Source organism: Salmo salar, chromosome 21 (assembly GCF_965601325.2).
Source record: "Salmo salar chromosome 21, fSalSal1, whole genome shotgun sequence".
Lineage (NCBI taxonomy): Eukaryota > Metazoa > Chordata > Actinopteri > Salmoniformes > Salmonidae > Salmo > Salmo salar.
This window is the reverse complement of record NC_138311.1, coordinates 39,176,672-39,248,760: the sequence shown is the minus strand read 5'-3', so window position 1 is coordinate 39,248,760 and position 72,089 is coordinate 39,176,672. Positions and strand designations below refer to the sequence as shown.

The window sequence follows — 72,089 nt, the reverse complement described above, 5'->3', positions numbered from 1 at the left end:
CAAAAATCTGGAGTGTTTGGTTTAATGTATGTATGTACCCACTATGTGTTATAAGCTATGGTCTCTAGACTCTAGAGGTCAGTGTGTCTTGGTACTTCCAACCAAACCATCTCTTTGTTTTTATTATGAAAATTACTGGCTCTAATTCAATATAACATTAAATGATAACAGAAAGAGTTAATATTAATAGAATCTTTAGGGGTAACCCCCCAGCGTCTGTATAATAATACAATTTGATTGTTTAAGTGTTTTTCTCTCAATACTAGATAGTACTCCTGTTTTTTCAGGTACACTTTATGTAACTGTTTTTTTGTTTAAAAAAAAAAGCAATAGAACAATCTTTCATAGCTTCCCAGCTACAGTAAGTCGGTGCAAAGAGAAATTGTATGGTATGCCTTTACAACGTGGAGATGGACAGCAAATGAGCAGTGTCAAGTTGAATGGGTTGGAGAGTGCTTTGTGAGTAGTAGGCTTGACTTTCATGGCCAGACACACAAAAGACCAGACTATTTCATGAGCAGAAAATTAACAGGGATATCGACTGCTCCCTCAGACTATCTTTTGATAAATTTTGAAACTCTATTACTCAGTCAATAATTCTTCACTGCAGCTGGGGTCTCACAGTTGGATTCAAATTCTACTGCAAGTTCACTGAACAGTTTTAGAGTACATTGAAAGCTCCCTGCAGTAACCCATGTTCAGGATGCTAGGCGGTAGCTGGTGGTGAAAACAATTATGACTGCCTTCTTAACCTCTGTATTATTAAAATAAGACTTTCTGTCCTTTCATTGTACAACTGTTTGTGAAACAAACAGGGAATGTGATTGTCAATAAAGAGAAAGGGGTTAGCAATATGAATGGGAGAGGGGTTATTTCAGTATTATGCTCCCTACATAGAATTAGGAATTAGAATACTAGAATGGAGAATAACCTTCTTGTTATGGGATAAAGGTCAGCCATTTTGGTCAGGGAGTTGGTCAACCATTGTTTGCCATTGCTGTGATAAGATATTGTGTAAAATAATACATTTGAATAATTGATCTGCACTGTATGCTTGTTAGCTAGCTGTCCAGACAGTTTTAGAGGAATGGTTCCATAAATATTTCTAACTAACTGCCAATAGGCCAACATTCCATTCAAACAATGCAGTCAATACACAGCCAAACACTGGCTGAAATCAGTTGATGATAGGACTTACACAAGTTGTAAATGCAACAAATACTGATATTGTCTCATATAATAGCACTCACAGCTTTCCAAGAAAACAAACTGGTTGACATTTATGGTCTGGGCATATATTGTAGAGGCTATTTTACAGAAAATTGGTATAAAACCTTTTTAAATTGTGTTTAAAATTATATGACAATATTTTAGGTAGAAAATAATTATATTACTAAATGTTTTATATATCACGTCTTACTTTTATTTTCCTGCATAATTAAATGCCTCTACTGCCATTCATTCCAATTAGACTGGTTTGGGTTTCTCCCTGACCAATATGACTGCTATTTTCACCCCATTCTGGAACAATGAGGGTTTATGACAGAGCCCCTCTAGTAATTTAATAGAATCTCTATGGCTCTCTACTTGTCAGTGTTCTAAATGGGACATTATTTTGCCTTTTTACCTGAACATGCAAACACCACCAGATATAATTCATAGCAAGCAGTGCACTGGAATGAAATTCACTTTCATGGGATGGGTGGCCAAAAATAACTAACTGAAAGCCACATCCCAACAAAGCCATGAATATGACCGCATTGATGGATATGTCACTGTGCTTCTATGGCTCTATGCACCATGCCACTGCCTACTTAATTTGTTCGTTCAACAAGCAAGACAGCTCATAATCCAGTTCCTTTATCACAGTCAACACACCTATATTTGAGTTTTAATTACCTTTAAAACAGCAGAATTTTCTCTCTGCCCCATGGCAAAATGTGTAGAATTGCAGGAAGTTTGCAATTTCTGAGGGAGAGATTAACCACCTATCCAGAACAGGTTTGTCTGAGTTCAGCTGTACTGCTACCCACACAATCCCTGGAGGACCCCATCCCCAGCGCTATATACTGTATATGCACTGTTATAGATTATATATGGCTCTGCCTTATCCCACTGTACACTGAACCCAGCTGGCCACTGGTCACAGAGGTGCTATGCAAGTTCGAGGTGACTCCACTAGTTCTTGGCTATGCTGTATGTATGGGGAACTACATATCCACTACCTCTTGGCTATGCATGTAGAGTATGTTTAACTGAATTGAGGCAGATAATGGATATACATAGCACTTGAGGAGGTCTCAGCGGGTTGGTTTGCAGCTGCAGGCCATGGACGGTTCCTGTAAGGGTTCCAGAGCAACTTCAATATGACATGCTTCTGTCCTGTTCATCTGGAATACTGTCTTTCTTGCTCTCTCTGTCTTTCTCTCTTTTTCTGTCTCCCTCTCTCTCCACCTCTCTTTCTGTCTCTCTCAATGCTTTCCATGGTTATTAAGCACACCATGGTAGCAAGAGATAATCTATATCCAGTCATAAAAATCTATAACACACTAAAGAGAAAATCTCAGATAGCAGGACTATGATAGACCTAATTAAAAGAGATGAGTGATAAAGGTGTCATGGAGTCTCATACAATGTATGGACCTGTAGAGTGATGTATATCTTAAGGTGCAGGTGCCTTCATGCATCTTAATATGTGTCGTTTTTTATTATATGTCTGTCGTCATTATGTGTCCTTGTGAGTTATTGATGATGTATGCTGTGATAAAACAACTTCCCAAGTTGGGGTTAATAAAGTAACACTCTACTCTCTTCTCTAGGTAATGTATGTAAGTATTCTGGGTTGACAAATTGCGTCTCTCTTCTCATTACAAATCACTAATTCATCACGAGACAAGGTAATGATAAAAATGACCTGAGCAACTTTGACCATAATGATGCACCCAGGTTTGAAGTCCCCTTCCTTCATTTGTTCATCTTCTGAATTCCCCAATCAATAATGATACAACTACAGGCAGCTGAGTATAACAGAATGAGGTAGTCTACAGTGCAGTGGCTGCAGACAGACATAGATGGGTTTGGGAGGGGAGGCTTATTAGGTCATGTATATTTTTGGTAATGTCGCAAATGGGACCTTGCTCCATATATAGTGCACTACTTTTATCCAGAGCCCTATGGGCCCTGGTAAAATGTAGTGCACTCACTACATTGTGAATAGGGTGCCATTTGGGACACAGTCTATGTCATATTCTATTCTTCCACCTCTTTAGTCAGGGGTCTCACTCCTGGGTTCATTTCCGTCTCATTACCAGAAGCTGGAAGCCGTTATTAAGTAGTTAATCTATCACACAGGACGAACAGCTTCTGAAAGGTGAACAGGAATGGATTCTCACTGAAACACACAAAAATAAAGTATCAGTGATGAATTGCATGGGCTTAGTGGGAAATCTGCCTTTGAATTAATGAATAGTTTTTATCATTTCAAAAAGAAAAGGAAGATAGTTTGGGTGGGGTTGGTTGCTTGGAGTGTGACCCTGAAACCTATAGGAAGGAATCTATAGGCAAAGCAATGCATTAAATCAAGCTAAGTTATAACCCTGGCCATACTGTGGGGTGCTGTAGCGGAGCTATGCAGATATATGGAGGAGGCTAGAAAACAGAAAATCTATTGTGTAATCTATAGACGAGAGGATGGGAGGGGAGGAGAGGAGCTTTGTATCTCAGTGAGAGCCTTATTGGCTTAAGTGCTTCTTCTTGGGGTGCAGTGGATCAACATTTTTTAAGCTGAAAATGAATTACTGTGCAAGCTGTAGGTATGGGCCTATAGAGGATGAAAGGGTGTGCGTACAAGTATGTGTGTGCCCGCACACGCTTGTGTGTATGCACATGCATACGTGTTCACCTGTGTGTTTGTTTGCTTATGCAGATATCCCCTTTGTCTCTCTCTGAGTTCTTGCCGAGTGTACTTGGTGCTTGGCTGCTGCTTGCAGACGGCAGGCAGGTGGCGTAGTGTGGAGCACAGAGAGGCCCGGCCAGATAATTTATCACAGAATACCCTTTGATTAATGGAAATTAAAGCAGGCCACTGCTTGGCTCGCTAATTTCTTAGATAACAAGTTCAAGCTGTTCACTCTGAGGACAATTTTTGTTGGTTTGGGCTATGGGGGAAAACAACAAAGGCAATTAAGCCAAGAGGAATGGCCCCGGTAGTGTATGAATGCTGGAGCATATTTATTTTTTACCCCCTCTGTTATGGGTTACATGGCTTCTAACTTAAGTAGTTGTTTCAGCTACTAAAATAAGTCAAGTTGGTTCCTTTTTCTACTTTTTCCATTAACTTATCACTTACTAATGTATCGGTTGGATATACAGTACCAGTCAAAGGTTTTCTACATTGTAGAATAATAGTGAAGACATCAAAACTATGAAATAACACATGTGGAATCATGTTGTAACCAAGAAAGTGTTAACTTCTCTTGGGTAGGTGGGACAGTAGCGTCCCACCTGGCTAACATCAAGTGAAATTGCAGAGCGCTAAAATTCAAAATACACCATTCGTAATATTAAACATTCTTGTAAATAAATAAACATTCTTGTAAATATCTTACATCATTTAAAAGCGTAACTTCTTGTTAATCCAGCCGCTGTGTCAGATTTCAAAAAGGCTTTACGGCAAAAGCATACCATGCGATTATCTGAGGACAGCGCTCAGCACACAAAAGTATTACTAGCATTTTCCAACCAAGCATTAGCGTCACGAAAGTCAGAAATACAGTGAGGGAAAAAAGTATTTGATCCCCTGCTGATTTTGTACGTTTGCCCACTGACAAAGAAATGATCAGTCTATAATTTAAATGGTAGGTTTATTTGAACAGTGAGAGACAGAATAACAACAACAAAAAATCCAGAAAAACGCATGTCAAAAATGTTATAAATTGATTTGCATTTTAATGAGGGAAATAAGTATTTGACCCCCTCTCAATCAGAACGATTTCTGGCTCCCAGGTGTCTTTTATACAGGTAACGAGCTGAGATTAGGAGCACACTCTTAAAGGGAGTGCTCCTAATCTCAGTTTGTTACCTGTATAAAAGACACCTGTCCACAGAAACAATCAATCAATCAGATTCCAAATTCTCCACCATGGCCAAGACCAAAGAGCTCTCCAAGGATGTCAGGGGCAATATTGTAGACCTACACAAGGCTGGAAGGGGCTACAAGACCACCAAGCAGCTTGGTGAGCAGGTGATAACAGTTGGTGCGATTATTCACAAATCGAAGAAACAAAAAAGAACTGTCAATCTCCCTCGGCCTTGGGCTCCATGCAAGATCTCACCTCGTGGAGTTGCAATAATCATGAGAACGGTGAGAAATCAGCCCAGAACTACACGGGAGGATATTGTCAATGATCTCAAGGCAGCTGGGACCATAGTCACCAAGGTAACAATTGGTAACACACTACGCCGTGAAGGACTGAAATCCTGCAGCGCCCGCAAGGTCCCCCTGCTCAAGAAAGCACATATACATGCCTGTCTGAAGTTTGCCAATGAACATCTGAATGATTCAGAGGACAACTGGGTGAAAGTGTTGTGGTCAGATGAGACCAAAATGGAGGTCTTTGGCATCAACTCAACTCGCCGTGTTTGGAGGAGGAGGAATGCTGCCTATGACCCCAAGAACACCATCCCCACCGTCAAACATGGAGGTGGAAACATTATGCTTTGGGGGTGTTTTTCTGCTAAGGGGACAGGACAACTTCACCGCATCAAAGGGACGATGGACAGGGGGGCCATGTACCGTCAAACCTTGGGTGAGAACCTCCTTCCCTCAGCCAGGGCATTGAAAATGGGTCGTGGATGGGTATTCCAGCATGACAATGACCCAAAACACACGGCCAAGGCAACAAAGGAGTGGCTCAAGAAGAAGCACATTCAGGTCCTGGAGTGGCCTAGCCAGTCTCCAGACCTTAATCCCATAGAAAATTTGTGGATGGAGCTGAAGGTTCGAGTTCCCTAACGTCATCCTCGAAACCTTAATGACTTGGAGAATATCTGCAAAGAGTAGTGGTACAAAATCCCTCCTGAGATGTGTGCAAACCTGGTGGCCAACTACAAGAAACGTCTGACCTCTGTGATTGCCAACAAGGGTTTTGCCACCAAGTACTAAGTCATGTTTTGCAGAGGGGTCAAATACTTATTTCCCTCATTAAAATGCAAATCAATTTATAACATTGTTGACATGCGTTTTTCTTGATTTTTTTGGTTGTTATTCTGTCTCTCACTGTTCAAATAAACCTACCATTAAAATTATAGACTGATCATTTCTTTGTCAGTGGGCAAACGTACAAAATCAGCAGGGTATCAAATACTTTTCTCCCTCACTGTAACAATAAAATAAATCACTTACCTTTGAAGATCTTCCTCTGGTGGCAATGCCAAGTTTCCTAGCTACACAGTGAATGTTCATTGTGTTTGATAAAATCAATTTTTATAGCCTAACACGAAACATTTGTAAACCGCTTGCGTCGTGATTTCCGTCTCATTCAACTTTGGACGAAACATTTGTGGTAATTACACACACTAAACAAATGTTTATCAAGTCTTGGTTGATTTCATTGCAATCCTCTGGGTGTTAATAACACAACCAAATGTCATGTTTTTTTCCCCAGGACGTATTGACTCAAACAAACCGATTTGAAGACACCAATCAATGACCTCATTGAGCACCAATGGTAGGACTGGTCTATCGTTGATTCACTGTATTTTGGCCCAATGACCACTGATCATCTTGAAATCTAGCTTGAAAGATAGCCAATGAGTTGAGGTAAACGGCAATATGTAATGGTTATACGTTCGAAGACCAGCCTTTGTTGTAAACTCTGGCGTAAAAGAGGTTCATTCGCCATTGCAAATCCTACTTGACGGAGCCACGGGTGTTACGCATAGCAGTACATAGTCAAGAGCATTTTCAGCAATTTTATATATTTAAATTATGGCGAATAAATCAGGAAAAGCTAAAACAAAGTCTAGGTATACAGATTTAACCCAAATTATAGAGGAAATTGATAGAGAAAGTGATACCGAGTTGCTTCAGGAAGATGAATCTTTCAGCGAGAGTAGTTTTGACTCACGGGCGGAAGACACGTTTCTCCACGGAGAGGATGCTATTTTGGACTGGTAAGAGTTATTCTCATGTTAATGTCGTTGTTTGAAATTAATATCATCAAATATTTTTGTTGTTGTTGAGATTTTCTTATTTTATTTGCAATATATAGAAATATCATCAGTAATGAAATGTGTAAAGTACACATTGGCTAGACATTGTGGATGTGTGTGTGTGTGTGTGTGTGTGTGTGTGTGTGTGTGTGTGTGTGTGTGTGTGTGTGTGTGTGTGTGTGTGTGTGTTTATATAAAAATGGAATGGAACAGCACTTCACCATAGTGATTATGTTCCCTGTACTCTATATATAATACATATCTGTTTATTTTACTTGTTGATACAGGGCTCATATGTGAAAGTATTCTTACTGATTTTTTTCTTTCTTTCACAGTGGCAGTGACTCTGATTACGAGCCCCCAATGTCTAGGTGTCCATCCCCCTCTGAAGCTCGTTCATCCAGCCCGACACTTGCTGTCTCCGGCTCCAGCCGGACCCCTGCTGTCTCCGGCTCCACACCTACCCGGCCATCTAGAGGTGTGAAGACTGTGACCAAGAAGCGGAGGTGGGGAAGAGAGAAACCTGCAGACAGAGGGTCGTTGGTACTCTGTGCTCGAAGATGATGTGGAACCAATTCCACCAGTATTTAGACCAAAAAGGCAGCCAGGACCTCAACTAGACATGACTGCAAAGTACAGCCCCCTTCAACTTTTTCAACTGTTTTTCACCTTGTCTGTTATTGATTCCCTGGTGTCTAACACGAATAAGTATGGTGCTAAGAAGCAGGCAGGAAAGAAAGAGGTATGCAAGACCGTTTCCATGTCAGACCTTTTCTGCTACCTTTCACTGGTCATTTACATGGGGCTGGTGAAGTTGAAAACTCTGAGGGACTACTGGAAAACGTCAGCTCTCTATCAACTGCCTTTCCCCATCACTGTCATGTCTTGTAAAATATTTCTGGCTATCTCACGGGCGCTTCACATCAGTGACCCAGAAGTTGATGGGGAGAATGACAAGAAGAGAGGCACATCAAGGTTTGATAGGCTCTGCAAAATCAAACCTCTCTACACCAACATCGTTGAGGCCCGCAAGACCTATTTTCAGCCTGCCCAGAACATGTCCATAGATGAGAGGATGGTAGCCTCAAAGGCCAGAATTAGCCTCAAACAATACATGCGTAACAAACCAACAAAATGGGGTTACAAATTGTTTGTTTTGGCTGATTCTGTGTGTGCCTACACTTGGAATTTTTTTGTTTATGCGGGGAAAAACTGTTTTTCTACCGGTAATGGACTTAGTTATGATTCCGTTATGGAGTTATTGGATTTTCAAGTGTTGGAGAAGGGCTACAAACTGTTTGTGGACAACTTCTACACAAGCCCTACCCTGTTCACAGACCTGAGGAAGCGGGATGTGTGGGCTTGTGGCACCATTCGGACCAACAGAGTGGGCTTTCCAAAAACAAAGGTGAACGACATGCCTAAGCGAGCTGAGCGGGGTACCATGCGATGGATTCGTGAAGATGGCCTGCTCTTTGTAAAGTGGATGGATACCAGAGAGGTGGTCATGTGCACAACTATCCACAAGTCCTTCAAGTCCTTCGTCAGGCGTGTGAAGGACGGTACCGAGGCATGGACCACAAAAAATGTCCCCATTCCAGCTGCTGTAAAGGACTACAACAAGGGCATGGGAGGTGTGGACCTGTCAGACACACTGATAGGATACTACAATGTTCTCCACAAGACAATTAAATGGTACAAGACATTTTTGTATCATTTCATCGACATTGCTGTGGTGAATGCCTTCATCCTCCAGAAGGAAATGGCTAAGAGCTGTGGACAGCCCCCCATGTCACAGCTAGCCTTCAGGGAGCTGCTCATCCAGGAGCTTGCTAGCTACAGCAAGTCCACTGCATCACCTTCTGTCCCCTCTACCTCTGTCCCTTCTGCTCTTTCAACCAGTGGTGTTCACCTGCCCAAATTCATCTCTGCAAGCATGAATGTGCCTCAGGGCAAAAAGGGCACAGTAGGGAGGCGTCGTTGTGCACTTTGTCACAGGAAATGCCCCATCACCTGCACCATTTGTTCAGTAACCCTCTGCTTTACAGCAGAAAGAGACTGCTATGGGCCGTGGCATCAACAGCACAATTTTGTGTAGAGGACTGAGGGTCTTCACAATATTGTAAATAGAAAGTGTGTAAATAGTTACCCTTGTTATTTTTTAAATGTATATATATATATACTGCTCAAAAAAATAAAGGGAACACTTAAACAACACAATGTAACTCCAAGTCAATCACACTTCTGTGAAATCAAACTGTCCACTTAGGAAGCAACACTGATTGACAATAAATTTCACATGCTGTTGTGCAAATGGAATAGACAACAGGTGGAAATTATAGGCAATTACCAAGACACCCCCAATAAAGGAGTGGTTCTGCAGGTGGTGACCACAGACCACTTCTCAGTTCCTATGCTTCTTGGCTGATGTTTTGGTCACTTTTGAATGCTAGCGGTGCTTTCACTCTAGTGGTAGCATGAGACGGAGTCTACAACCCACACAAGTGGCTCAGGTAGTGCAGCTCATCCAGGATGGCACATCAATGTGAGCTGTGGCAAGAAGGTTTGCTGTGTCTGTCAGCGTAGTGTCCAGATCATGGAGGCACTACCAGGAGACAGGCCCGTACATCAGGAGACGTGGAGGAGGCCATAGGAGGGCAACAACCCAGCAGCAGGACCGCTACCTCTGCCTTTGTGCAAGGAGGAGCAGGAGGAGCACTGCCAGAGCCCTGCAAAATGACCTCCAGGAGGCTACAAATATGCATGTGTCTGCTCAAACGTTCAGAAACAGACTCCATGAGGGTGGTATGAGGGCCCGATGTCCACAGGTGGGGGTTGTGCTTACATCCCAACACCGTGCAGGACGTTTGGCATTTGCCAGAGAACACCAAAATTGGCAAATTCGCCACTGGCGCCCTGTGCTCTTCACAGATGAAAGCAGGTTCACACTGAGCACATGTGACAGTCTGGAGACGCCGTGGAGAACGTTCTGCTGCCTGCAACATCCTCCAGCATGCCCGGTTTGGCGGTGGGTCAGTCATGGTGTGGGGTGGCATTTCTTTGGGGGGCCGCACAGCCCTCCATGTGCTCGCCAGAGGTAGCCTGACTGCCATTAGTTACCGAGATGAGATCCTCAGACCCCTTGTGAGACCATATGCTGGTGCGGTTGGCCCTGGGTTCCTCCTAATGCAAGACAATGCTAGACCTCATGTGGCTTGAGTGTGTCAGCAGTTCCTGCAAGAGGAAGGCATTGATGCTATGGACTGGCCCGCCCGTTCCCCAGACCTGAATCCAATTGAGCACATCTGGGACATCATGTCTCGCTCCATCCACCAACGCCACGTTGCACCACAGACTGTCCAGGAGTTGGCGGATGCTTTAGTCCAGGTCTGGGAGGAGATCCCTCAGGAGACCATCCGCCACCTCATCAGGAGCATGCCCAGGCGTTGTAGGGAGGTCATACAGGCACGTGGAGGCCACACACACTACTGAGCCTCGTTTTGACTTGTTTTAAGGACATTACATCAAAGTTGGATCAGCCTGTAGTGTGGTTTTCCACTTTAGTTTTGAGTGTGACTCCAAATCCAGACCTCCATGGGTTGATAAATTGGATTTCCATTGATTATTTTTGTGTGATTTTGTTGTCAGCACATTCAACTATGTAAAGAAAAAAGTATTTAATAAGATTATTTCATTCATTCAGATCTATGATGTGTTATTTTATACTGTATATATATATTTTTTTTTGGGGGGGGGTGTGTTAGAATAGCATTTATATATTTTGTGTATAGTTATTTGCTTCAAAATGTATCACTGTACAAATTCAGCCACTTGGGTACATTTGTGTGGGACACCTGGATTACTTCATGCTCAATGTCATGTAGCTCGCTCATTCTTGAAGTTATCTGTCTGAAACTTGCTCAACTATTGTTACCCTCTTATGTTTCATTCAAATTATCCCCAGCATCCTATCTGAATGTTTGGCTGTTCTTGTTCATTTGAAAGATGATGCAACAACAATAAAAAACAGAAAACGTATGTTTTTTTCTTGTATTATCTTCTACCAGATCTATTGTGTTATATTCTCCTACATTCAATTCACATTTCCACAAAATGCAGCGTGTTTCCTTTCAAATGATACCAAGAATATGCATTTCCCAGCTTCTGGGCCTGAGTAACAGGCAGTTTACTTTGGGCAAGCTTTTCATCCGGAGGTGAAAAAAAGTGCCCCCCCCCCCCATAGAGGTTAAACAAATCAATATATATTTTATATTTGAGATTATTCTAAGTAGCCACCCTTTGCCTTGATGACACCTTTGCACACGCTTGGCATTCTCTCAACCAGCTTCATGAGGTAGTCACCTGGAATGCATTTCAATTAACAGGTGTGTCTTGTTAAAAATTAATTTGTGGAATTAATTTCCAAGACCATGTCCATATTATGGCAAGAATACTGTAGCTCAAATAAGCAAAGAGAAACGACAGTCCGTCAATACTTTAAGACATGAAGACCAGTCAATCTGGAAAATGTTGAACGTTTCTTCAAGTGCCATCGCAAAAACCATCAAGCGGTATGATGAAACTGGCTGTCATGAGGACTGCCACAGGAAAGGAAGACCCAGTTACCTCGGCAGGCTTTGTAAGGGCTATTTGACCAAGAAGGAGAGTGAGGGAGTGCTGCATCAGATGACCTGGCCTCCACAACCACCTGGCCTCAACCCAATTGAGATGGTTGGGGATGAGTTGGACTGCAGAGTGAAGGAAAAGAAACAAACAAGTGCTCAGCATATGTGGGAACTTCTTCAAGAAAAGCATTCCAGGTGAAGCTGGTTGAGAGAATGCCAAGAGTGTGCAAAGATGTCATCAAGGCAAATGGTGTCTACTTTGAAGAATCTAAAATCTAAAATAAATTTTGATTAGTTTAACACTTTTTTCATTACTACATGATTCCATGTGTTATTTCATAGTTTTGATGTCTTTACTATTATTTTACAATGTAGAAAATAATCAAAATAAAGAAAAACCCTTGATTGAGTAGATGTGTCCAAACTTTTGACTGGTACTGTATATTAGATAAAACTGGCCTCCAATCTCTCCATGCAGAGAAGAGCACCTCGAAGACAGTCTCATCAATAATATTGTGTGTAGTAAAAACAGTAACTGAGGGGATCTGTTTGTGGCCATGCATCTTTTTTCAGCCCAGATGAGTGTAACTAACAGCACATCAGAATGCTGACATTTTATGTCAATAATTAATTTCATTGACCCCAACACCAGGAGTGAACTCTGGCTGTTGACTCATAGAAGGATTGTCCATTTAGTGGGAAGCCAACAGCTGTGAGTGATATTTTTAGGTGACCATTGTAATTCCCATAGCGAAGCGGTGTGGTGAAGACATCTCAGAGAGAGAGAGAGCTACAGCAAGCAGATGACAGAACACTACTGACCATGTTTAACAGTGCTAATGGTTAGGTGGAAATGACTTCATGAAATATAGAAACATTATGTTTATAAGCAGCATAAGCAATAAGTAGTTATCAGAAAATATAAATAGACAGTCAAAACAGAAGACGAAAAAATAGTCTCAAGAAAAGTTCCTCCTGCTCTCTCCGCTCCTCTGTGGCTAAAGTTGTGGTAGTGGTGGTGTGTAGGTACTGTGTATGAGAGCTTTTCATTTCAGCTTGTTATGCAGTCTCCTAGTCAATGTTGCCAAGGAATTGTGCTCCTCTCCTGTCCATCATATCAATCATACAAGATGAGCGTTTTGTTTGTTTGTTTGCCTTTGCAGCAGGTAGGACCGCTCCCTGGCTGCACATCACCGACACCGTCCCCACCGGGGTTTCTATGACAACGTCTGGCTGTTGAGGCACTCCCGGCGCAGGCACTGTGCTGGCTTCCACCAGTCCCCATTGTGACAGCGGCAAATGGTGCAGTCATCCACCTTCACTTCAATACCGGCTGGGATGATCGTCGTTCCGGCAAAGCAATTTGGACCTGCCTCATGGGAGCAGAGGAAGAGAGTGAAGAGAGATAGAGAGAAAGAAAGAGAGCGACAGAGAGGGAAGGAGGGAGGGGAGAGAGAAGGAGAAATGAGTGTGGTGGTAGTTTTCTCGGGAGGCTCTGTAAGAAGAGGATGGCAGAGTGATGCCTGCTTGGGGAGTTTCGAAGTCAGAACAGACACACAGATCCTTTCACGGGCATGCACAGATGGGCTTGTTTTTGCAACATTAAAGCGCTTTTCTTAGCCTGGCTCTCCCTCGACATAGAACGCTTTGCATTCCAATGTGCCGCAAGCAGAGAGGAGGAGAGAAGAGGAAGGAGAGGGCTTGACAGCACAGAGAGGGCTGGAGTACAAACACACACGCAAATGCACACATGTACACATGTACTCCCGCACACACAAAAACAAATGCACACCAACACACAGAGAGAGAAAGAGAGAGAAAGTCACTCCTAGATTCCTAGTCTGCATGGAAAGGCCTCCTCAGCCTCTGTGGAAAGTTTATTTGGTAGATTATTGCGCTAGCAACGGGCAAGATAGTGGGTTCGATTCCCATGACCACCCATACGTAAAATGCACACATGACAGTAAGTCGCTTTGAATAATGTTATAATGTATTACATTATCTTCCTACAAGACTTAACAATTAATGTTTCCTAGCATGCACGTGCGATTTGGTTCTGGGTGCTGAGATTAGGAAAGCCTAGCAGCCTATTTAATTTCTTTGGAAAAGATAATCATGTCCAGATTGTGTCCCTGCTCCTTGGCTGCATATGATCTTGATTCAAAAGTAATGTAAAGTAAGTAGCTAGCCTTGTCTGAACTGGAATGGCCTATAGGGCAGGAGCCTATCTCCTGTTTTTGAAGTGCGAGGTAGCTTGCTGTACAAGTACACCGCCTGGACAGGACACAAGTCTATTGCAGGGCCTAAATTATACATCAGTAAAAAGTCAAAGTAAATGCTCTACATCAAACAGGCAAAGCGTTTGACGCTTGTAGAATGTGGCAGGTTTGCAAACTATCACAAATTACAAAGGGAAAACCAGCCACGAGCTTTCCAGTGACGCAAGCCTACCAAACAAGATAAATACCTTCTATGCGCTCTTCGAGTCTAGCAACACTGATCTATGCATGAGAGCATCAGCTGTTCTGGACGACTGTGTGATCACGCTTTCCATAGCCGATGTGAGTAAGACCTTTTAAATAGGTTAACATTCACAAGGCGGATTACCATAAAGCGTACTGAGAGCATACGTTGACCAGCTGGTAAGTGTCTTCACTGACATTTTCAACCTCTCCCTGACCCAGTCTGTAATACCTAAATGTTTCAAGCAGACCACCATAGTCCCTGTGCCTATGAATGCCAAGGTAACCTGTCTAACTGACTACCGCCTCGTAGCACTAATATCTGTAGCCATGAAATGCTTTGAAAGGTTGGTCATGGCTCACATCAACACCATCATCAGACACCCTGGACCCACTCCAATTTGCATACCGCCCCAAAATATTCACAGATGACGCAATCTATATTGCATTCTACACTGCCCTTTCCCACCTGGACAAAAGGAACACCTATGCGAGAATGCTGTTCATTGACAACAGCTCAGTGTTCAACACCATTGTGCCCTCCAAGCTCATCACTAAGCTAAGGACCCTGGGATTAAACACCTCCCGCTGTAACTGGATCCTGGACTTGGTGACGGTTCGTCCCCAGGTGATGAGAGTAGGCAACAACACATCTTCCATGCTGACCCTCAACATACAGTAGGGGCCCCTTAGTGGTGCGTGCTTAGTCCCCTCCTGTGCTCCCTGTTCAACCACGACTGCGCGGCCCTGCACAACTCCAACAAGATCATTAAGTTTGCTAATGACACAACGGTGGTAGGACTGATCACCGACGATGATAAGACAGCCTACAGCAGGGGTGTCAAACTCATTCCACGGAGGGCCTAGTGTCTGCATGTTTTTGGTTTTCTCTTTCAATTAAGCCCTGGACAACCAGCTGAGGGGAGTTCCTTAGTAATTAGTGACCATAATTCATCAATAATGTACAAAAACCAGCAGACGCTTGGCCCTCCGTGGAACGAGTTTGACACCTGTGGCCCTCCGTGGAATGAGTCGGGTCAGAGACCTGGCAGTGTGGTACCAAGACAACAACCCCTCCCTCAACGTCAGCAAGACAAAGGAGCTGATTGTGGATTACAGGAAATGCGGGTCGAACACGCCCCAATCCACATCGACAGGGCTGTTGTGGAACAGGTTGAGAGCTTCAAGTTCCTCTGTGTCCACATCACTAAGGAACTATCATGGTTCACACACATCAGCAAGTTGTTAAGAGGGCACGACAACACCTCTTCCCCCTCAGGAGACTGAAAAGATTTGGCATGGGCCCTCAGATCCTCAAAAAGTTCTACAGCTGCACCATTGAGAGCATCTTGACTGGCTGCATCACTGCTTGGTTATTTTTACATTTCTAAAAATGTTCCTCTCTGGATTGTTGGGAAGGGCCCGTAAGTAAGCATTTCACTGTTAGTCTACACCTGTTGTTTATGAAGCATGTGACAAATAACATTTGATTTATATTAAGAAAACCAGACGGCATGATTTTCTTGTGTTTATTTTATTTACGGACTGACAGGGGCCCACTCCAACACTCAGACATAATTTACAAACACAGTACTTGTGTTTAGTAAGTGCTTCAGATCAGAGGCATTAGGGATGACAACACGGTAAGGTTCTGTATTTATTTTCTTAGTCAACCTTGTGTTCTGTTTCGTTGTGTTCTTGAACTTAGCCCTGTCTTTAATTTTTGTTCATTGATTTCTCCTGTGTTAGTTACTCACCTGGTCTCATCAGCTCCTTATTTAGTTCAGTTCATTCTGTTTGTGCCTTTGTGAAGTATGGTTCGTTTTGACTCCTAAGCCTTTTCCTAGCTCGTTTGTGAGAACCAGTTATAGCCTTCAGCGCTAGTTTTTATTCACCTGCCTGTTTGCCTTCCTCTGTATGACCATTGCCTGCCTGTGACCACGATTCCTGCCTTCTACGAAGGCGAAATAAACACCTGCCGCGCTCTGCGCATGAATCTGTCAGGGAAAATGTATGGGAGTAAAAGTACATATTTTCTTTAGGATTGTAGTCAAAACTATGTAGGGAATAGGGTGCCATTTCAGACGCACATTTAACTCAACCTTGTCTGTTTAACCCACATAGGGGAAATACATGTCAGGAATAATCATATGTAAAAACATCTCTAACTATAGTAATAATAGACCACTAGATACACCTCATAATAATAAGACACTGTCCACATCCCCACATGGGGAATATAACCCAGCAGAATCTAAAATATGCAGTTTTCTCTTTCTGATTTTTAATGCATTAAAATAGCTTGTCTCAATGCCTACTGTAAGCAGTCCTCAATGATCTGCAATACTGTCTCTTACTCAAGGTATACTACTGACTCCATCCAGGAGTTTAGTGTTTTAACAGATACCCAGGCATTTGGAAACACCCTTCAGCTACTCTGGAACAAACTTCGGTTTCCGGATTTCTTGCGTAATAGCTGAGTGAACACACTCGACTTGGTAGTGTAGCAGTGCAAGACTGCTCTGAACCAAATCAGAACCCGTGTCTGCTGGACCAAACAGATCTAATGGCATCAAATATACTGTATAATACATCAAACACTATCTAGCCTAGCACTACCTCCTTCCGGCACCTTAGGCTACCCATACCCCTCTCTTCCGTGCCCGGGTCGATTCTCCTCTCTGTAGTCTACTAAGATATGATAAATGCCCAATCAATCAACCTGTACCTCAATGGAGACATCGTGAGAGGCCTGATGCCAAGTCCTAATTCTCATTGATCCACCACCCACCTTCAGTACAGCTGGCACAAGTCATAGACAAACTGGGCAGAGGTTGATAAGAGAAGTGGGCATCAAGCAGCCCTGCCAAGTGTGGGTGTTTACGATGGGAAATGACACTTCTGAGTCACATCAGGAAGAAGGCACAATATGGGTCCCAAATGGCACCCTATTCCCTTTGCAGTGCAGTACCTTTTCTCCCCAATTTCGATCTTGTCTCATCAGTGCAACTCCCCAACGGGCTCGGGAGGCAAAGGTCGAGTCATGCGTCCTCCGAAACATGACCCGCCAAACCGCACTTCTTAACACCCGCCCACTTAACCCAGACGCCAGCCACTCCAATGTGTCGGAGGAAACACCATTCAACTGACGACCGAGTCATGCGTCCTCCGAAACATGACCCGCCAAACTGCACTTCTTAACACCAGCCCGCTTAACCGAGATGCCAGCCACTCCAATGTGTCAGAGGAAACACAATTCAACTGCCACAAGGATTCGCTAGAGCGCGATGAGCCGAGTAAAGCCCTCCCTGGCCAAACCGTCCCCTAACCTGGACTATGCTGGGCCAATTGTGCGTCGCCCTATTGAGCTCCCGATAACGGCACTGTAAAGAGAATACGGTGCCATTTGGGATGCAGTCACATGCAAGGACACAGTATCCACTGCCTGTCACCACTGCCTGTCACCACTGCCTGTCACAACTGCCTGTCACTGCAGATTATGGAAAAGACAAGGCTCTGAGACCTTGGGACATTGCTCCATTCAAAGCCAGTGCTTGTCTGTTAGTACTGTCAACAGGGATACATGTTACCTGTGTCTCTGTGTTGTCACATGACTGTCGATCAGGAATACAGTGACTGACAGGTCAGATGAAAAGGAATAGATAGACGCTGAAAAGACTAGTTCCCATGTGTATTTTCCCAGGAAAACTGTAAAAGAACTTTATGTAAGCTACATTTACTTGTGAATAATTTAAATGTATCTTACATAAAGTAAATTCATATTTAAATCAAATTCATAAGTTAATTTATATCCCTTTAGGATAGAGCTAGGTTGTTCAAGGCAAAACATAGCTACATTTGCATAGTCCTTAGGGATTCTCAGCTTAATATGCCTAAGGAAACTTGAAGAAAGCCTGATGAAGCCCTCTACAAGTCAGAGTACTTTAGTCAAAGTATGTGTGTCTGCTGATGCAATGTGAGTGTCCCATATGTCACCCGATGGGCCCTGCAATGTTAGCCGTTTTTGTCATTTTATTAGTAATATACTGTATTAATCAACAGTAGGATACTGTGTAAACTGAATATAGTAAATTACCGTAGGATGCACAGTAAAATACTGTACATTTATTTTACAGTACACCGTTATTTCAACAGTAAAACACTGTGAAATGCAGAGCAAAATAACATAAATGTGTTTTACTGTATTAATTATGGTGCATTTTGGGAAAATGGTGTGGGCAGGGAAAGAGTCTCTGACTCATTAACATATTTTAAGGTATGGCTTGTAAGAGTCAGAGTTGCAAAGAAAAAGCCATATCTCTCTCCAGTGTCTGTGTTCTTTTACCCATCTTAATCTTTTCTTTTTATTGGCCAGTCTGCGATATGGCTTTTTCTTTGCAACTCTGCCTAGAAGGCTGGCATCCCAGAGTTGCCTCTTCACTGTTGACGTTGAGACTGGTGTTTTGCGGGTACTATTTAATGAAGCTACCAGTTGAGGACTTGTGAGGCGTCTGTTTCTCAAACTAGACACTCTAATGTACTTGTCCTCTTGCTCAGTTGTGCACCCGGGCCCCCCACTCCTCTTTCTATTCTGTTTAGAGACAGTTTGCGCTGTTCTGTGAAGGGAGTAGTACACAGCGTTGTAATCAAGCCTACAGTGGTAGGCTTGATTACCAACAACGATGAGACGGCCTACAGGGAGGAGGCGAGGGCCCTTTGAGTGTGGTGTCAGGAAAATAACCTCACACTCAATGTCAACAAAACAAAGGAGATGATCGTGGACTTCAGGAAACAGCAGAGGGAGCACCCCCCATCCACATCGATGGGACAGTAGTGGAGAGAGTAGAAAGTTTTAAGTTCCTCGGTGTACACATCACGGACAAACTGAAATGGTCCAACCACACAGACAGCGTGGTGAAGAAGGCGCAGCAGCGCCTCTTCAACCTCAGGAAGCTGAAGAAATTCGGCTTGTCACCAAAAACACTCACAAACTTTTACAGATGCACAATCGAGAGCATCCTGTCAGGCTGTATCTCCGCCTGGTACGGCAACTGCGCCGCCCATAACCGTAAGGCTCTCCAGAGGGTAGTGAGGTCTGCACAACGCATCACCGGGGGCAAACTACCTGCCCTCCAGGACACCTACACCACCCGATGTCACAGGAAGGCCAATAAGATCATCAAGGACAACAACCACCCGAGCCACTGCCTGTTCACCCCGCTATCATCCAGAAGGCGTGGTAAGTACAGGTGCATCAAAGCAGGGACCGAGAGACTGAAAAACAGCTTCTATCTCAAGGCCATCAGACTGTTAAACAGCCACCATTAACATTGAGAGGCTGCTGCCAACATACTGACTCAACTCCAGCCACTTTAATAATGAAAAAAATGTATTAATAAATGTAGCACTAGCCACTTTAAACAATGCCACTTCATATAATGTTTACATACCCTACATTACTCATCTCATATGTATATACTGTACTCTATACTATCTACTGCACCTTGCCATCTTGATGTAATGTATCACTAACCACTTTAAACAATGCCACTTTTATGTTTACATACCCTACATTACTCATCTCATATGTATACACTGTACTCTATACCATCCACTGCATCTTGCCTATGCCGTTCTATACCTACCATCACACATTCATATATATATATATATATAAAAAATGTATGTACATATTCTTATTCATTCCTTTACACTTGTGTGTATAAGGTAATTGTGAAATTGTTAGGTTAGATTTCTCGTTGGATATTACTGCACTGTCAGAACTAGAAGCACAAGCATTTCGCTACACTCGCATTAACATCTGCTAACCATGTGTATGTGACAAATAAAATCTGATTTGATGATTTGTACGAGATCTTCAGTTTCTTAGCAATTTCTCACATGGAATAGCCTTCATTCCTCAGAACAAGAATAAACTGACGAGTTTCAGAAGAAAGTTCTTTGTTTCTGGCCATTTTGAGCCTGTAATCAAACCCACAAATGCTGATGCTCCAGATACTCAACTAGTCTAAAGAAGGCCAGTTTTTTATTGCTTCTTTAATCAGTGCAACAGTTTTCAGCTGTGCTAACATAATTGCAAAAGGTTTTTCTAATGATAAATTAGCCTTTTAAAATGATGAACCTGGATTAGCTAACACAACGTGCCATTGGAACACAGGAGTGATGGTTGCTGATAATGGACCTATGTCGTTTCCAGCTACAATAGTCATACACAACATTAACAATGTCTACACTGTATTTCTGATCAATTTGATGTTATTTTAAGGGACAAAAAAAATATCTTTCCTTTCAAAAACAAGGACGTTTCTAAGTGACCCCAAACTTTTGAACGGTAGTGTATATCATAAGATATCTTGTTGTAATTACAATTATTTTGAAGAGCAATGTATCGGTTACAGAAACGTTTTATTTGCTATGACTGTGACATGTATTTTTTATCAACCTTGGTTGAATGCACTGACTGTAAGTCCCTAATGACAAGAGCTCCAGCTAAATGACCAAAAGTGTAAATGTGTAAATGAAAACTTGCAAACGACGCTGGGATAAAATGTCGCTGCATGGGTAATTCTAATAATATACTGTAAATTTGGTACTATAAAATGGATTAACATAAAATGGATTACATTAGCTGTACTGTAAAATAAATTACAGTAACTTACTGGCCAATTGCTTTCAGTAAGTTACTGTAAATTTCACAGGAAATGTTTACAGTGTCGTCAGAAATAGTCCACCAGGGAATAGGGTGTCATTTGGGATGCATACTATCTGCTCAATGCTTCCAGGCATGAAGCTCTGCCCATCATCTCAAGAGCAGGTAAAGTGAAAAAGCATATCTCCTGCAGATTGGAACAGGCTACAAGAGTGGATCTATCCTCTATCCTCTATCCTCCCACAGACATACACTAGGAATGAGCATTACAGTAAACACTCCTCCTGCACACACACAATGCATGCACGCTTGTGGGTGCACACACAAAATCAAACGCACACACGCGTGCACACACAAACACACACACACACACACACACACACACACACACACACCACACACACACACACACACACACACACACACTCTCTCTACAACAGAGATGAATCTTGCCAGAGCTGACTTTGGTTCCCTATGGGGCTAGAGATGGCAGGGAGGCTCCCTGAAATGCCACCACCACGAGGGTGTCACTGTATCCTGTCTGTGTGGATTAGTGCTTCCTCCAGCTGCAGGCCCAATTTGTGCGCGCACTCGCGCCTGCGGGAGTGTATGTCTGTGTGTACAAGCATCTTCCTTGTACACCTTACAGCTCCAGTACCCTCTGTCAGAGAGCTTAGCCTATATAGGACAAACTGCGCTACAAACGAAGATACAGTCATTTTAGTGAACATAGGAATTTGATTGAAGTCTAAATTGGGACATTTATTTATTCTTTATATATACTGCTATGAGCCCATATCCCAAGTGGAAGCTCTTGTGTGGAATTCCTTTTCCTTAAGGATGCACTGAAATGTTCTTTCCTGTCTCTTGCATGTGAGAAGCCTTTCATTAGTTTGTTCTTCATTGTTTACGTGGAGCTAGTTTAATCAACTGTCAGTTTAGTCCCTTTTGCATTTTCCTTTGAGAGAGTTAGCCTATACAACGGCAAAATCATCATCATGACGTCTGACCAGCAAGACTATACCCTCATATTGTTTTTTTGGCTCAGGTAACAAAATGCCCTATCCGGATGCCCTGTAATCAATGGGACAATCTAAGCTACACGGCAAATTATTCAGTGTAAAAAAATGTATATATTAAACACTGAAAATGTTGAGTCTGTGGACCAATATATACACATGAACCATATTAAATTAACACAGGACTTAGTAGAGATACCACCCATGACTGTATTTGTTAGTGACAGAGACAATGTTGTTGTATTCATCCATTTTCGGTCATATGGTCTTCACCATGTGAGATCTTCAGTGAATATGTTATAAATAAAATGTTTTATTATTTAACACAAAACCATTAGTGATGGGAAAACTGAGCTTCCTGAAGCATTGATGTTTAATAGCCAATTGCATCGAAAATAGGTTCATTACTTCAAGCTTTGATCAACACAGCGTACATTGGTGGCCCCTGCTGGTCAAAATAATTTAGAGCTGCCAAATTATTATAGACGACGTCCCACACCCCATATCGCGTTTGCAATGTAGCCTTTTTGTTTCCTACCAAACCAATACCAAACCAATCAGGTGGTTGTTTGACAAAACAAAGCTTCAGACGTCATTGATCATGTGTTTCTGAAAAAGTGATAGACATACTGCTTCGAAGTACACTGCTTAGCGATTTCGACACATGCCTTGGAGCTCCTGTATCAAACGTAACATCACTAAATATCATACATATTTCATTAAGCCTTGTTTTGAGGGCCTAGTCTTACAGTAATACAGGGGCCTGAGACTCATACACATTTGATGTGTTAATTCTGCTTAGTGTGTTGTATTTAATTAAAGCAGTTGGTAGTGTCTTCATTAGCGCTCGGGCAACCCCCCAAAGTAACAATTGAATATACAGTAAAACATAAAAGATGCACGTCCTCGATTAAAGAGACTGAAGACTCGAATCATGAAAATATTGACATAGAGAAAGAGATAATCGTTTGGTTGGTTTCAACGTGATAAAAGTGTAATTATTCTGTAGTGTGTTTGTGTGTGTGTGTGGGTTGAGGTTCAAACAGTTACGTTTCAAGTTTATTTGTGTAATGAATGTGTAATGACTACTTTAGAAATGTAACTCTCCAGTGTGCTCACTATAAAAACACAAGATCAGCAAGAAATATAGAAACACACCAGCCTGGTTAACCAGACAAATAGCTATGTTCATCATTCTGTTTTGAGAAACAATGGTGAGCACAGCGTCAGTCTGGCTTACCAGGGTACATGTACACAACAACTAGCAATGCAATCGTAAGGTTGATATACATCAATTATTTCAGTAAAACGTACATGCGTGCGTGTCAGAAACACATGACAGTAAGTGCCCTTACCGTTTTTACAGATGGGACAGCACTGTTCTGGCTCGTAGACTGGGTTGACACACTCTGGGACGGCACAGTCAGAGACCACACAGTGCACCTCGTTATTTGGTTCGCAGCGACACCACTCACAAGGCGAAGGCTGGAGGGAAAGAGGGGGAGGGAGAAAATGGAGAGAGAGAGAGGGGGGAGAAAGAGAGACAGAGGGAGGGGGGAAAGATTTGAATTGCATTTGAATACCAATCATATAACTATTGTAACAACATGGTGGCAAGATTACTGTTAATATCAAGTTATAAGCCTTGAAAAAATACAAGGTTTATTTGACTGAACATTTAAAAGATCAACCCATGTTCACAGTAGGATGTCTGTACACTATTAGAAAAAAAGGTTCCAAAAGAGTTCTTTGGCTGTCCCCATAGGATAACCTTTTTTGGTTCCACGTAGAAACCTTTTGGGTTTAAGGTATGTCGTGGACGAATCAGAATTAGTTGGGTAACAGATAATTAAGATGTTTTATTAGTATAATATGCTTATTTGAGGTACTTGTCATTAGAAAGTGTCCATTGGACTCTGGTGTCTTTTCAGTTGCACGTCTACCTTAGCTGGGGCTCAGACACTTGGGCCCCAGAGAGGGGAGAGGTCAGACTTGTCGTCATGGGAATGTCTCTTTACCTATGCTTAAACCATGTGAAAGGATGGCGTGATTAATGGGGAACCAATGACTTGTCTCCACAATGTCTGTGAGCAAGTCACTCCCTCCTTTTCTTTATTGTGGGGAGGATTATGGCAGTAAATGGACCCTTGTATGTCCTCTCTTAGATCTCACACTTATCCTGGGATAATATATGGCCTAGAGGATCACTCCCCCCAGTGAGCCTGTCCAGGAGTAGGGTCAAGACGGGGTTTGCTTGAGATGGGAGTATCTAGAGTTGACAATTGATATATGCCATTGGATGAAATAGTTCTGTTCAATACCGTACCAGGGAGGGACGGTTCTAAGGAGACCAGATACTGGGCTATACCATTAATCCTGTTGACATAGCAGTTACTGTCTGATGTGTTTTATTGATATCTGTCATACAAAACTTAACCTTTGTGAACTGTTACTAAGTATCTGTGGTTTGTCAATGTACGTTGAAGGGGCTGTATCGTTGCTATAAAAGATCCCTGTAGCCATTCTGTAAGCACCTCATTAAATGATTCATTCGAGAGAATGCATTATTGGGGGTCAAGAACTTTTGCAAAAGTATCTTAATTAAGTATTAAAGATGTAGTTTAACTCGGACTGGTGTGTTTGTAACTCCTCATTTGGTAATGCGGAAATTAGCCACCACAGGTAGAACCCCATGTGGAAAGGGTTCTACATTGAATCAAAAAAGGTTATATCTGAAACCAAAGGGTTCTGCTATGGAGACAGCCGAATAACCCTTTTAGGTTCCAGATAACACATTTTTTCTAAGAGTGTAGGGTTACTCTTTACAAATCCACTGAAACTCCACTTGTAAACTGACAACTATGATATGATCTAGCAGTGTTCCTAAGCAACAGTGCTTAGCCTACTCAACCTTGGGGGCCATGCTGGAAACAGAGTGATTGAATTGGAACATCTCAATCAAGCCACATCAACCTGGGTATGCTTCCATTTGTCCCTCTCTACCGACTGAGATCCAACTGGTACCTAATGTCATGGCCGGTCTCCTATTGGAAAAAATTCACTGTATCTCCATGGGACTTAAAGTAAGTCCAAGGTAAAATAAAAGAGAAAAACGTCTGTCTGTAGCAAAAGGTAAATATTAAGCTCACGTAAAGAATATACTCCGTGGGAGAACTCAACCCAATTGAAACAGAATGAACTCCAACAGTAGTTGTCATGCCATGTCTGCATAAGCAGAAACCTTTAGTTTACCCACTGACCACATTTCGATTATAGTTTATACACTCTTAAAAAAAAGGGTTCCAAAAGAGTTATTTGGCTGTCCCCATAGGAAAACCCTTTTTGGAGAACCCTTTTGGTTCCAGGCAGAACCCTCTGTAGAAAGGATTCTACCTGGAACCAAAAGGGTTCAACCAGCAACCAAAAATGATTATTCAAAGCGTTATCCTATGGGGACCGCCAAAGAACCCTTTAAGGTTCTAGATAGCACTTATTTTTCCTAAGAGTGTACTACATGCCTTTTGTAGTATAGAATGTATGCCATCATGTTGTAAGCTACATTGAAAGCAATTCACTGGCTCTAGAGAACGACAAAACCACTATCTTTCATTTTCACATTCAACCACTGCAAAGGGTATCCTTTTAGCAATGTTAAAAGTCCCTGCAGCCTCAATGGCCTTTTCTCTGCCCCAACTTAACAGAGTGTGTGTACTAAATGTCACCCTATTTCCTATATAGTGTACTACTTTTGACCAGAGGCCTATGGGCCCCGGTCAAAAATAGTGCACTATAAAGGGAGTGGGGAGCCATTTGAGACAAAGCCAGAGAGATGTTGACTCATACATTTGGAGCGGTGCCGCCGCCTGGCTGGCGGAGTGTGTGTGTGTGTGTGTGTGTGTGTGTGTGTGTGTGTGTGTGTGTGTGTGTGTGTGTGTGTGTGTGTGTGTGTGTGTGTGAGTGAGAGAGAGAGTGTGGGAGTCAATAGGGTGATGAGAGACAGAGGAGAAGCCTGAGCCCTCTCAGTAGCCAGGGTGTTTAAACTTTGTACATAGGTAATTGCCAAACTGAGACTGTCCCACACACTAATGATCCCCTGTCTATGCCTTCAGTAACACTGTTTGGCCTCAGAGCCAAGGGCTCTTATCCATGGAAACGCTCCCTAATTGTACTGTGCTCAATGGTAAACAAGAACAAACAAACAAGTTTGTGCCTGAGGGTGAAATGGCAGTCTTTTCGACTGAAACTGCATGACTTTTACTGTGAAACCTCACTGTTAGTGATACAGTTGAAGTCGGAAGTTTACATACACTTAGGTTGCAGTCATTAAAACTCGTTTTTCAACCCCTCCACAAATGTCTTGTTAACAAACTATAGTTTTGGCAAGTTGGTTAGGACATCTACTTTGTGGATGACACAAGTCATTTTTCAACAATTGTTTACAGACAGATTATTTAAATAATAATTCACTGTATCACAATTCCAGTGGGTCAGAAGTTTACATACACTAAGTTGACTGTGCCTTTGAACAGCTTGGAAAATTCCAGAAAATGATGTCATGGCTTTAGAAGCTTCTGATAGGCTAATTGACATCATTTGAGTCAATTGGAGGTGCACCTGTGGATGTATTTCAAGGCCCACCTTCAAACTCAGTGCCTCTTTGCTTGACATCATGAGAAAATCAAAAGAAATCAGCCAAGACCTCAGAAAAACAGTTGTAGACCTCCACAAGTCTGGTTCATCGTTGAGAGCAATTTCCAAACGCCTGAAGGTACCACGTTCATCTGTACAAACAAAAGTATGCAAGTATAAACACCATGGGACCACGCAGCCGTCATACCGCTCAGGATGAAGAAGCATTCTGTCTCCTAGAGATGGACATATGTTGGTGCGAAAAGTGCAAATCAATCCCAGAACAACAGCAAAGGCCCTTGTGAAGATGCTGGAGGAAACAGGTACAAAAGTATCTATATCCACAGTAAAACGAGTCCTATATCGACATAACCTGAAAGGACGCTCAGCAAGGAAGAAGCCACTGCTCCAAAACCGGCATAAAAAAGCAAGACTACGGTTTGCAACTGCACATGGGGACAAAGATCGTACTTTTTGGAGAAATGTCCTCTGGTCTGATGAAACAAAAATAGAACTGTTTGGCCATAATGACCATCGTTATGTTTGGAGGAAAAAGGAGGAGGCTTGCAAGCCGAGGAACACCATCCCAACCGTGAAGCACTGGGGTGGCAGCATGTTGTGGGGGTGCTTTGCTGCAGGAGGGACTGGTGCACTTCACAAAGTAGATGGCATTATGAGGAAGGAAAGTTATGTGGATATATTGAGTCAACATCTCAAGACATCAGTCAGAAAGTTAAAGCTTGGTCGCAAATGGGTCTTCGAAATGGACAATGACCCCAAGCATACTTCCAAAGTTGTGGCAAAATGGCTTAACAAGGTCAAGGTATTGGAGTGGCCATCACAAAGTCCTGACCTCAATTCCTATAATTACACCAGCTCTGTCAGGAGGAATGGGTCAAAATTTACCCAACTTATTGTGGGAAGCTTGTGGAAGGCTACCCGAAAACATTTGACCCAAGTTAAAACCTCTCTGGGGTAGCTAGCGTCCCACCTGCGGGACACACTATTCAACAGCCAGTGAAATAGCAGAGCGCCAAATTCAAAACAACAAAAATCTCATAATTTAAATTTCTCAAACATAGAACTATTATACACCATTTTAAAGATAAAATTCTCCTTAATCTATTCACAGTGTCCGATTTCAAAAAGGCTTTACGGCAAAAGCATAATATTAGATTATGTTAGGACAGCACGCAAACAAGAAAAACCGCACAGCCATTTTCCAAGCAAGGAGAGGCATCACAAAAAAACAGAAATACAGCTAAAATGAATCACTAACCTTTGATGATCTTCATCATATGGCACTCATAGGACTTCATGTTACACAATACATGTATGTTTTGCTCGATAAAGTTCATATTTATATCCAAAAACCCTATTTTACATTGACGTGTAATGTTCAGAAATGTTTTGCCTCCCAAAACTTCCGGTGAATGAGAAAATCAATTTACAGAAATACTCATCATAAACGTTGATAAAATATAGAACAGTTATTGAAAGAATTATAGATACACCTCTCCTTAATGCAACTGCTGTGTCAGATTTCAAAAAAGATTAATGGAGAAAGCACACTTTGCAATAATCTGAGTACGGCGCTCAGAAAACAACACCACCATTATAGAAAGCCGCCATGTTGGAGTCAAGAAAAGTCAGAAATAGTGTTATAAGTATGCACGTCGGAATGCACTCCCAGGAATCCCAGTTCCACAATAAATGTTCATTTTGTTTTGATAATGTCCATATTAATATCCAAATACCTCCGTTTTTTTTGTGTGTTCAGACGAGTTATCCAGATGCGCCATGCTCGCGCATTTTGTTGAGACGAAAAGTCCAAAAAGTTATACTACACTTTGTAGAAACATGTCAAACGATGTATAGCATCAATCTTTAGGATGTTTTCATCATACATCTTCGATTATATTCCAACCGGACAAATCCTTTTTCTTCAGAAAGGAAAAAGAAAGCACCTTGCGCTGACGGCCACGCGCATGAATGATCTAATGGCATTCAGCCAGACACCTGATACAAATGTATCTCATTCCCTTCCAGGTCACAGTAGAAGCTTGTAACAACGTTCTAAAGACTGTTGACATCTAGTGGAAGCCTTAGGAACTGCAAAATGACCCCTAAGTCACTGTAGTTTGAATAGAGAATTAATAAAAAAAACTACAAGCCTCAGATTTTCAACTTCCTGGTTGGATTTTTCTCAGGGTTTTGCCTGCCATATGGGTTCTGTTATACTCACAGACATCATTCAAACAGTTTTAGAACGTTTAGTGTGTTTTCTATCCAAATCTACTAATAATATGCATATCCTACCTTCTGGGTCTGGGTAGCAGGCAGATTACTACGGGCACACTTTTCATCCGGACGTCAAAATACTGCCCCCTACCCTAGATTAAACAATTTAAGGCAATGCTACCAAATACTAACTGAGTGTATGTAAACTTCTGACCCACTGGGAATGTGATTAAAGAAATAAAAGCTGGAATAAATATTTCTCTCTACTATTATTCTGACATTTCACATTCTTAAAATAAAGACCTAAGACAGGGAATTTTTACTCTGATTAAATGTCAGGAATTGTGAAAAACTGAGTTTAAATGTATTTGGCTAAGGTGTACGTAAACTTCCGACTTCAACTGTACATACTCAGAAAAAAAGGGTTATAAACAGGTTCTTTGTAAGGCAAAGGGTTCTACCTAGAACGTTAACGTCTTAAGAACTGTTTTTGGAAGAAAGGGTTATTTGATTATTCTTTGGAAGGCAAGAATGACTCTGGAAGACAAGAAGGGTTCTACATAGAACCATATCTAATATTTCCGAGCATGTCTGTGATTTTGCGTGTGCATTATTTGGTTGATTCATTTTATGCTACACAAAAATAAACATACAGTTTTCTAAACTAATCTATTGGATGTATTGCACCCATTACTGAGATGGTTGTTCCAGTTTAGATGACTGACATAGTTTCAGTATTCAAGTTGCCTTACTCTGGCAGTCAGTCTGAATGCAGGTGATTAACAATGCCATTTGTTGCATATCTTAACTCTGGCTTGATTCCAATAGGAGTTGCACGTCACTTTGTAAGCCAGCATGTGACTTGCAGGCTTGATGTGACTTGTAAACCAGGAGATTCTTAACCCTGTGTTAGGGTATAATTAGTGATGGTGAAACAAAGCTCTATGAAGCATTGTGGTTTTCCAATAGTCTTGAAAACAGGTTCCTGTTAGGGCTAGGGGGCAGTATTGACACGGCTGGATAAAAAAACATACCCGATTTAATCTGGTTACCACTCCTACCCAGTAACTAGAATATGCATATACTTATTACATATGGATAGAAAACACCCTAAATTTTCTAAAACTGTTTGAATGGTGTCTGTGAGTATAACAGAACTCATTTGGCAGGCAAAACCCTGAGACATTTTCTGACAGGAAGTGGATACCTGATGTGTTGTATTACCTTTAAACCTATCCCATTGAAAAACACAGGGGCTGAGGAATATTTTGGCACTTCCTATTGCTTCCACTAGATGTCACCAGCCTTTACAAAGTGTTTTGAGTCTTCTGGAGGGAGATCTGACCGAACAAGAGCCATGGAACGATGATGGCCCATTAGACACCTGGCGCGCGAGTTCATGTTGGGTACCCTCGTTCCAATACGTTATAAAAGAGTATGCATTCGTCCACCTTGAATATTATTCATGTTCTGGTTAAAAAAGGCCCTAATGATTTATGCTATACAACGTTTGACATGTTTGAACGAACGTAAATATATTTTTTCCCCTCGTTCATGACGAGAAGTCCGGCTGGCTTAGATCATGTGCTAACAAGACAGAGATTTTTGGACATAAATGATGAGCTTTTTTGAACAAAACTACATTCGTTATGGACCTGTGATACCTGGAAGTGACATCTGATGAAGAGAATCAAAGGTAATGGATTATTTACATAGTATTTTCGATTTTAGATCTCCCCAACATGACGTCTAGTCTGTATCGCAACGCGTATTTTTCTGGGCGCAGTTCTCAGATTATTGCAAAGTGTGATTTCCCAGTAAGGTTATTTTTAAATCTGGCAAGTTGATTGGGTTCAAGAGATGTAAATCTATAATTCTTTAAATGACAATATAATATATTACCAATGTTTTCTAATTTTAATTATTTAATTTGTGGTGTTGACTTGACTGCCGGTTATTGGAGGGAAACGATTTCCTCAACATCAATGCCATAGTAAAACGCTGTTTTTGGATATAAATATGAACTTGATAGAACTAAAAATGCATGCATTGTCTAACATAATGTCCTAGGAGTGTCATCTGATGGAGATTGTAAAAGGTTAGTGCATCATTTTAGCTGGTTTTATGGTTTTGGTGACCCTGTCTTTGAATTGACAAAACATTACACACAACTCTTGTAAATGTACTGTCCTAACATACTCTAAATTTATGCTTTCGCCGTAAAACCTTTTTGAAATCGTAAAACGTGGTTAGATTAAGGAGATGTTTATCTTTCAAAGGGTGTAAAATAGTTGTATGTTTGAAAAATTTGAATTTTGACATTTATTTGGATTCAAATTTGCCGCTCTTGAAATGCACCTGCTGTTGATGGAGTGCACCACGGGGGGGACGCTAGCGTCCCACCTAGCCCATAGAGGCTAATCGAGGCATTGATTAACACAGTGTACATTAGTGGCACCTGCTGGTCAAAAGAATTTAGAGCTGCCAAATTATTATAGATAACATCCCATACCCCGCATCGCGTGCGCAACATAGCCTTTTTGTCTTCTACCAAACCAATTCCAAACCAATCAGGTGGTTGTTCGATGAAACTAAACTTCTGACGTCATTGATCACATGCTTCTTATAAAGTGATACAGGCATCAGCACACTGCTTTTAAGTATATTGCTTAGAGATTTTGATGCATGCCTCAGAGCTCCAATATCAAACATCACTAGACATAACTTGGCCCCCAAAGAAATGCCTTATCATATATGTAATTTATTGTCATAAATAATAAAAAAAACACTTTATATACACAGACTGGCAGCAACATTTTCATGAAGGCATTTAAAGGTCTATGGAATCGTTATAAAACTGCAGCTCTGGGATAATGGTTTTATAGAACCTTTAGTAAATATGAGCTGTCAAACTCAAGCATCCTCAGCTTGTAACTAGTAACATGCAATTTCATGATACAGACTTTCATGAAACCTGTCATATTCAGAGCTTCCTCTGTTTTTCAGACAACACCAGACTCCTCAAACTATGATATCTATCTATCTATCTATCTATCTATCTATCTATCTATCTATCTATCTATCTATCTATCTATCTATCTATCTATCTATCTATCTATCTATCTATCTATCTATCTATCTATCTATCTATCTATCTATCTATCTATCTATCTATCTATCTATCTATCTATCTATCTATCTATCTATCTATCTATCTATCTATCTATCTATCTATCTATCTATCTATCTATCTATCTATCTATCTATCTATCTATCTATCTATCTATCTAATTTACATATTTTCCTGCATCTGATCTTTCCACATACCTGTAACTTTCTCTATCCCCTTTCCTTTGGAATATTTTTACCAGCATTAAAATACCGTAATTTGTAAGAGACCGTGAACATATATTTTCAGCACTAGATGTACAGTAAAATGCCTCCAGTTTTCTTGAACATGTAAATGTACGGATAGATCTCGCTGAATTTGCTTGATCTGGTGCGACTGCCAAATCTATGGGGGAGGTGATGAAGTTAAAACACCGACAAGCCTTTACTGCACTCTATATTGACCATCATATAACCAACATTTGCTTCTTCATGGCATAGATAGAAGATGAAACAAAATAAGAAATTGCACACTACTCATCGAGGGATACATTAGATATGGATGGTTGAATTCAACTGTAGCTATTATTTATTTCCTTTGTATAAGTTGTTACTTCCCTACGGTACATGTTCATGTGCTGTCACAGTGTCTCTTACAAAGACCGTAAGATTCATTTATTCGACATGATCACCCGGAATAATTACATATTTCTCTGTAATCATGACAAGAAAAACACATTGAATGCAATTTCTTGACTGGATGCACTGTTATACATTTGATACATCTGAAATTAAAGTATATTTAAAATTAACAGGAAGTATACACTGTATACTGTACTTCCTGCATCTCAATAATACATTGCAGGCCAGTGCACGCGTCCATCTATGTATTTACTGAAACAGTGCTAGAGTGCTTTGAATGCAACCTTTTGTGTGAGATTTACTGTACGGTGAAGTGGATTAATCATGCCACGGTCTGTAAGTTCGACAGTAACTCACAAAAAAAAGAAAAACACCAAGACCATGTTTTTCCATGCCGAGGGGTGTGTTAGTGTGTTTGTGGATCAAACTATATGGTGATTTGTGAGCCCATTCAGGTTCACATAAGAGTGAACTGACTGTCGAAGCTGCATTAGAGACTGTAGTGGTTGTACTCTGAGGCTATTCTATGGGATCAGGGAGATGAGCAAGAAGTCCCTGGGGTGTAGATTAGGATGTAGTTTGGGGAGAGGGGACGAAGGAGAGGTGGAGTGTAGATGGGAGATGAAGAGATGGAAGAGGAGAGGTGGAGTGGAAATGGGAGATGAAGGAATGGTAGAGGAGAGGTGGATTGGAGATGAAGGAATGGGAGAGGAGAAGTGGATTGGAGATGGGAGATGAAGGGATGGGAGAGGAGAGGTGGAGTGGAGTGTAGGTGGGATGGAAGAGGAGAGGTGGAGTGGAGTGGAGATGGGATTTGAAGAAATGGGAGAGGAGAGGAGAGGTGGTGGAGATGGGAGATGAAGGGATGAGAGAGGAAGGGATGAGAGAGGAGAGGTGGAGATGAAAATGAGAGAGGAGAGATGGAGATGGGAGATGAAAGAATGGGAGAGCAGAGGTGGAGATGGGAGTTGGATGGGAGAGGAGAGGTGGAGATGAGAGTTGGATGGGAGAGGTGAGGTAGAGATGAAAGATGGGAGATGAAGGGATGGGAGATGAAGGAATGGGAGAGGAGAGGTGGAGATGGGAGATGAACAGATGGGAGAGGAGAGGTGGAGATGGGAGATGAGCAGATGGGAGAGGAGAGGTGGAGATGGGAGATGAGCAGATGGGAGAGGAGAGTTGGAGATGGGAGATGAAGGGATGGGAGAGGAGAGGTGGAGATGGGAGTTGGATTGGAGAGGAGAGGTAGAGATGAAAGATGGGAGATGGGAGATGAAGGGATGAGAGATGAAGGAATGGGAGAGGAGAGTTGGAGATGGGAGATGAAGGGATGGGAGAGGTGGAGATGGGAGATGAAGGGATGGGAGAGGAGAGGTAGAGATAGGAGATGGGACATGAAGGGATGGGAGAGGAGAGGAGAGGTGGAGATGGGAGATGGGGTGTATAAGGGGTATCCAAAGTCAGATAAAGACACAAGGCAACCTTTTTTAGCTTTCATTTACCTCACTCAGTTAACTCATTTAAAGTAAGTTATGCGGGGAACTAGCTCAAACTAGTTCAACGCTCTAGTTATCTCTGGCCTACTTGTTTGCTTCTCTTAATCAGCTTTTCAAATTAAAACAATGCTTTTTTCTTCAGGCAAATTGGATAGCAAAATCAATTTGAGCAACTCATTTTAGATGCTTTTCATAGGTTTCCTTTCATAGGTGTCAGTGCTGAAGAGCACAGTAACTAATTAGTGTAGGATGTGTAGTGTGGGCGGTGAAGTTCTTTTTTGTGTGTATGTGTGTGCACACGCGTGTGTAAGAGCATGTGTTCTGTCCTTCATTCTATAATTTTCTGCTGTGCAAAGGGTGATATATTGGTTCATTACTTTGTAAATTGGTTTTCCTGTAATATTTGTGATCGTGATCTTGAAAGGCACTGCATTTTGTTGCAGAACTTTTACTGCAGTTAGACACTACTCTTATGAGCCTGATCAGTGTTTAAAAAGCTGTTGCAATGTCATTAGACTGGGCAGTTGAGATAACTGAGAGTTATAAAACCCTCAGAATTTAACCTTAACCTTGCCATTTTGTCCAAAAGTGTCATTAGTAAATAATTGCATTTTATTTAGAAACTTCCACTGCAGTCACTTCTGTTATGATTCTGATGAGTCCGAATCCAAGATGGTCCGAATCCAAGATGGCGTAGCAGTCAGACGTCTTTGTCTTTGTCCTGTCGTGTCCCTTGCACATATCTTTTGAAAATATTTTCCAAAACCTCAACTTATAAATACCCTCCTGCAACCCGCCTCACCTAATGTGGCGTGGATCTGTTATTTTTTTTTCTAAAGTATTTCTATTTACTTCGGATCTGGAATCCCTCAACTGAAGCTAGCCAGCTAACTACCTACCAGCTATCAGTCAGCAAGCCATTGCTAGCGGGTCATCAGCTAACCTGTAGCTCGGAAAGCTCTCGCCAGTTCGAACAACGTGACTCAAACCAGAGCATAATGGACCTATTATTATTTTTCCCCCCCCCCATATCCCCGGATTCCTACCGCAAGCTCTGAACATTTTCATTTGGATCTTCGCAACTAGCTAACCACAATCTCGGGTGACTACTCCTGGCTAGCGTTTCCATCCCGGAGCAAGCACCAATTAGCCTGAAGCTAGCCCGGCCAGAGCTCCTGTGCTACCACCGAAGCCCACTCCTGGGCTACAATATCTGGACCCCTTCTACTGCCGGTATGGGGCACGGAACCCCGCCGATCCTCTACGACTGGAATACCGACAAAATATGCCCGAGGATTCCAACAGGCCCCTTAGGCGCGACGTCCGCTGAAGGCCCATTCGGCTAACCGCGGCCTACTAGCTACCTAGAGGTACTTGGAACACTACTAATTCCACGACTGGTCTATCAACGTCACCGCACGAAGAGGCAAAAACAGACTTACCCCCATCACGATGTCCCCCAAAGGCTAACTTGCTAGCTCCGGTCTGTTAACTGCTAGCTTGCTTGCCCCGGTCTGCTAACTGCTAGCTTGCCTGCCCCGGTCTGCTAACTGCTAGCCCCGGTCTGCCAACTGCTTGCTTGCTAACCCAGTCTGCTAACTGCTAGCTTGCCAGCCCCGGTCTGCTAACTGCAAGCTTGTTTAGCCCCGGCCTACTAACTGTTAGGTTGTTAGCATCGGCCTGCTAACTGTCTGAATCACCGTGTCCCCAGTCAGCCCAACCACTCACTGGACCCATATGTTCACTTTCCTACGCATGCTTCTCTCTAATATCAATATGCCTCATCCATTACTGTCCTGGTTAGTGATTACTGTCAAATTTCACTGTAGAGCCTCTAGCCCTACTCAATATGCCTTAACCAACCATGTTGTTCCACCTCCTGCATATGCGATGACATCACCTGGTTTAAACGTCTCCAGAGACTATATCTCTCTCATCATTACTCAATGCCTAGGTTTACCTCCAATGTACTCACATCCTACCTTACTTTTGTCTTTAGCCTTTAGCCGTACCCTTATCCTACTTCTCCTCTGTTCCTCTGGTGATGTGGAGGTTAATCCAAGTCCTGCAGTGCCTAGCTACACTCCCACTCCCCAGGTGCTCTCGTTTGTTGACTTCAGTAACCGTAAAAGCCTTGATTTCATGCATGTTAACATTAGAAGCCTACTCCCTAAGTTTGTTTTACTCACTGCTTTAGCACACTCTGCCAACCCGGATGTCTTAGCCATGTCTGAATCCTGGCTTAGGAAAACCACCAAAAACCCTGACATCTCCATCGCTAACTATAACATTTTCCGCCAAGATAGAACTGCCAAAGGGGGCGGTGTTGCAATCTACTGCAAAGAAAGCCTGCAGAATTCTGTATTACAATCCAAGTCTGTACCCAAACAATTCGAGCTTCTACTTCTAAAAATTCACCTTTCCAGAAACAAGTCTCTCACTGTTGTCGCTTGCTATAGACCTCCCTCTGCCCCAAGCTGTGCCCTCGATACCATATGTGAATTGATTGCACCCATCTATCTTCTGAGCTCGTGCTACTAGGTGACCTAAACTGGGACATGCTTAACACCCCGGCCATCCTACAAGCTAAGCTTGATGCCCTCAATCGCACACAAATTATTAATGAACCTACCAGGTACAACCCCAAATCCGTAAACACGGGCACCCTCATAGATGTCATCCTAACTAACTCGCCCTCCAAATACACCTCTGCTGTTTCAAATCAAGATCTCAGCGATCACTGCCTCATTGACTGCATCCGTAATGGGTCTGCAACCAAACGACCACCCCTCATCACTGTCAAATGCTCCCTAAAACACTTCTGCGAGCTGGCCTTTCTAATCGACCTGGCCGGGGTATCCTGGAATGACATTGACCTCATCCCGTCAGTAGACGATGCCTGGCTATTCTTTAAAAGTGCTTTCCTCACCATCTTAAATAAGAATACCCCACTCCATTTTTTTTAACTAGGAATAGATATAGTCCTTGGTTCACTCCAGACCTGTCTGCCCTTGACCAGCACAAAAACATCCTGTGGTGTTCTGCATTAGCATCGAAAAGCCCCCGTGATATGCAACTTTTCAGGGAAGTTAGGAACAAATATACACAGGCAGTTAGAAAAGCTAAGGCTAGCTTTTTCAAACAGAAATTTGCATCTTGTAGTACTGACTCAAAAAAGTTCTGGGACACTGTAAAGTCCATGGAGAATAAGAGCACCTCCTCCCAGCTGCCCACTGCTCTGAGGCTAGGAAATACTGTTACCACTGATAAATCCACTATAATTGAGAATTTCAATAAGCATTTCTCTACGGCTGGCCATGCTTTCCACCTGGCTACCCCTACCCTGGTCAACTGCCCGGCACCCTCCACAGCAACCCGCCAAAGCCCCCACCATTTCTCCTTCACCCAAATCCAGATAGCTGATGTTCTGAAAGAGCTGCAAAATCTGGACCCATACAAATCAGCCGGGCAAGACAATCTAGACCCAACCCCTATTACTAGCCTGTTCAACCTCTCTTTCATATCGTCTGAGATTCAAAAGGTTGGAAAGCTGCTGCGGTCATCCCCCTCTTCAAAGGGGGTGATACTCTAGACCCAAACTTCTACAGACCTATATCTATCCTACCCTGTCTTTCTAAGGTCTTCGAAAGCCAAGTTAACAAACAGATTACCGACCATTTCGAATCCCACTGTACCTTCTCTGCTATGCAATCTGGTATCAGAGCTGGTCATGGGTGCACCTCAGCCACGCTCAAGGTCCTAAATGATATCATAACCGCCATCGATAAGAGACATTACTGTGCAGCCGTATTCATCGACCTGGCCAAGGCTTTCGACTCTGTCAATCACGACATTCTTATTGGCAGACTCGACAGCCTTGGTTTCTCAAATGATTGCCTCGCCTGGTTTACCAACTACTTCTCTGATAGAGTTCAGTGTGTCAAATCGGAGGGCCTGTTGTCCGGACCTCTGTCAGTGTCTATGGTTGTGCCACAGGGTTCAATTCTCGGGCCGACTCTCTTCTCTGTGAACATCAATGATGTTGCTCTTGCTGTTGGTGATTCTCTGATCCACCTCTACGCAGACGGCACCATTCTGTATACTTCTGGCCCCTCTTTGGACACTGTGATAACTAACTTCCAGACGAGCTTCAATGCCATTACAACTCTCCTTCCGTGGCCTCCAACTGCTCTTAAACACAAGTAAAACTAAATGCATGCTATTCAATCGATCACTGCCCGCACCTGCTCGCCCGTCCTGCATCACTACTCTGGACGGCTCTGACTTAGAATACGTGGACAACTACAAATACCTGGGTGTCTGGTTAGATTGTAAACTCTCCTTCCAGACTCACATTAAGCATCTCAGATCCAAAATTAAATCTAGAATTGGCTTCCTATATCGCAACAAAGCATCCTTCACTCATGCTGCCAAACATACCCTCGTAAAACTGACCATCCTACCGATCCTCGACTTCGGTGATGTCATCTATAAAATAGCCTCCAACACTCTACTCAACAAACTGGATGCAGTCTATCACAGTGCCATCCGTTTTGTCACCAAAGCCCCATACACTACCCACCATTGCGACCTGTACGCTCTCGTTGGTTGGCCCTCGCTTCATACTCGTCGACAAACCCACTGGCTACAGGTTATCTACAAGTCTCTGTTAGGTAAAGCCCCGCCTTATCTCAGCTCACTGTTTACCATAGCAGCACCCACTCATAGCACGCGCTCCAGCAGGTATATCTCACTGGTCACCCCCAAAGCCAATTCCTCCTTTGGTCGTCTTTCCTTCCAGTTCTCTGCTGCCAATAACTGGAACGAACTGCAAAAATCTCTGAAGCTGGAGCCTCATATCTCCCTCACTTGCTTTTAGCACCAGCTGTCAGAGCAGCTCACAGATCACTGCACCTGTACATAGTACGGCTCAGAGTAATCACTGGTTTTCATGTGTTTGATACCATTCCAGTCACGCCATTCCAGTCATTATTATGAACTGTCATCCACTCAGCAGCCTCCTGTGTATTGTAGGAATGTCTTTCTTTCTTGATGAGTCCTCCTATTTACAATGTGTCTTTGAGGAGGGAATATCACATGAGAGTAGAACTCCAGTAAAGTAGACAGTGTTCTTCTTACCAACAAATTTGTCCCATTAGACACCGTCTGTTTCTGAAATGGCACCCTATTCCCTAGGGGCCCTGGTCAAAAGTGGTTCAATAGATAGGGGTAGGGTACCTTTTGGGATATACTTTATTGCTGTCATATCCTTCCCTTCCAGTATAGTAGACTGTGTCATATCCTTCCCTTCCAGTATAGTAGACTGTGTAATTATCCTTCCCTTCCAGTATAGTAGACTGTGTCATTATCCTTACCTTCCAGTATAGTAGACTGTGTCATATCCTTCCCTTCCAATACAGTCATATCCTTCCCTTCCAGTATAGTAGACTGTGTCATTATCCTTCCCTTCCAGTATAGCAGACTGTGTCATATCCTTCCCTTTCTCGTACTGACGCCTGACTGGAACGAACTGCAAAGATCTCTGAAGCTGGAGACTCATATCTCCCTCACTAGCTTTAAGCACCAGCTGTCAGAGCAGCTCACAGATCACTGCACATGTACATAGCCCATCTGTAAACAGCCCATCTATCTACCTACCTCATCCCCATACTGTATTTATTTATTTATCTTGGTCCTTTGCACCCCATTATCTCTACTTGCACATTCATCTTCTGCACATCTACCATTCCAGTGTTTAATTGCTATATTGTAATTACTTTGCCACCATGGCCTATTTATTGCCTTAACTTACCTCATTTGCACTCACTGTATATAGACTTTTTGTTTTCTTTTGTTCTACTGTTTTATTGACTGTATATGTTGTTTATTCCATGTGTAACTCTTTGTTGTTGTATGTGTCGAATTGCTATGCTTTATCTTGGCCAGGTCGCAGTTGCAAATTAGAACTTGTTCCCAACTAGCTTACCTGGTTAAATAACGGTGAAATAAATAAAAATAAACAAATGAGTGCTTTAATATTCAGTAGATTCAGAGCTGGATCTCTTGGGTTCCCATGTCATTGAACTGTGTCCAATCTGTCTCTTATATCAATGTGGGTAATAGAGCTCACCAGCTTGTATTCCTAAAAAACGGAAATGAGTTACCTCTGGTTCGTTCAGCCATTCCTATGGGAAAAATAGTGGTGAAAGAATAGAGTTTTGGTATAAACGCCAAAAATATGGTTTGAGGTTAACACAGGCTTAGGAGATCTAATACATTTTGTTCTATGAGATAATATCAGTCATTTAACATGAATAATAAAGCCTTGATGTGCTTTGTGCTTTTTTTATTACATAAATGCTTAAAAATTCATGAGAAGTGACGTTAGCTGATGAGTTGTACCCACCCCCACCCTTTTGCCCTTAGAACAACCTTAATTCATCGGGGCATGGACTCTACAAGGTGTCGAAAGCATTCCACAGGATGCTGGCCCATGTTGACTCCAATGCTTCCCATGGTTGTGTCAAGTTGGCTGGATGTCTTTTTGGTGATGGTCCATTCTTGATACAGACGGGAAATTGTTGAGCGTCAAAAACCCAGCAACGTTGCAGTTCTTGACACGAACTGGTCCGCCTGTCCCCTACTAACATACCCCGTTCAAAGGCACATAAATCTTGTGTCTTGCCCATTCACCCTCTTTAACCTGTCTCTTTTAACCTCCCTCCTCCCCGTTATCTACATGGATTGAAGTGGATTTAACAATTTACATCAATAAGGGATCATAGCTTTCACCTGGATTTAGCTGGTCAGTCTATGTCATGGAAAGAGCAGGTGTTCATAATGTTTTTTACACTCAGCATATATTTAAGAGCATCAACGTTATGTAGAAACAAAATAAATCAGTGTAAAGACTACAGTTGCTTTTTGTGTCACTTTTGAATGGATGGGGACCCAACAACAAATGTCTTTAAGGTCTTTCTCAGCCCATCTCTCACCCCTCTCCCCTAGAGATTTCAGTCAGGAGCACGGATGGGATGAGGATTGATCTGATTTCAGCCCTACAGCCTGTCTAGTCCTGTTCTTCTCACCTGGGACATAGATATAGAACAGTTGTTTTATATCTATGGCCTGGGATCTGAACTCACCCTATATCTCCTGGTTCTTGATTGGAGCTGCGCTGCAGAGGCTTGGGGTAGGACCGGGGGTAGTACGGGCGTGACGGCGGGCGGACTGGTCCCTTCCTCGTCGGACGGGGAACCCTGTAGGTGAAACACCTACCGAGGTTGAGTGGCACAACTCTCTCATACTCTCTTATACTGTCTTATATACATATACTGTATACTATCTCTCTATCTTCTAAATATACTGCATATATATATATTTATATATATATCTGTGTTATATTCTACATTACATGCATCTGAAATGAAACTGTACTTAGAGTGTGCTATAGTACTGAATACAACACAGCAGCAAAAACCCACCCATAGTAATATGATTCTATTTCTACAGAGACAAAAATATGATTATTTTTCTATGGAACTACTATTCTTTTCACTCTACCGTCCCCATCACCAAACCACATAACTGTCCATCAGGCCAATAAAGTAGCTCCACATCAACTACATTACATCCGTATTAAAAATGGACCACTGCCCAATAGAGACTGACTCAGCATTCTGTGGATGGAAGGATTCACTTTCTGATGAATGAGGTCTTTAAGGCTGGATCATATTTCTTAACAGATTACAGTGCATCGTCCATGATCAATGAATGGTTAGCGAGTCCTTACTTATCAAAGGGTTTTATTACTGACAAGGTATCTACAGATGTAGTATCTTAATTTGAGCCAGTTTTCTCCACCAGGAAAATAATACAGCAACCGTAAATGTGAATTATTATGTGGATTATAATTAATGGACATTTTTTTGTAGGAGTTGATACATTTTACGTTAGGGCAAATTAAGTATGACATTTTAAAGTGGAAATTACAAACTTTAAAAGCCTTTTTAAACCTTGAATACACTACAAGTTTACATTTCCTGCTGTGCAGGGAAATTCTCATCAACAAAATACTGATCAAATGAAGATCCTACATCTATACAGAATGTAACCCTGAGATATTTGCACAAAAGATTGATCACATTCCCTATTCCATGATCAGTGAATTAGTAACTATGAGACACATAAAATGTTGGACAAGGTGGTGATACAGTCTGATCTGTGAGATTAAAACTTTAGTGTTTCTCTCTTGGCCGGTGTTTAGGAGAAATATAATACCCTTTTCACATCCTGGCTCCGATACATCCTTCCTACATTGTCCTTTCCAGCACGGTTCCAGCAACTATGTTGAATGCCTAACCAGGATAGTGCATCATGGCTCAGCTCGGCCTGGCACTTGGCACATTAGTGTGAATCAACCCTCAGAGATATCTCCAACCTTACAGAGATGAAACCTGACTTGTGGGTCTTAGATATACTGCTTGTGTTCCAAAACCCCAGTGTTTCTTTCATGGTCCCTATGTCTGCATGACTCTTTGTTTAGAAGAGATATCAGAGAGATCTCCAACCTTAAAGAGATCGAACCTGCCTTGTGGGTCCAACAGAGATATAGATCTCTGTTGGACCCTTCCCCGCCTGCTGTGTTCAGTAAATGCGGAGCTATGCATAAAGAGCCAGGACGACGGCCAAGGAAATGCCACCGCAGCCCACGCCAAAGGTTAACCAGCCAGCCCTGTCAGCATCCTCTTAATTGGGGCTTTGATCAGAAGCTACCGACACCCTTCAATTTTTTGTTTACTCCGCTGGACACTATGCTGTCATCGTTTTATACAGTAATTCAAAGAGAAATGATACTTTCATGTCTTTAATACTTTCATAAATAGGCACTTTCATTCTGGCACAACCGTGGTGATTATGACTTTAGCTTCCTCAAGTCATCAGATGCCTGTCCTGGATCAGCAACCCCACAACAGTGATCTCATCAAAACTTCAAAGCTGTGGTCAATGGGAATTCTTTGCTATATCAATTATTTATCTAAACTATCTGAAAATGGCGATTTTCATTGACCATCCAGTTTCTCCTCTGTGGTCTGCCTCCCCCTGTAATTTCTCTGTTCAGTTGAGAAAATCGATAGGAACAAATGAATGGTTTTTCAACAGGTGTGAAATGTCCTTCCCTCTCGCCGGGCCCTGCCACTCAAGGTTAGTGGGGATGTGAGGGTGAGCTGCACTATTGATGGACTTGATCTCACATCAAACCAGCAGGCTTTACTTACAGGCCTCTCTCTCTCCCTGAGGGGAGCATGGATCTGCATCCCAATACAGGCCTAAGAGGCTTTGTCCGCTCAACAGCAATCCAGCCAGGCTTGAGTTCCAAATGTCACCCCATTCCCTTTATAGTGCACTACCCTATGGGCCCTGGTCAAAAGTAGTGCACTATAAAGGGAATAAGGTGCCATGGGACGCGCCCCCAGTCACTGATCACAATGGATTAAGTACACAAGTTTAAAGGGCTGATCTCTCACAACCTTATTAGCAACACACTGCTTTACTTAAGTCCCCCATACTAATTAGCTAATGCCATGCTCTTTTTGGAGGTCTAAAAGCCTTGTAAATGATATGGAGTCTAAAATTAGTGGCAGGTGTTTCACTGGGGTGAGCAGTCACATTGTGATTTAATTGAATTGAGTTGAATAATGTGATCAAGGACAAAGGTGGAACATGGACAATAGGATAATCAAATCAATGAACTGAGCTATTCGAGAGATGAGATTTCTTACAAACAAAAATTACAAAGTTTGCTTGTCAGACTAAAACTGACACAGTTTGGTGCCCACTAACCACGTTTCCATTCGCAGTTTTTATGCAAGTAAAGTCATATTGTATATATAAAGAAAACCTGTGATGGAAACAGGAAGTTTCGGTGTAATTTTATAAATGCTGACAGATAATTTGTTCGTTCGACATGGTGGGATCTTTTTGTGTTAGTAAAATTAATTATGCGGGAAATGGCGGTGTAAACGAAGTAAATTTGAAGTCACGCAACAATATGGTGTGTGGTCCTTCCACTACTTGGGAAACCATGCTGTTTATTAGGCTACAGATAAAATAAGTTATGATGAACTTCACAGGGTGGTGAAAGTACACGGTGATGAGCTTGATGCTGCTTTCCAATAACTATTGAGGGTCTTATTCTGGTGACATGATGAGCGATGGTTGACTGCTATTTGACAAATAAAAATATTCTCGCTCTCATCCATAATAATCTCATTTTGTAGACTAGCTAACCCACACGGCCTACCCGCACTGTATCTGCTAGCTGTTGGCTAGTGCGCAAGTGCCAAGACCAGAGCCAGAGTAGGCACATTTGCTATTTAACGCAACAGTTTTGTGAAAAAACTATCGGTAGAGTTGAAAAAGTGATGGAAACACATTGAACTTTAGATTTTTATTTGGTACATAATTTTTTGGGTGTGTGCACTATGTCATCACGCACTGATTTTTATCCACAACAAGTCCATTTGGTGGAAGCACACCTTTGGTTGGAAAATGCGCATATTTTCTTTGTGCAGATTGTAGAATATTTGCATGAAAATATTTTGCCAATTGGATTGAAACCTAGCTACTGTCTAACTTTTATATCAAACTTTGGGACAATGGTTTGCTGGGGAATGGAAATGGAACATTTGCATAATTTAATTTAATGCTAACCATCACACAAGTTGATGATTGGGGACACATTACATGTAAAGGAAATTAATGCGATCGGCAACCTCTTGCACAATGAATACTAAAGTATAATGGAAACTACCCAAAACTCAAAGAAAAAAAGTTGCAAAAGGGTTATTCGGTTGTACCCATAGGATAACCCTTTTTAGTTCCATGTAAAACCCTCTGTGGAAAACCAAAAGGGATCCTCCTGGAACCAGATTTCACATTCTTAAAATGAAGTGGTGATCCTAACTGACCTAAGACAGGAAACTTTTACTGGGTTTAAATGTCAGGAATTGTGAAAAAGTGAGTTTAAATGTATTTGGCTAAGGTGTATGTAAACTTCCGACTTCAACTGTAAGCTTGTTTTTCTCCGAACTTTGTAAACATTGTAAATGTAAACAAACTCTGTATAGCCTCAATACATGGTTAAAACAATACGTTTAATATCATGGACTGTCTGTCCTTGCATTGATAGCTCTGTCTATTCATCTGAGAGTGGTTCATTTCTCGTGGCCCATCACTCAGCTTTTTACAAAAAACAGAGGCAGGGCAACCATTTTGTTATTGTTTAATCTGTGGATTTGCCCTTTAAACGAGATAAAAGTGTCACCAACAAAAAGGTCAACAATAGGCCTATAGCAAATGCAGCATATGACATTCATTTTTCACATATTAATACCACTTTTAAGTAGCGCTCAAAGCATGCCATTCCATGAGCGCAGCATTTATTTTTCAACTTGAATCATTGAGCCCAATCAGTCCTCCATGACAACAAAATCATAAACAACAGAGTAGGGCTGGCTAATAAGTCCTTAGCTTTGGGGTTATGCTCAGGTAAAACAATTTGGCTAATCTAGACTTCCATATTTCAAAGTCCTATTCTTGAAGACCAAGGAGTGCAGCATTTATTGGAATGACTGGAATTCTGATTTTAATGTAAAGATATAATTTAATCATATCATTATATGTGGTAGAAAGTGATGGGTTAGAAGAAGCCTACATAACCAAACCATAAAGAAATATTTAACATCCATATATTTTGGGCTCCCGCAGTGGTTTAAGGCATTGCATCTCATTGTTAGAGGCATCACTACAGACCATGGTTTGATTCCAGGCTGTATCACAACCAGCCATGATTGGGAGTCCCATAGGGCGGTGCACAAATGGCCTAGCCTCATCCAGGAAGGGTTTGGCCGGGGTAGGCCGTCATTGTAAATAAGAATATGTTCTTAAAGGATCGGTGTTCCCCCCATGGGACAGTTGAGCAAACGTAGGCTAATGTGGTTAGCATGATGTTGTAAGAAACAAAAAAAAAGCCCGGGACATAGACATGTCTGATATGGTCAAAATCTTAAATTCTTGTTAATCTAACTACACTGTCCAATTTACAGTTAGACTTGCCTAGTTAATAAAGGTTAAATAAAAAATATATATGGCCAGCAATATAAACTTTAACATAGATTTATCTTGCAAAAGATGTTGTTCAATTGGTAACATACATGGTTGTCTTCTTCCAATGCCTCTTAAGGTAAAAGTAATCTAAAAGTAACTGAATGTAATCAGATTACGTTACTGAGTTTGGGTAATCTGAAAGTTACGTTACTGATTACAATTTTGGACAGGTAACTGTAATGGATTCCATGTAGAAAGTAACCTACCCAACCCTGGACAGCCTATAGGGAGGAGGTCAGAGACCTGGCAGTGTGGTGCCACAACAACAACGTCTCCCTCAACGTAAGCAAGACACAGGAGATTATCGTGGACTACAGGAAAAGGAAGGCTGAACACGCTCCCATTCACATCGATGGAGCTGAAATGGAGCAGGGCGGGAGTTTCAAGTTCCTTGGTTTCCACATCACCACCAAACTATCATGGTCCAAACACATCAAGAAATACGTGAAGAGGCCACAACAACACCTTTTCCCCCTCAGGAGACTGTAAAGATTTGGCATGGGTACTCAGATCCTCAAAAGGTTCTACAGCTGCACCCTTGACAGCATCCTGACCGGTTGCATCACCACCTGGTATGGCAACTGCTTGGCGCTGCAGAGGGTAGTGCGTACGGCCTAGTTCATCATCCAGGACCTATATACTACGTGTTGTCAGAGGGAGGCCAGTCACCTAGTCATAGACTGTTCTCTCTGATGCCGCACGGCAAGTGGTACCTGAGTGCCAAGTCTAGGTCCAAAAGGCTCCTTAACAGCATCTAACCCCAAACAATAAGACCGCTGAACAATTAATCAAATGGCCACCTGCACTATTTGCATTGACACCCCCCCTTTGTTTATACATCTCTACTGGCTGTTTATTATCTATGCATAGTCACTTTACCTCGACTAACCTGTAAGCCCACACATTGACTCAGTACCAGTACCCCCTGTATATAGCCTCATTATTTTCTTAAAACTGCATTGTTGGTTACAGGCTTGTAAGTGAGCATTTCACGGAAAGGTCTACACCTGTTGTATTCGGCGCATGTGACAAATAAAATTGGATTTGATCTATACACATCTTCACTGGAGGAATTTACACAAGATATACTAGGAATGATATGATACTGCATAAGGGTTGATATGTTTCTTGACACTATAATTAAGAAATAAGTCTTGAGGGGGTGTGGTATATGACCAATGTACCAGGGCTAAGGGCTGTTCTTATGTACAACGCAACCCTTAGCTGTGGCATATTGACCATATACCACAACCTCCTGAGGTGCCTTATTGCTATTATAGACTGGTTACCAATGTAATTAGAGCAGTAAAAACACATGTTTTGTCATACCGGTGGTATAGGGTCTGATATACCACGGCTGTCAGCCAGTCAGCATTCAGGGCTCGAACTACCCAGTTTATAATAACAAATATGAACCCTGTAAATAGTGTATATTGTTTTTTATTGACAGGGAGAGAAAAACAATGCTCTAACAGCAGATTAGGGAGGCACCATGGTATTAAGCTGCTCATCTAGCTAGCCTACTGTTTCTAATATAAAATTTCCTATTTTACATCAGTAAAAAAAGGCATCAATGTCCCAATATGCATTACTATTTAGGGCATATCTCTGCATGATTTTGTTTATGTTTGTCATGTCAGAGCTACTGTACTGTATTCAGCTCATTGTGTATCCCCCAGGTGTTCCTCCTGTCACAGGTCTAAAAGATATGTTCTGAGATAAAAGTTGGTACAATTCCTTCTCATGCTTAGAATGATTGCTACATTATCCGGCAGAGTTCTATTAAACACTGCTGGGGGATATAGGCAACAGTATGTGAGTGAAACATGGGTCTATCTATGCAAGTGAAAATCGACTTATTCTTGACTCAATCCTACTCTTCCAATCTGTAGGTTCAACTTACTGGTAGCAAAATAAAATGAGCAGCGCTATAGTATACTGTAGGTAATGTTTACAAGCCACTGATAAGAATCACTATTGGTCAGTATAGACAAGACATGTCCATACCAACATTAAATAATAATTTATCACATTTCTACAGCACTTTTCATAACAATCTTAATGCGATTCAAAAGCAAAAAATAAACAAGCAATACATCATCATGAGTAGTTTAGCTATAGTTAGGTAACCAATAGGCCATGTCTTTGAGTCCATGCATCCTCCAAAGATAGAGATGGGATGTTCATGGCTTGATCAGAGGAAGTATGGTCAGGGAGATGGTTGATGAAGAGTCTGGTGACGATCATGTAGAAGGCTACTCTGTGAACCAGCATGAGTCGTGTAGCTACTGGACTTATCCTTCTTCACAATGTATGGCACCCAATTGGGGGACGCATCAGCAGCTCTTGGTGCCAGAAAGCTCACCACACACAGTTCAGAGTACTAGCCAGTCGTCCCAACCACAAGCCCTCTGCCTCAGCACTCCATTAATTTACTGCATCTCCCATTCTTCTCAGGCTTCAGGTGACTCTTAAATTGATGTTTTCAAAAGATCAGGAACCAGCAGCCAGGTGAAACAAAAAAGCTGGTACAGTGTCCAGATGCATCATTCAAACAAAAACAATTGGCAAGCTAACCAAGCCAAAAATAGTTGACCTGCCAGTCTATCTGCAAATCTGTGGGTAAAAACCACCAGAAATATGCACTAAAACTGTCACAGGCGTCGATGAAAGGGGACCAAAACGCAGCGGGTATAGTGCTCATCTTCGTGTATTTATTTAAAATGAACACTTAAACAAAATTAGCAAAACGACAAAACGACAGTTCTGCAAGGTACACAGACAATACAGAAAGCAACCACCCACAAACCCAAAGGAAAAAACAGGCTGCCTAAGTATGGCTTCCAATCACAGACAACAAAAAACACCTGCCACTGATTGGAAACCATACTCGGCCAAACATGGAAAAAGAAACATAGAAATAGAAAACTAGAACCAAAATCCCCTAGAACCAAAAAAACCCAAAACACACAAAACAAACACCCACTGCCACGCCCTGACCATACTACAATTACAAATGACCCCTTTACTGGTCAGGACGTGACAGTACCCTCCCCGACTGCACCTCCAAAACAAAAAACCCCACAAAACCAACCCCAAACCTAAAGGGAGGGAAGGGAGGTGGCCACCGTCTATGACGGTTCCTGTGCTACACCCCCCCTTCGCCAATCCTCCCACTATGGAGGTGGCTCTGGCTCTGGGCGTAGCTCCCGTTCAGAAGACTCTGGGCTGAGAGGCGTTGCTGGAGGCCCCGGGCTGAGGGGCGTCGCTGAGGCTGGGCTGTGCTGGGGAATGCGGGGCGCCGTACATGGAACAGGCATAGGATATCCTGGGCCCAGGATTCTCACTGGAGATCTGCCACTTACAGCCAGCATGACCCGTCCTGGCTCAATGCTCACACTAGCCCGGCAAGGGTGAAGCGCTGGCACAGGGCGAACTGGGCTGTGCTGGGGAATGCAGGGTATCGTGCGTGGAGCAGGCGTAGGATATCCTGGGCCGAGGAGCCGCACTGGAGCCCAGATACGCTGAGCCGGCGCACTTTCTCCTGGCTGCCGGCTAGCTGTCGCACGACACCGTTGAGGAGCCTGTATCGACCGCACCGGGCTCTGAGTGCGTATGGGCAACATAGTGCGCATTCCTCCATACTGCCTAGCTCCTCCCTCTGTGCGTCTGCTCCGTCGTGCGCTTTCCACCAGTCCCTTTCTCCAGAATCCAGCGTTGTCATCCACTCTTGACTCCTCGACCGGCTCTGGTTTCCTCCATGGCTCCCTCCGAAATGCCCGGGAAGTTAGGTCAGGGTTCCCCCCTGACCTAGCAAAACTCCCCTTATGCCCCCCCCAATATTTTTTGGGGGGCGCTGCCTCTTCACCTCCTGAATAGGAGGAAACAACGCCTGGTACCTTTGTCGTTCCCTCTTCGCTTCCTCCAACTCCTCCTTCGGACCTTTCCATCAAGGTTCTCTCCCACGTCCATGACTCAAGATACCTCCTCTCCAGCTCCTTACCCCGCTGCTTGGTCTTCTTTTGGTGGGTGGTTCTGTCACAGCCGTCGATGAAAGGGGACCAAAGCGCAGCGGGTAAAGTGCTCATCTTCTTTTATTATTTTTAATAAAGTGAACACTTAAACAAAAATAAAAAACCGACAAACAACAGTTCCGCAAGGTACACAGACCATACAGAAAGCAACCACCCACAAACCCAAAGGAAAAAACAGGCTGCCTAAGTATGGCTTCCAATCACAGACAACGAAAAACACCTGCCTCTGATTGCAAACCATACTCGGCCAAACATGGAAAAAGAAACATAGAAATAGAAAACTAGAACCAAAATTCCCTAGAACCAAAAAAAAAAAAACACACAAAACAAACACCACCTGCCATGCCCTGACCATACTACAATTACAAATGACCCCTTTACTGGTCAGGACGTGACAAAAACTCAATGTTATCAAAACAAAACAGCTGATAAAAAAACAAATAACAAATAATTAAATATGTACACATTTACAGGAGTTCTCTGTTTAAGCTCTCTGTTTAGGCTGGTGCCATGTCAACTACAGAACAATTAATATATGACTTTGCCATCTTCTCTGGCTCTCACCCGACTGACACATACCCCTCCAACACTGACAATGTGCTTCAGCCTCTTCTATCATGTAATGTCTGACCAACACAACTAATTGCCATGATTAATCATTATATAAATATATCAGCCCAGTTCAGGCCTTAGGGTAGGCCTGGGTATGCATAGATTTTATCCAGTATAACAGGCCAGTATAGTAGGCCAGCCTACCTCAGGCATGGTACAGCTCTAACCATGGCTCAAAGCATTCAGTTGCCATTGATGAATGTGCTTGGGGAATCTCCAAGCCCATTGATAAAGTGTGAGGTGCCTGTAGTTGTGCAGCACAAAGTGTCATTACTAATCAGCCATATCCGTTACGCCCCCCACTGTCACAGCCAAGATGCTTGAGACGCTTGAGAATCTTGGCCTGGAGGATGGATAAATACATAGGCTAGACGCCGACCACATTATCTAATATAATCCCATTTTGTCCATTTCTAATCCACAGAGTAGGCATAGGCCTGAATACAAGATACCATGATTTGCTGCGTCATAAGACGTGCACATTTACATCTTTCCCTCTGCAACCAGGTTCAGGCCCAGCCTCTCCTCTAACCTTAACCCCAACCTTAACCTCCCCTCTGCAGATTCAACACCAGTTCCAGCACCAGACCCAGTTCCAGCACCAGACCGAGTCACAGCACCAGAATACTAGGAGAGGTGCAGAGGAGGGACCCAACATCTAACATTCACCCGGAGCGAGCGGACCAGGGGAGTGCCACCATTGATATCCGGGTCTAGGGCTCCCTTGTGTGTCTACTTCCTCCTCAGGTTATCCTTTCTCCCCTCTGCAGGCCCAGTTACAGCACCAACCCAGTACCCGGTTTCCAGCACCAGTCCCAGCACCAGACCACCAGACGAAGTGCAGAGGAGAGACCAAAGATCAAACCTTCACCTGGTGATCAGGCTACAGGAAAGTAACACCATGGGCCTCTGGGTCTAAGGCACCTTTGTGTTTTTGCTTTCTCCTCAGGTTGTCCTTCCTCCCCTCTACAGACCCAGAACATGACTTCCAGTCCAGTCCTGGCCCCAACACCAGCAACAACCCTGGACACAGCACTGACCAACCACAACTGCCACCTCCATCCAGCAACTGCCAGCCCCCGCCCACAACACAAAGACAAAGACACAGACACATTGTAGACTGACTGATGGACAGATTGCTTTTGTTTTTGCTTTTCTTTGATTAGATGACCATTTGGTTTGCCTAATTTGACTTGATAGCTTATTGTTATAAATAATTATCATTTTGAATTTTGAAAAACCAAATAAAAGGATTTTAACCTTTTCAGAGTTCTTACCTAACCTTAACATTTCAAGGTTCTTGCTATGTAAACAGTTTGGGGATATTATGGCATAATTTTGAGTGGCAAATGACTCCAAATCCCAATTTGAAGTTTCTGCTGAAGTCAAAATCTGGCGTACTAGGTAAATAGGACAGATGTCAAATAATGCAATAAGTTAATGAGTTCATGTTGCACTATGACTATCAAATCAAATCAAAATGTATTTGTCACATGCACCGAATACAACCTTACAGTGAAATGCTTACTTACAAGCCCTTAACCAACAATGCAGTTCAAGAAATAGAGTTAAGAAAATATTTACTAAATAAACTAAAGCAAAATAAAAAGTAAAAAGTAAGACAAGGAAATTACATAACAATAACGAGGTTATATACAGGGGGTACCGGTACCGAGTCAACGTGCAGGGGTACAGGTTAGTCGAGGTAATTGTCATTGTAAAGTGACTATGCATAAATAATAGACAGCGAGTAGCAGCAGTGTAAAAACAAAGGGGTTGGTCAATGGAAATAGTCCGGGTGGCTATTTGATTAATTGTTCAGTAGTCTTATGGCTTGGGGGTAGAAGCTGTTAAGGAGCCTTTTGGTCCGTGACTTGGTCCTCTGGTATCGCTTGCCATGCGGTAGAGGAGAGAACAATCTATGACTTGGGTGACTGGAGTCTTTGACAATTTTGGGGGCCTTCCTCTGACTACACCTAGTATATAGGTCCTGGATGTCAGGAAGCTTGGCCCCAGTGATATCCTAGGCTGTACGCACTACCCTCTGTAGTGCCTTACGGTCAGATGCCGAGCAGTTGCTATACCAGGCTGAGGTGGTATACTCCACAATGCCATTGGATGAATCCCGGAACATATTCCAGTCTGTGCTAGCAAAACAGTCCTGTAGCATCTGCATCATCTGACCACTTCCGTATTGCGTGAGTCACTGGTACTTCCTGCTTTAGTTTTTGCTTGTAGGCAGTAATCAGGATGATATAATTATGGTCAGATTTGCAAAAATGGAGGGTGAGGGAGAGCTTTGTATGCTTTGTTATGTGTGTGGAGTAAAGGTGGGATTTGGGCCTTGTCTTGACAAAGCAGTATATAGTTTGCGTCGGACTCATTAAAGAAAACATCTTTGTCCAGTTCTAGGTGAGTAATTGCTGTTCTGATGTCCAGAATCGTTTTTCGGTCATAAGAGACTGTAGCAGCAACATTATGTACAAACTGAGTTACAAACAATGCGAAAAAACAAACAAAATAGCACAGTTGTTTAGGAGCCCCTAAAACGGCAACCGTCCCCTCCGGCGCCATTGTTATCAGTATTATACACTGTAAAAATTGTAACTTGTTTTTAAGGTAACTTATGTTACTGTAAATTCCAATAAACTTTGGTTTAACTCTACATTACTGTAAAGAAAGCACTTCTTTACAATGATGTACAGTAACATGCTGTACTTCTTTTTACAGTAACTTACAGGTAACTGTTTGTCAGTAATTTACCATTAAAACAAGTTGTGTTTTTTACAGTGTAATATAATGAATTAAGACTAAGAGTGTTGAATCAACAATTAAAATGTTGAGTCTGTGGACCCATATTTACACCGAAACAGTATTAAATGTTAACTCTGCTTAGTGTAAAGTCTTATTTAACTTTTTCCCAGAGTGCCTTGCCTTTCGAGTAAATTGTAGAGTTACCACCCATGACTGTATTTGTTAGTGACAGAGACATGGTTCCAAAGCTAATGAAATAATTTAGTTTTTTGTAAATGTTTGCAATATCGAATGCTGGGTAATATGATAATGAGATGTGTATGACTTTCAGGCCATTGTACTAGGGTGAAGCTAGGCCCTCAAAATAAGGTCTAAAGAAATACGTATGGTATTGTGTTAAATATATATTTTGAAAGTTAACATAGCCACTTAGGATGTCACTTGGTGAAGTCCATAGGACTGGAAATTGATGAATGCAACAAATATGCATCTGTCACTAATAAATACAGTAACTCTACAATTTACTTGAAAGGCAAGGCACTCTGGGAAATATTTGACTAAGGCTTTCCACTAAGGAGTGTGTTAATTTAACACTGTCGCGGTGTCTATATAGGTCCACAGACTCAATACTTTCATGGTTGATTGAACACTGTTAATTTAGACTTTCTTTAACAATGGAGAATTTGCTGTGTTCTCTGATTCTGACGAGCAGAGAACATTGGGAGAAAACAAAATCATGATGTTTTGAGTGGAATGACTATCCAGTCAACACTGCTGCATTGTTTTGATCACATTCAATTGTCACACTTAGCTCATTCGGCCTACCTAATTAAGCAACACTGCTTATAGTGTGTATTGTGGTAAAAATGCAATTGCATCCAAATGAGAATTGAACATTTAAAATGATTACAAACGACTGATCAATAGACCATGCAAATTAAAACAATGAACACCAAACATCCCTACCTTAAATTCCTCCAGGATCTTGTAAGTTTTCCCCCTGTATTCACAAAAGTTTTTAACCTCCTTGCATTCAGGACAGCATCCATTGTGCTCCACTTTTGTGCACTTAGGGTGTATCTTGGGGCACTCCGGCTGGTCGCACACTGGCCCATCCTCAGTGCACACGCATGGGCAGTTCGAGTGTCCCGGGAAGAAACGCTCCCCCAGTTTGTAAACAAAGCCACTGTCGTCCACGCAAACTTTCCCCCGGTAATCGTCGAAAATGATGTTGTCGCTGTTGGCAGTTCGCTCTGCCTCGTCCGCGGCGTAATCCTCGGGACTGAGGGAGGCTGGTGACAAGGTGGTGTGGAGGACGAGGAGGACAATGCAGGTCGTTGGAAAGAGAGGGCCCATCCTTCGCCGCGGTATTCCTATTGTAGTCAAGGGAAGGGTCGAAGTTGCATTTACTTTGCCCATTCCATTCCCAGTCTGTGCAGCACGAAGACCAAATTAACATGCTGATGATATCATGCAAATAGAGTGGGATATTTTCATTTAGAATTATCAACAACAACGGACACAATCCCAGAAAAGATTTACAATCTAACAGCAAATTCTCAAGTGTTAATTCAACACTTAGTGTTAAATTTAACATGGGTCCAGTGTGTTGATCCAGGTGTTAATTTAATACTAACATAATTCATTTAAAACTCACTGATGTAAATGAACCCCAGTGTTGATGTTAATAATCAGTGTTAAATTAAAACCATGCTCATCTTTATCATATTTCCCAGCATGCTCTATTGCAGGTGGCTTTTTAGAATTGTTTGTTTCAATATCTATGTTTTTGCATGTATATTGATTGGTTCATTAATATTATGCTACTCAAAAATAAATAACAAACATTTTTATAATCTAATCCAATCTGTTAGCTGGATGTATTGCACCATAAAGCCGGACTACCGCATTTGGGGCCCCGGGGCACCAACCTCCAGGGGCCCACCCACCGTTTTTGGGGGGAAATAAGCTAACTTACTGCATTTCAACACATTTTGCCATGCTGCAGAGAGAAAAATGTGCATTTCTACACTTTTTGTCATGAGGTTAAGAGAAAATGTTGAAATTTTTAAGCTAATTTCCTGCAATTCCACAGTTTTTGCCATGGGGCAGAGAAAAAATATGTTACCCATTACTGAAATGGTTGTTCCAGTTTAGATGGTTTAGCTCAGGGGTTTCAAATACATTTTTTTCCCTGGGTGCTGCATTTGATCTTCAGTGAGGTCCAGAGGGCCCCACTGAAACTGTATGATTGTAGGTCCATTATACTTTCTACACAGTTTTGATTTGGTTTTAGTCATTCTAAATGGGCCGGATTGGACCGTATGTTTGACACCCATGGTGTGGTCTCCTATCTTAGTCTTCCCAACCCTGGCAGTCTTTCTAAATTCAGGTTGTGGGTGAATAAAGATTCAAAATGTTGAATATCCCCACTCTGGCTGTATTCCAATAGGAATTACACATCACTTTCCAAACCAGCATAATGTGATTTGCAGGCCTGATGCAGCATGGAAACCATGAATTTCAGGACACTGTATTAGGTAAAAATTAGGCCCTCAAAATAAGATCTTATGAAAAAAGCATTTCAGTGTATTAATTACGTTTTATGATAACATATTGGCCTTCATCTCACTTGATGAAGGCCAGGAAATTTTATTTGATGAATGCAACAATCATGTCTCTGTCATTAACAAATACAGTCAAGGTTGGTAGCTTTACAATTCACTGAAAGGCAAGGCACTCTGGGGAAATATGCAAATAATGCTTAACACACTGTTAATTTAACACTAAAAAGTGTGGACCCATATAGACAATGGACTAGTGTTGATTTAACACTGGATAATGTTCTGTCTATTATTACATTTCTTACATACATTGCAGAATGTCAGCATTTTAAGCTAGAGAAACCCCCAATTAAAACAAGATGTGTTTACAATGAAAAAAAGACATGAGGTTTTTGGATAGTTTTACAGTGAATGGGAAGGTGGATACATTTGGGAATTATAGACTCACCGCGTTGAAATGTTCGGTTCCACTAGTTGGAGTCGGGATCAACAGAGATCCAAACCCAGCAGAATGGATTAAACACAGCGATCCAATAACTTCCAGATTGACCATTGGATAATACCAACAGGCTCCAGATAAAAATGCAATCCCCCTTCAGTTGCTGTTGTTGTGCGTAAAAGCAGTTAGAAACGAGACCATTTTCGGACTTCGGAGCAGCACGAGCGATGTGATATGCACACACAAATCAATCTGATACATGACTCAGACTATCCCTTATTTCCCGTAGATAAAGATAACAATAGGTAGCCGATGTGTGAAAAAGAAGCCTTGAAAAAAAATGTACGAAATTATATTGCCTTCTATTGTTGCCAATAGGCTACTCATAGTCGTCCACGGCAGTGAGAGTCATTTCAATCAACTTCCAAATGCTGCAGGTAGATCAAAAACATAATTATGTATTGTAACATACATCCAGCAGCGAGTGCAATTGGAATAATAGACCCAAACTCCGGAAGATACACCTTTAAGAAGAGAAAAAATAACTAAAATAAAATAAGTTTAAACACAGCATCTCCAGTAAAAGTTAAATGTTTAGCCTACTAAAGATATTGTATTTGTCCACACTTTTCCGTGGGCACTCTCCGGGAAGAAGTAAAGAACATGGTAGCCTACCAATCATAGCTTGATGCTCGTTAGTTGAATAAACTGAAGCGAAAAAGCCCCGATTCAAGTCCTCCGCCTATACCGCCAATTTTGTGAAGAGGAGCGTGCAGAACAGCGGCGCTTTACATCGCCCTTGTGAGTGAGAGGGGACGCACTTGACTTCAGGACCACGGACAGTGGCAGAGGGCACAGCGGCAGACAGCGCTATCTTCAGCACTGTCGCTGTTCAGTCGAGCGTCCCACTGAGCACGCGGAGATTGGAGAGCTTTCCCATCTTGTGTTGCTCCCCAGACCAGCAAGGAAAAAGCGAAAGGTTTGGCGCAGCTAGATCACTCTTCAAAGAACTTGAAGTGGCATTTTATTCTATCGATATCCGCCCAAAATGCACTGAATCAATCGAAATAGCTGGATGGGGTTTGCTCTCTTAAATATCACGTGGAGCACTTTTTATTGAAAGCTTAAAAAACACATAGCACAGTTTCTGTGCGCAGACGTTATTCATGCTACTGTAGCCTATGCTCTAGATCACACATACTTTACCATTTTTGCAGCAAATAACTGAAATAGACTTAGAGAAAAGATGCTGTACAATGTGGCATTATGTTCATTTCAGAATAGACTACACAGTAATTTCTGAGGATTGAAGATCAGCACAATTCCACATTATACTGTATCTGCTACAGAGAACCTAAAGAGGTGCAACATTTTCGAGTGGAGGGTAGAAATAAGAAACTACAGAGCTCAGCTCGCAAGGCATTTGCTTGTACAGTACAGGGGTATGGTTCATGTCTATAATGGATATAACTAAAGGCTCTCTTCTCAGGCTGTCCCTGGGGATCTCTGGCTAACATGGTGTAAAATGTCAAGGGTGGATTAGTCTCTGAGTGAAAACATACTCATAGTACTTCACTGGACAAAGCAGCCACGCAGAGGCATGTAGCATGTTCACTACTGTAGGATGTTATGTGTATGTGTGTGTGTGTGTGGGCGTGTGCATGTGTGAGAGTACCATGCATCGGTGTGTGTGTGAGAGTACGTGAGTAAGTCCATCTGTGTGTGTGTGCGTATGCTTGTATGCGTGTGGTATAATGTCTCTGTGTCTGCCTAGCCTTGTCTCCGTCCTCTCTGTCAGAGTCAGTGCTATGCTTCTTTAAATGGAGCATAAACAACACCTATCAGGGCTAATCAGGATGAATCGTGTCAGAGCCCTGGATGACGTCTTACAGTGATGAATCATTCGCGAACGAACAGCTCTTTTTGACCAGATCTCTTTTGGAGAACATAGGGAACCGAATCGAGAGAGACGTTCAATTGAGTCCCTGATTTGTATGCTACTGCTACTGATTTTTGAGCACCAGAAAATTATGATCTGTAGAAACATTATAAAAACATTATCTGGAGATGGTAATTCCTCACTGCAGGAACAATAGGTAGTTGGGAGAGTGCCTCATTCTGGTCCACGCAACATTTAGTCAGGTGAAATGTAGTATTTGAACTCAAATTTCATGATCTGACATAATGGTAGGCAACCCTTCAGGCTTTACATTAGAAATGTGTCTTTTCATCACATTTTAAGCACCACTGAACCAAGAACCGTTTGGGAGTTAACGCCTCATTTAGGTGAGCTGAGCCAAAAGATCTGGCTCACTGAAAAGACTCGGAATACCCATCACTAATGTCAAATCCCTGCTCCTTAGTAATTGAAGCATGTTTTCTCACATTTTTAATAGCAACGTGTTAGCTGTCTCCCTGTTAGATCACCAACGCAATGTACTCTCTAATTGGCTCCTCACGCACCCCCTCACCCATCACACAAACATGCACACACACATATGTAGGCAGGCACACAGGCACAAACACATTCACGTACGCTCACACACACATGCACACAGCATACACAGGCACAAACTTACAAATGCATGCATGCACACACACACACACAGGCATGAACACACACACACAGACACACAGACTTTGAAAGGTTTCACTATAGCAACATATAGATAGGTCATCCTTTCCATTACTGGAGTATCATAGGCACAGCATATTCCATAAGACGATCAGCAGCCTCAGAGGATCACACACAAACAAACACAAACACACACACACACACACACACACACACACACACACACACACACACACACACACACACACACACACACACACACACACACACACACACACACACACACACACACACACACACACACACACACACACACACACACACACACACACACACACACACACACACACACACACACACACTCCGAGCTAAGGCGCTGCTGCTGAAATTCTACATGGGTAATTTCTCGTATTGAATGATTAGTGAGATTCAGATGCAGTCACATGGGAAGCTGTGGCCACTTGGTGAAGTGGGTGTTTGACGTCGTCGTGCATGACGTGACATGCATCTATATTATATTACAGTGTCAGCTGAAACGTTAACAAGCAAGGACAAGGTTGCACTTGCACTGATGATAAGAACAATTATCTATTCTGAATGTACAGTATGAAATGTGCTGACCCTGTCTCTCACTAAAATACATCGTTGGCAATATTATCGTATTCTTCTTCATGCATATTGATGCTATCGCACATGTCTTCATATTCGTCTACACCCGCAAAGCTTATGGACCGGTTTACCGGACACAGTTTACTAAGCCTAGTTCTGAACATAAAAAGTTGAATGGGTAATCTCTACTGAATATCCCTCTTTAGTCTACTGGGAAACCTGCCCTTACTTACCTTCCTCGTGCCTTTTTGAGTCATGGTTGCCCTCTGTGTTAGCCTCTGAAGATGTTAACGAGACCGGCTCGTGTGACTTCTGAATGAGAGCTCGCTCCTCATGACCATGGGCAGGGGCTAGACGTGCAGCCACAGTCACAGGCTGTGCCATGCTTAGTTCTTAGCTCTGAATCACATCATCTCCCATCTCTAACACTACAGTATTTGCTTGTCTGTGACCTGGTTGTATGATTGTATAAAGCCTAGAAACACTGATGGTTTCAATCTGGAGAAAAACAATTCAGCGCCATAGTAGCCAAGTCACTTTCCTTTTTATTTTTGTACTTTATTTTTTCACACCAAATACAAACATACACATACGAACAACAACTTGCAGACACACACAAACAACTACATCTCCTCTGACCAGATCCGCATGCTCATCCCAGATCCCATCCCTAGAGCCTGCATTATTGTTTGCCACATGGCCTTAAATTGTACCAATTCGTTTTCTCAGTTGCCCATGCTAATTCAATATTTCAATAACAATTCATTATATTTTTCCATTGTGTTAATGATGGCGGATTGATTGATTTCCAAGTTTTAGTATACGTTTTTTTCAAGATGAGTGATGAGAAGAGAATCATCCAGTCAGTTGGGTATTTCACTACACCCCCATATGCCATGTCTTGAAATATGCAGACTGTTACGTTCATCGGAAGAAGGAGACCAAGGTGCAGCGTGGTAAGCGTACATATTTCACTTTATTAGATGAACACCGACAAAACAAAGAAAATACAAACACGAACGTAAAGTTCTGCAGGCTTCAAAGCAGCTATACAAAAACAAGATCCCACAAAAACCCAGTGGGAAAAGGCTGCCTAAATATGATCCCCAATCAGAGACAACGAATGACAGCTGCCTCTGATTGGGAACCATATCAGGCCAACATAGAAATACAAAAACATAGATATACATAATCTAGAATGCCCACCCAAATCACACCCTGACCTAACCAAATAGAGAAATAAAAAGGCTCTCTACGGTCAGGGCGTGACACAGACAGACGAATTTAAAGGAAGTTGAAGTAATACTTCTGACAGCCAACGTTCTAGCTCTGCCCATAACTTTTGGACTTTATAGCGTTCCCAGAAAGCATGGATTATTGAATCATTGTTCATTTTACACTTAAGACATGACTCTGCTGTTGTGTTGTAGAATTTGTGAATTCTGTCTCTTGTATAATAAATTACATACATTCGTTTTTACTGGATTAAGCGTACATTTCTGTTCATTCATTAGTTATGCTCCAACTTTCCTTCCATCTTGTGCCAACATCAGTTCTTTTTAAGTCTTGGTTCCAATAGTTAATATTTTTTTCTAAGAGATTGTCAGTTGGATATGCTCTTTGCAAGGTTTGTATATCTTACCTATCACTTTCCTTTTTAATTGACCATTGAACAGATTCCCAGATTGCACATTTAAGGCAGGACTCCAGTTGGGAAGGCATCATGTCATCAAGCCAGAACAAGGTGGATCAATTATTTAGTGACACTGCTGCACACTGGTCCTTATAGGGTTAGAAGGTAGGCTAGGTACTGTAGGGTGTGTTGTTTCAGACAACTAACCACTACTACAGCAAGCCTTGGTCCATTATCCCTTCACTTTGGCTTGTGGAAACCATGCAACAGATAATACTGTTGTTTACAGCTGAGCAGAAACAAGTGAAATAGTACCTAAAATAGCTCCATCTCACAGGTTAGCATTTATGTTCTCACTCCTGACTTTTCCTTTCTCTAGCTACTTCCAACAGTGTAATTATTTGCTGCTCCTAAAGCTGCACTTGCTTGACATACTGTAAAAAACAAAAGAGGAGAAAATCACAGACGTCAGTAGGGGTTGATAATTTTTTTGTTATGGCAAATTAAGTCTGCAATTTTAAAGTGGAAATTACAAACTTTAGAAGCCTTTTTAAACCTTGAATACAGTAAAGTTTGCATTTTCTACTGTGGATAAAAATTCTCAGCAACAAAAGAGTGATCAAATTAAGAGATCTGTAGGAGCGATTCAAATTCAATTAGCTAATGGAAGAAGCAGCATGCTTCCTCCTCCTCCTTTTCCATTCCCAGGGCTTCATTCACAAACTGCAACCAGGCAGGGACAGTAACAATGTTATAATGGTTTAGCCATTAGGGTTACATTTATAGACTGCTATCAGATTTTCTCAGTATTATATTCGGTCACGGCTGTTCACGCTGGCTTAATAAACTGAATGCCAGAGTGGCAGTAAAGGCCTGAGGTGAGGCCTGCCTCTACAGCCTTGAGGTATCTATTATGTCAGTCACTGTACAAAGATGTTCTCTTGCATGACATGACAGCCAAAGTGCTGTATGTACAGTTGAAGTTGGAAGTTTACATACACTTAGGTTGGAGTCATTAAAACTCATTCTTCAACCACTCCACAAATTTCTTGTTAACAAACTATAGTTTTGGCAAGTCAGTTAGGACATCTACTTTGTGCATGACACAAGTAATTTTTCCAACAATTGTTTACAGACAGATTATTTCACTTATAATTCATTGTATCACAATTCCAGTGGGTCAGAAGTTTACATACACTAAGTTGACTGTGCTTTTAAACAGCTTGGAAAATTCCAGAAAATGATGTCATGGCTTTAGAAGCTTCTGATAGGCTAATTGACATCATTTGAGTCAAATGGAGGTGTACCTGTGGATGTATTTCAAGGCCCACCTTCAAACTCAGTGCCTCTTTGCTTGACATCATGGGAAAATCAAAAGACATCACCCGAGACCTCAGAGTCTGGTTCATCCTTGGGAGCAATTTCCAAATGCCTGAAGGTGCCACATTCATCTGTACAAACAGTAGTACACAAGTATATACACCATGGGACCACGCAGCCGTCATACCGCTCTGGAAGGAGATGCGTACTTTCTCCTAGAGATGAACGTATGAAAAATACAAATCAATCCCAGAACAACAGCAAAGGACCTTATGAAGATACTGGAGGAAACAGGTACAGAAGTATCTATATCCACAGTAAAATTAGTCCTATATCGACATAACCTGAAAGGCCACTCAACAAGGAAGAAGCCACTGCTCCAAAACCGCCATAAAAAAGCCAGACTCTGCTTTGCAACTGCACATGGGGACAAAGATCGTACTTTTTGGAGAAATGTCCTCTTGTCTGATGAAACAAAAATAGAACTGTTTGGCAAATAATGACAATCGTTATGTTTGGAGGAAAAAGGGGGATGCTTGCAAGCCGAAGAACACCATCCCAACCGTGAAGCACGGGGGTGGCAGCATCATGTTGTGGAGGTGCTTTGCTGCAGGAGGGACTGGTGCACTTCACAAAATAGATGGCATCATGAGGAAGTAAAATTATGTGGATATATTGAAGCAACATCGCAAGACATCAGTCAGGAAGTTAAAGCTTGGTCGCAAATGGGTCTTCCAAATGGACAATGACCCCAAGCATACTTCCAAAGTTGTGGCAAAATGGCTTAAGGACAACAAAGTCCAAGCTTTGGAGAGGCCATTACAAAGCCCTGACCTCAGTCCTTTAGAACATTTGTGGGCAGAACTGAAAAAGTATGTGCGAGCAAGGAGGCCGATAAACCTGACTCAGTTACACCAGCTCTGTCAGGAGGAATGGGCCAAAATTCATCCAACTTATTGTGGGAAGCTTGGGGAAGGCCACCTAAAATGTTTGACCCAAGTTAAACAACTTAAAGGCAATGCTACCAAATACTAATTGAGTGTATGTAAACTTCTGACCCACTGGGAATGTGATGAAAGAAATAAAAGCTGAAATAAATCATTGTCTCTACTATTATTCTGACATTTCACATTCTTAAAATAAGGTGGTGATCCTAACTGACCTAAGACAGGGAATTTTTTCCCGGATTAAATGACAGGAATTGTGAAAAACTGAGTTTAAATGTATTTGGCTAAGGTGTATGTAAACTTCCGACTTCAACTGTAAGTCTTTCTTGGGGAAAGGTGTGCTTTACAAAGCAAAATCAATGGTGTACTTTTAACTCTAAAAGTGTTAAATGTACATTATTTTCAGTGAACATATGATTCCTACAGATTTGGTGTTAAAATAACTTAAATAAAGTGTTAAAGATTTAACTCTGTTGCAGTGTTCCCCATTCACCTCTTAAAGTGTTCAAATGAACTTGATTGTTGTGTTTGCATAGCTCTGCTCTAGAGTAATATGCAACACCTACAGTGTAAAACATAACACTTGATTTAGAGTGTACTGGATTTACTTTGCTTAGTGCTGAAACTCTTACACTTTCTCAGTGTAAGAAATGAACACCTGTAGTATTACAGTAAATCCTTTGTGCGCGTTGTGTACAGCCAAATGTGCATTTTTCCCATGGTGCCTTCTCTTTTTGAGTGAATTGTAGAGTTACCACCCATGACTGTATTTGTTAGTGACAGATACATAGTTATTGAAATCTATAATATGTAGACGTGTGGCTTTCACCAAGTGAATACTTAGGTGAATACCATCATAAAAATGTAACGCTAAGACAATACAGATCTCAAAAGGCCTTACTTTGTTGACCTAGTTTTACCCTATCACAGTGGTGTTAGGAACCTCCTGGTTTTCAGGCCTGCAAGTCACATTATGCTGGCTTGCAAAGTGATGTCTAATTCCTATTGGATTCCCAGCCAGGTCACCTGTGACACAAGTCAGTACGTGATTGGCTGTTATAGACCCCCCTCTGCTCTCGGTGATGCATTTTCTTCTCTGATGCACCTCATGTCTAAACTTCATTACAGCGAAATGATCTTGATTGGTGATCTCAACCTTTGTTGGTTAAAGTCGGTGTCTGATGATTTTAAAATGTATTGTAATTCTATGAATCTTACCCAGTTGATTAACTCACTCACCCACCCGCCCAAATCTCAAATGTCCAGAGAAATCTACCTTGATTGAGTTGATATTGACAAATGTTCCACATAAATATTCTGCGGTTGGGTTTTTTTGTAATGATTTAACCATTGTGCTGTTGTTGCTGTTGGAAATACTAAGGTTCCTAAGACAAACCCACGCTTTATTCGTAAGAGAAATGTTAAGAGTTTTAATGAGCAGGCTATCATTCATGATTTGTTTTATTTTGACTGGAGCAAGATTGAGCTTATTCCTGATGTGGAAACTGCCTGGAAATTATTTCATGATGTTTTTTCCCCAAATAGTAAACACTGATAACCTGAATGACCCTAGGCAGTTTTGGAAGAAGATTAAGTCTATGTCTGGTAAAAGTAATGTTAATGAATTACAGCCATGTGTAGTGAAGGACTCTGTTGCTGTATATGACAAAACTGAAATGCTGAATTGTTTCAATGAGCACTTTGCATCATCTGGTAGGCTGTTTGATTCAGTATCCTCTGTCTCTGTACAACCCTGTGTGGATGAACTGTTGAGAGCTGGTCAAACTTTGAGCTTTTTGCCATTCTCAGTGCAGGAGGTATATAAAGCCCTGAAATCCTTAGATCAGAGAAAGCCTGCAGGTCCTGATCTTCTTGATCCCCGCTTTTTAAACTAGCAGCTGATTTCATAGCTGAACCACTTACATATCTGTTCAATCTAACCCTTGAATATACTGGAATTCCAAAGAATTTGTCCTACCACTATTAAAAGGGGAGATCCAACTCTTTTAAATAATTATAATCCAATCTCAAAGCTGTCACCCCTTGCAAAAAATACTTGAAACCTGTGTTAGTAAAAAGCTAAAATAGTTTTTATATACTAACTATTTTATCTATATACCAATCAGGCTTCAGGAAGAAGCATAGCACAATTACAGCAGCCATGAATGTTTTAAATGATATCACTGAAGCGCTTGACAAAAACAGCAGTGTCTCACTTTTTATTGGTCTCTCTAAGGCTTTTGATACAGTTGATCATCCTATACTGAGGCAGAGATTGTTGAGCGTAGACGTCTTTCGGAGCTTGCAGTTGCATGATTTGCTAACTATCTGTCTGATAGAACTCAGTGCACTCAATTTGATGGGCTCATGTCTGCTAAATTGTCTATCTGTAATGGTGTGCCCCAGGACTCTGTTCTTGGTCCCCTTATTTAGTGTTTATAAAAATAATTTTGACAAAAATGTGCAAAATGCACAACTTCACTTTTATGCTGATGATACTGTTATTGTTGTGCCTCGTCTCACAAAAGCTTTCCAGAACTTGCAAACTGCTTTTTATACTGTTCAACATACCTTGTGTCAATTGAAGCTTATCCTCAATGCTGACAAAACTACACTAATGGTGTTTTCTAAAGCAAGAAATAGACCTCTGAACCTTTAACCTATTACTACCTGTCAGGGCAATGAGATTGAGGTTGTAACCTCATATAAACATTTTAATTGATGACAGCCTCTTTTTTAAATTGCATATTCAACAACTTACAAAAAAATGGAAGCTGAAGATTTTATTTTTTGAATTTTTCTTTTGAAGCCAGAAGGAGGCTAGTATCAGCTACATTTATACCTATACATTTATACCTATACTAGACTATATTTGATATATGAATGCTTCTGCTCAGTGTTTGAGATCAATTGACACCCTTTACCATGGAGCATTGAGATTTATTTTAAACTGCAAAACCCTTACGCACCACTGCACTTTATATACCAGGGTTGGCTGGCCTTCTCTAGTCACTCGTAGGCTCAGTCACTGGTATACTTTTATTTACAAAGCCATTTTGGGATTATTACCATTTTATTTGGGCATTTTTATTCTTCAGAAATGTGGTGGGTACTCTCTTCGTCCACAAGACTTGATCCTGCTAAATGTTCCAAATGGCCGAACTGAATTTGGAAAATGGCTTTTATGTACTCTGCACCATCGGCTTGGAACGCCTTACAAAATACTTTTAAACTGGAAGAACTTGTCTTTATTGTCTTTATTGGTGTTTTTAAATAATTTATGAAGGATTTTGAGACTAATTCCTTGAACTGTAAATGTTTTTAATTTGCTGTTTTATGATTTCGTTATACTCCTGTGATTTCTATGGTTTTTACTAGATTACTTGTCGTTTTTCATGTTGTCTGTCTGTACTTGTCTGTATTGAATTGGTGCTGCCTATCTTGGCCCTTTCTGGTTAAATAAAGGTTAAATAAAAATAAAATACAAATTTGATGTGAATCCATTTCTAAGGATGTTGGGAGATGACGTGGAAACGGGCAACTACGGGCAAGAGTGAGCGCTGTTACCTTCAAGTAGGTTTCGTTTTGCTAATGTGTTGTAGATGGGTGTAAGCATCTGCCTCTAATTCCAAAGGTTGCATGTTCAAATCCAGCAAGGAAAAATACATTTTTGTTTTAAGCCTTTCCCATGCCTCATCCTGTACCTTAACCATTCAAAGTTAATGCCTAACCTTTATAATTTGTATTTTGTGCCTGAATCTAACCCTAACCTTAAAAATGAAGAATGAATGCCTAAACTTAATCTTAAACACTTCGAAATTCGAACTTTAGAACATCTTAAAATTTGACGTTTGAGAAACATGGATAAACGTCTATTTCGAAGTGATGTTACGCTTAAAACCAGAGCTCCAAGGCATGCGTCAAAATTGCTAGGCAGTCTGCTTCGAAACAGTGTGCCGATGCTTGTATAATTTATTAGAAGCACGTGATCAATGACGTCCGAAGCTTCGTTTTGTCGAACAACCACCTGATTGGTTTGGTATTGGTTTGATAGAAGACAAAAGGCTACACTGCGCTGCTCGCACTACAGCCTGTATGATGCCATCTATAATAATTTGTTTGCTCTAAATTATTTTGACCAACAGGTACCACTAGTGTAAACTGTGTTGATTAATCCCTGAGTAATTAACCATTTTTTTTACACAATTGTCTTGAAATTCTCAATGCTTCTTGGAAGCTTGGTTTTCCCATCACAAATATATAGTTCTGACATGAGACTGAGAGAGCAGGTAGTGGAATCCATCCAGTTGGAAATTTTATTCACCCGCAACCAGCATTCAGAATGACTGTCAGGGTTAGCAACGTTGATTTGAAGACTACCTAAACCATTTCAACTGGAACAAAAATTTCAGTAGCGGGTGTAATAAATCTGGATTAGTTTAGAAAAATGTGTAGAATAATATTACAAAATGTATCAATATAAATACAAAACACAGATATTAAAAACAATCACAAAAAAATCTACCTGCAGTAGACCATGCTGGGAAATATGATAATGATGTGTGTTGTTTTGATGGGACTGTTTTACTCCCCACAGTGTAAAACAACAACTCTGGTTATTAAGGCGAACAATAAGGGTTATTTTACACCACTGAGTGTTAATTTCACTTGAACAGAGTGAATTCAACTCCTGAATCAACACTAGAAATGTTACACTGAAAAATAACCACTGACCAATTTTCTGTTTAGGTATGTCTTTCTTGGGGAAAGGTGAACTGTAGCACAGGTGGCCGGTGGCACCTTAATTGGGGAGGACGGGCTCAGAGTAATCACTGGTTTTCATGTGTTTGATACCATTCCAGTCACGCCATTCCAGTCATTATTATGAACTGTCATCCACTCAGCAGCCTCCTGTGTATTGTAGGAATGTCTTTCTTTCTTGATGAGTCCTCCTATTTACAATGTGTCTTTGAGGAGGGAATATCATATGAGAGTAGAACTCCAGTAAAGTAGACAGTGTTCTTCTTACCGACAAATTTGTCCCATTAGACACCGTCTGTGTCTGAAATGGCACCCTATTCCCTAGGGGCCCTGGTCAAAAGTGGTTCATTAGATAGGGAGTAGGGTACCTTTTGGGATATACTTTATTGCTGTCATATCCTTCCCTTCCAGTATAGTAGACTGTGTCATATCCTTCCATTCCAGTATAGTAGACCGTGTAATTATCCTTCCCTTCCAATATAGTAGACTGTGTCATTATCCTTCCCTTCCAGTATAGTAGACTATGTCATTATCCTTCCCTTCCAATACAGTCATATCCTTCCCTTCCAGTATAGTAGACTGTGTAATTCTCCTTCCCTTCCAGTATAGTAGACTGTGTCATTATCCTTACCTTCCAGTATAGTAGACTGTGTCATTATCCTTCCCTTCCAGTATAGCAGACTGTCATATCCTTCCCTTTCTCGTACTGACGCCTGACTGGAACGTACTGCAAAGATCTCTGAAGCTGGAGACTCATATCTCCCTCACTAGCTTTAAGCACCAGCTGTCAGAGCAGCTCACAGATCACTGCACCTGTACATAACCCATCTGTAAACAGCCCATCTATCTACCTACCCCATCCCCATACTGTATTTATTTATTTAGCTTGCTCCTTTGCACCCCAGTATCTTTACTTGCACATTCATCCTCTGCACATCTACCATTCCAGTGTTTAATTGCTATATTGTAATTACTTCGCCACCATGGCCTATTTATTGCCTTAACTTACCTCATTTACACTCACTGTATATCAACTTTTTGTTTTCTTTTGTTCTACTGTATTATTGACTGTATGTTTTGTTTATTCCATGTGTAACTCTGTGTTGTTGTATGTGTCGAATTGCTATGCTTTATCTTGGCCAGGTCGCAGTTAAATAACGGTGAAATAAAAAATAAAAAATAAAAAAATAAAATAGTATAGTAGACTGTATCATATCCTTACCTTCCAGTATAGTAGACTGTATCATATTCTTCTCTTCCAGTACAGTAGACTGTGTCATATTCTTCCCTTCCAGAATAGTAGACTGTATCATATCCTTCCCTTCTAGTACAGTAGACTGTATCATATCCTTCCCTTCCAGTATAGTAGACTGTATCATATCCTTTCCTTCCAGTATAGTAGACTGTATCATATCCTGCCCTTCTAGTACAGTAGACTGTGTCATATTCTTCCCTTCCAGTACAGTAGACTGTATCATATCCTTCCCTTCCAGTATAGTAGACTGTATCATATCCTTCCCTTCCAGTACAGTAGACTGTGTCATATCCTTCCCTTCCAGTATAGTAGACTGTGTCATTATCCTTCCCTTCTAGTACAGTAGATGGTGTCATATCCTTCCCTTCCAGTATAGTAGACTGTATCATATTCTTCCCTTCTAGTACAGTAGATGGTGTCATATCCTTCCCTTCCAGTATAGTAGACTGTATCATATTCTTCCCTTCCAGTATAGTAGACTGTGTCATTATCCTTCCCTTCTAGTACAGTAGACTGTGTCATTATCCTTCCCTTCCAGTATAGTAGACTGTGTCATTATCCTTCCCTTCTAGTACAGTAGACTGTGTCATTATCCTTCCCTTCCAGTATAGTAGACTGTGTCATATCCTTCCCTTCCAGTATAGTAGACTGTGTCATATTACCTTCCCTTCCAGTATATAGTAGACTGTGTCATTATCCTTCCCTTCCAGTACAGTAGACTGTGCCATATTCTTGCCTTCATATTCTTGCCTATAGGCTGTCATTCTTGACATCGTTGTAATCTTCCTTTGCACTTCAATTGATCCCAGCATAATTTCACTGTGACAAATCTACTCCTAGGCAGAGCTGCTTGAATCCCCTTGCTATTAAGAAAAGCTGAGCAAAAATAAATGAATCTCTCTATAGATTATCCAAATATTTCAGATAATAAAATGCTTCTGTCAGTTAAGTAACCTCATTATGGTAAATATATAAATGTCAAATCAAATCCAAGTGTATTTGTCAAGTGTGCTGAAAACAACAGGTGAAATGCTTACAGGCCCTTACCAACAGTGCAATCTTTAAGTAAAAAATAGGTATTAGGTGAACAATAGATAAGGAAATAAAAAACAACAGTAAAAAGACAGTGAATAATAACAGTAGCGAGGCTATATACAGTAGCAAGGCTATAACAGTAGCGAGGCTATATAAAGGCACTGGTTAGTCGGGCTAATTGAGGTAGTATGTACATGTAGATATGCTTAACCCTAATTGCTCCTGTAAGTTGCTCTGGATAAGAGCGTCTGCAAATTGATGTAAAAATTCAACGCTGAGATGCAAGTAATGCAACCCCCTCTCTCATTATATCCAGTTAGCTTGTTGCGGAAACATCAGGAGCCTGCTGGAGCCTACTATTTCAAAGGCAGGCAAAGATATGGGCTCTCTATCCCTATCCTCAGGGGTGGCATAATTGATGCTGATTACATAAAATACATTATACCCATAACGGACTCCCTTTGACCCTACATGTGGTCATAATCAATCCGATTGACCCCTGGCTGCCTGTGCAGAGCAGTAGCACACAGCACACTCCCCCCTCCCACGCCTTGCGCCGCTGTAAGATTATCCTTTGGGGATCTTCCTTCCTTCCATAATAACACAAAACTTGCTAAATAAAGTTAAATAAAGGTTCAATAAAATAAAGAAATAAATAAATGGCCTTCCTCACTTTTTCCTTGCTTCTTTCTCCCTGCTGCCTACCTTATCAAGCAGCTTGAACAAGCGTGAACAAAAATGCCCATAGAGAATCAATCCAGGTCAATCAGATACGTGAATATCAGTTGTGTGAGTCTATACAGTACTGTACCGGCACAAAACCAGGAAGAGTTCATTACTATGTACGACAATACTCTATAGTCCAGGGCATGTATTCACAAAGGTCCCTCCTGTCCATGTCAAATTATTCATTATCATCTGAAAGGTCCTAGATCAGCAGTCCTACTCTGGGACTTTTTGAATACAGCCTCAGGTATTTAAAACAGAGGCGTCATTAAAAGCAATGAACAGTGACATGAACTCAACAGCCTCTCTTTGTCTCCTAGTAGCAGTGTGTGAAGTGCTGAATCAGTCTTTGGAGACAGATCAGCAAACCCGGGATCAAATGATACACTGAACAAAAATATAAATGCTACAATTTCAAAGATTTTACTGAGTTACAGTTCGTATAAGGAAATTAGTAACTTGAAAAAAATTCAATAGGCCCTAATCTATGGATTTCACGAATTGGGAATCAAATCAAATCTAAATTTATCGGTCACATACACATGGTTAGCAG

General features: G+C 41.7%; 1 protein-coding gene across 1 annotated transcript; it reads right to left on the bottom strand.

Annotated features, from left to right (window-relative positions):
- Positions 1-12,704: 12,704 nt before the first annotated feature.
- On the bottom strand, positions 12,705-57,818 carry LOC106582293 (von Willebrand factor C domain containing 2 like). The gene is made up of 4 exons (XM_014165228.3): positions 56,685-57,818; positions 54,639-55,045; positions 23,344-23,473; positions 12,705-13,206 (listed from the first exon to the last, which is right to left on the bottom strand). The coding sequence occupies exons 2-4, from the start codon at positions 55,026-55,028 to the stop codon at positions 13,055-13,057; spliced, it is 672 nt and encodes a 223-aa protein (XP_014020703.3). The 5' UTR covers positions 55,029-55,045; positions 56,685-57,818; the 3' UTR covers positions 12,705-13,054.
- Between the last annotated feature and the right edge of the window lie 14,271 nt (positions 57,819-72,089).

Coding starts and splice junctions, on each gene's coding strand:
- LOC106582293 (XM_014165228.3), bottom strand. CDS start 55,028: ATGGGCCCTCTCTTTCCAACGACCTGCATTGTCCTCCTCGTCCTCCAC. Junction 23,474..54,638: donor AGATCCTGGAGGAATTTAAG/GTAGGGATGTTT, acceptor CTTTCCCTCCAG/CCTTCGCCTTGTGAGTGGTG. Junction 13,207..23,343: donor CTGTCCCATCTGTAAAAACG/GTAAGGGCACTT, acceptor CCCATGAGGCAG/GTCCAAATTGCTTTGCCGGA.